Genomic DNA, 60,712 nt, shown 5'->3' with positions numbered 1-60,712 from the left:
ACGTCAGGCTCGGCGCGGGATCCTCCCCGCCCCCCCCCCCCCTTTGGTCACTGCTGGCAGCCGACGTTGGATCTCCTGCCCCTGAATCGAACAATTCTCCTTGCCAACATTCGGACCGCCCGTGATTTCCATTTCCCTTGCGAGGAAACCGAAACAAGCCCTCATCAAGAGTTTCTCGAGCTTCCAGCTCGCTCCATCCGCGACCTCGTGGTCCTCCCCACCCGCAGGCCTTGCCGAGCGAGACGACACGATGCTCGACGAAAGCTTTCCGACCTACCGCGTACGGCCCTCCTCCGACAGCCCACTCCAGACGCTCGTCCACTTCACTCACAACGGATCCGACCCCTCGGCCGAGTATCTCCTCAAGAGACCCTCTCCGGTCGAGTCGAGAAACCAGTATGCCGTCGGACTGCTCGACGCCCACTACGCCTCCGTCGTCTACGCCGAGGTCCTCATCAAGCCCGAATGGTCGCAGCCTACCCTTTCGGCGGCAGAGGTGCGCGCCAACGGCACGACGTCGCCCGTTCCCTTGACGCCAGACTCCTTCACCATGTCCCTGTACAATCCGGACCAGACCATCGTCATCAAGCACCGGCAGGGTAGCTGGGGAAAGTCGGACGTGTGGGAATTCGAGATGCCCGAGCGCAGCTTCAAGGTTCCGAGCGCGAGCCGCATCGATCAAGATGGCGGCGAGAGCGAGGCACCCGACCTGACGCCCAAGGTCGTCTTTCGCTGGAAGCGCGACGGCAGGCTGAGCAAGGACCTGACCTGCTTCATGTCCGGCCGCTGCGTCGGCGGCCAGAAGAACAAGGAACCCGACATCACCGTCGCCATGTTTCGCATCGGCAGGAACGAGAGCAAGGTGACCATCTACGAGCCCAACATGCCCCGCGTCGACGTCGAGGACCGGAAGGGGCTCGAGGTCTCCTTCATCCTGGGCGCCGAAGTCATCCGGGACCTCTATCTGGTCCCGCGGCACAACATGTTCAACACGGCCGCCGCCGCCTCCGGACCGACGCACGTCAGCGGACCGAGGAAGAGCTCGAATCCTCGCCCGATGCCGGCGGGACAGATGGCCTTTGCCTCCGGCGCCATGGTCGACACGTCAATGTCCCCGGCTGCCTCCTCGGCGTCCCGACCGCCACGGGTGGAGGCCACGTCTGCCGAGGAGAATCGAAAAGCGCGCGAGCGCGAGAGGCGGGACGAGGAGGAGCAGAAGCGCATCAGAAAGATGCTCGAGAAGGAGGAAAAGGAGCGGCGGCGAAGAGAAGCCGAGGTGGAAAGGGAAACGGAGCGGCTCCGTAGAGAATACGGCGTCCCGCCGCCGCCTCCGCCCCCGAGCGGTCCGTCGCCTGCGCTGCCACCAAGGGCTGGCGGCGGAGGTCGGCACTATTCGACCAACTACACGACGAACAACGGGCCTTGGTACGGGGCTCAGGACAGACCGCCGCCGGTCCGGCCGAACAGCGCAGGACCGCCATCGGCCCCGGGCGCTGGCGGACGGAGGAAGCAGTCCCCCCCGCAGGGTTCACACTTGGCCAGCTCGCAGGGGGGGTCGTCGGGAACGGGCGTCAGCAGCTTCTTCCACCGGTCGGAAGAGGATAAGCGGAAACGGGTGCAGAAGCGCAGCGTGTACTTTTGAAGCCATTTCCCAGTCACGCGTGAGAAGAGGTGGTGGTGGCGGGATTTCACGAGACAACGTCAGCCTCGAGCGTTTTCAATGACATGTTCTTTCCCCCCCTAACCCCCCCCCCCCCCTCGTCTCCCTCCTCTTGTTTTGTTTCGTCATGACTTTCTCAGATGCAGTGATATCCAGGACCCGAACTGCACATCATGCGGCGCGTGGTCCATGGAATCTCAAGAAATGCCCGCTGGTTGACTTCGAGACCGGCGGAAGTCGTAGAGAAGACAACGCCAACATCATCGCGTTGGGCAGTCTCGTCGATGAAGCGGGGCACAACCAGACGTTCCATCCCAGAAGCCTGTCAGCACGATGATTGCATGATCGCGCGTGCATGTGAAATCGGGCTCGCCTCGTCGTACCAGGCCTTCGTCACTGCCGGTGCTGGTGTATTCCGTGCTCGCATACATACGCGGGTAGTTGGGTCGTTGGGTCATTGGGCCGCTCTGCCTCGGACCCGCTTGTCTTGGACCGGCCGTCGTGCATGAATGGGTGTTGGCCATGCCGCATTTGCCTTGCCCTCTGCTTCCCCGTCACTCTTCGCGGTCCGGCGCCTCGACGGTTTCGAGCTTCAGATCGTTGATGATCATGTAGCGGCTAAAGGCAATGTACAAGTACCTGAACCACACCATCTGGCTCTTGTGGGCATCCGTCATGGCCTTGCAGGCCGTGGCGAGGCCGGCTCCACCGACAAGCTGGTTCATGAAGACCAGCCTGCCTTTCTTGGCCGGCTCGCGGTCCGCATGCGTCACCTGGACGGCCATGGTGGCGAAAACATCGAGGAAGGAGGAGTACTTGCGTAGAAGGTGGACCGTCGTGAGGGTGTAGAGGTCCACGGGGCCGTCTCCGCCTGCGTCGCCGCGGACGAGGGCGGCGGCAAAGGCGCGTGCGCCGTGGTAGAGCGAGATGTGGTTCGGGTGGCTTGAGACGCCGCGGCCGTCAAAGGTGACGAGAACGTCGATGTTGGCGCTTGGTCGAGCGCCGTCGGCGAGCTGGCGAGCAAGAGCCGGCGCGAAGGCGCTGCGGAGGAGGTCCGAGATCTTTGACTCGTCCCACGATTTCGTCATCGAGTCGGGGAAGTCGGCCCTAGAGAGGCGGCGGGTGTGAGCAAAGCCAAGCGCGCAAGCTCCGAATTCTCTCAACTTCCACCTCGCTCACGGGGTTCCCGCAGGGTGACGAGGAGAGGCGTACGGATTGTCGACGATGAAGACGTCGTCTTCGTTTCGGAGGCCGAGCTGCAGGCCGCTCTTGACGAGCTCCTTCTTCCTCGTTTCGCCAAGTCCGTCGGCGTTGCCTGCCACGCTGGTTTCAGCAAGAAACGGAGACGAAAAGCAAAAGGTCCGTGCCGGCTCCTTTGCAAGGTCGGGCGCCCATACCGGTGCTCAGGCAGAGAATCTTGACGTGGTTGCCGGTTTCGGGCCGCGTCAGGGCCAGCACCGTCGGGGCGAAGAACATGGCCTCGTCGTCCGGGTGGGCGATGAGCAGGCAGATCCGCTTGTTTCGCAGCATCGGGAAGCGCCCCGAGGCGAGGCCGGTGGCGTACTTGTTGAGAAAGGCGGCCAGGACGACGACGGCCAAGGCGGCGACGAGGCCGAGCATGGGACCCATCGTGGAAGCGCCAGCTGGTCTTGCGCGATGGCGCCCTGGTGTTCCCGGTTGCTCCAGCGGCACGCTCGAGAGAGGGAATGGAGGATTCCAAAAGGCCGGCCTCGCCGCGGAGGAGGAGGATAGGTTGGTGAGGGTTCGGGAACAACCGTCGTCGTTTGGAGGGAAGAAACATAAATTCATGGACCAGCACATTAGGGACGGACCCCTGATAGGACCATGGAGGATAGCGGTGCTTGTACTAGTGGGTGGAAGGAACCTGATGTCATTTCCCACCATGCACCAGCTACAAGCCCCTGTATCTGTGGTATCATGTACGGAGTACTTGCACGAATGTACAAGTAAGTACATAGTTGTATCACGTACGGCGTAGTTGTATCACGTACGGCGTAGTTGTATCACGTACGGCGTAGTTGTATCACGTACGGCGTAGTTGTATCACGTACGGCGTAGTTGTATTGCGTACGGCATATTTGTATTGCGTACGGCATACCTGTGTCTGTGCTTACTTACTACTAGGTACTAAGGTAAGTGTACTCCGTACAGTAAATAATACTCGTGCATGCTATCGTGATTCTCTACAAGTTTGTCCTTGCGCGTACCTCAAAGGTTCTCGTCTTCAATACAAAGTAGTTTAGTACTTGTACTGTACATCCGCCGTCCGTACCGTTCCTACAGGTCAAGTACAGCACAGCACTGCTAATCACCGCCTCCACTTCCACTGTGCTTGCGCTAGAACGTGCTACGGGTACTCCACTACGGCACGGTAGTGCTGCTAAGCTACATGTACTTGCTTAACACAGCATGGTGGCAACTAACTAATACCCAGGCCCGAAACTCTGTCCTCCTACTACACCTGTCCTCCACCCCTTTTCATCACCAAGTTGCTGCCCGCGTGCCCTGATCCTACAGGTACCTCTTCCGTATATACTTAGGTAATATTAATTACTGTACAGTACGTACTCCGTACTTGTCTGGTACATGCTTCTACTTGGGTGTGCCGCTTCAAACACTTCAAAATCACACCCATTGGGCTGTCAGCAGCTCACTTCCACATCCAACCTCCCGCGAGAAGGGATACCATCCTGCTGTGCAAACGAACCCAGGATGGCCAAGCATCGCAAGGAGCAGACGGCCGCAGGAAGCATCAAGCTTCGGCAGCCTGTACGTGGCGCTCCAACCGAGAAGACTCTGCTCGACTTTGCGCAGGAGCAAAACCTGTTCCAACAGGCCGACCGTCGCCAGGCCGAGCTGCGGAAGCAACGAGGTGAAGAATTTCGACAAGGCACGGAGAATGACGACGATGGCGACGACGACGACGACAAAGGCAAGCCCAAAGATGCCGATGCCGCCACACTGTCCCCTGGAGCGGAGAGATTCATGGAGGCGGCCCTCTGGACCGTCTCTCTCACCATGCTGCATTTTACCTTTGACGTTCTCGTCCAGCACCAGTATGGCATCGAAGTCATATGGCCATCGGTCTGGACCAGGGCAGCCAAGGCATGGCTAGGTATGTAACCCGACCGACGGCGGCCGGTACGCACGCCTCCACGCAATGTCCCAAACGCTCATCTTTTCCTCTCAGGCTTCCTCTTCATATTCTATGTCCTCCACCCGCACGAGTCCAACGCAACCCTCGTTCCTCGTCTCCCCGCGCGGTTTCAGCATCGGGCCCGCCAGTCCATCTTCTTTTTCCTGAGCGTCATTTCTGGCTGCTACCTCATCCACATCTCCAACAGCTACGGCTACCTCGCCACCATGAAGCAGGCCCCCCCGGTTGCCTGTCTCTGGCTCTGGGCTGTCATGGAGCTCGATCTGCTACCTGCCGTCCTCAGCCTCGCCTTTGCTGTCGTGTTTCTGTGGCAGCGCGGATACGGCATCAAGTAGCATTGTCAGCTGCTCATCTGTGCCCTTGTCAAGCTTGCTTGCTGGAATTCAACCCTCTGCCTTGGCCATCACGCATCATGGCCTGCGAATCCGTTGAGCAAAGACGCAGACGCACGGCCGCTGTCCACCTGGCTCCCGCCACCCGGACTTCCGCCTCCCCCTCGGCCGTCGATCCCATTCATCTTCCACCCCTCCGCCATCGATTCCGCCCACTTGCTCTTCCACTCGAGATCGTCGAGCCGCGAGGAAATTATGCTCATTTGGAGAAACAGCACCCTTGCTGTGAGAGCCTCGCGCTGCCGAACAAGCTCGAGCGCCTTGGTCCGCACCGAAAGCCAACCCATGGCCACCGACGGTCTCCCCTGCCAACTCCGATGCACCAGCGTGAAGCTGTCCTTTTCGTGCTTTCTCATGGCCGCCTTGGCTTCCACCTCGGCCACGAGGTCCAGCAGACGCTGCTCGAGGTTCAACAAGTCGTCCATGACGAACGAATACATCTGGTGCTCGGCCCTGCGGCTGCGCATCGCCACCTCGCCGTCGTCATTCCGTGCGTTGAGCGCCGCGAGGAGATCGGCGAGCCATTGCGACTCGGTCTTGTACCACGACAACGAGGTCTTGATGCGAAAGTACTCGTCGTCGCTGTTTCGCAGGTACGTCAGCCTGGCGTAGATTGCCGCGGCTATGGCGACGACGAAAGTCAGGATCCCGAGCAGGCTGGACGTGATGCTCAGCGGCGAGTCTTGCGCTGTGCCGCCCTCCATCGCATGTCTACCGAGGGTTCAGTAAGGTTCGCGGAATCGGAACCGAGCAGAATCGAGAGGTACCCTCTGCCGTGGCGATCCCTGCCGATTCGAAGCGACGGGAGCGGTTGAGCTGGACGCCGGCGATTCGACGCGCTTGTAATACTGTAGTCGACAGCCAGGTGCGAAGTGCTCTCGAGTTAAAATTTCTTGGCGCTGTAATCGGGACATTTTTTTTTCTCCTGCTGCTTGGCGGGCTGAAGACATCGAGAACAGGCTGTCAACATCAACAGGGGGCGAGGGCCGGAAAAAGAAAGCAGTCCTGTACGAGAGCATGTCAGCATCTACAATGTCTACCCCTGCCAGCAGTGCAACTCGAGCCTCCGGCGAACGAAGCCTTTTGGCAACGTTGAAGAAGCAAAGTGAGCTTCTCGTCATCGAGCAAACCTTTCACAAACACCGTTTGATTTGGAGATGTAGGACACCTCAGGAGCCCCGATAAGGTCGGGGACGGGCAGGCCGCACCGGGATGACGGGTGTCGACGAGGTGGCGCAAGGCTCCCAAGCGACGCGTTTTCTTCTGATCATACAAGTACTTGAATGCATCAATGTACTACTCGACTGGACTCTTGCTATGCACAAAAGGGGTTTGCACCCCACAATGCTCGTCTATGTTGACCCCGGCCGTGCCTCATGCCTCGTACCTCGCACCTTGTACAGCCTGCCTCGTGACTATTGCACATCGTTGCCGTTGACTGGTTTACTTCCCTCCGCGTTGCGGCTCGGCGAACCTGATGCCTCTCTTGGCCGGCGGCACGCGCTCGGTGCCCTCGTCTTCGCTGTCGCTGTCGGCGGCTCCCGTCGAGGCCATTCCCAAGGCCGCCTGCCTCCTCCGTCGCTCCGCCGGTGTCTCTCCCGTCTCCTCATCCTTGTCTTCCCGGCTGGCGAGGGCGGCGAGTCGGCGCCTGCGCTCCACTGCCGTCTCCCTCAATTCGCCCGCCGAGCGACCCTGCCTTGCCGCTGCAGCCTTGGACGAGGAAGCCGCTGGCGGTGGTTGCAGGGAGCTTCTGCGGTGGCGACCGCTGCCGCTGCTCTCGCCGTTGCTGCTGCTCTCCCCGTTACTGCCATCGCTGCCGCTGCCTTGTTCGGGCCTCGCCGGAATGGGCGTGCGACTCTGGCTGGCCAGCTTCTTCACGTCGCTCGAGGCCGTCGATTGGTCCACCACTTCCTTGCGCGTCTTGGCGTCCAGTTTTTGGACTTCCCTGATGAAGTCGGCTTTGGTCATGCGCTGGCCGACGCCGCCGATGGTGAAGCGAATCTTTCTGTCGTCCTCCTCTTGCTGCTCTGCGATCCTCATCCTCTCGGCAGAATTGTCGGCCCCGCTTCTGCCGAATGACGTCCAGCCGGCTCGGAAAGGCTGCTTGCTCGGAGGAACACCGCCCGACTGGCCCTCCTCCGCCGTCGAGGCCGGGTTGCGGTCGGCCGGCTGAGGCTTGGTGCCGAGGCCGAGGTATTTCAAGCTCGCCCCAATCAGGTCGTTGCCCTCCTGGTGTTCGCTCTTCTGCGACGGGAGCTCGTACGTCTTGACCACCTCACCATCCTCGTCCTCGACAATGATCTGGCAGCCGTCAGCAGGGTCACTCCACCATGGTCCAAGGTCGCGCCGCGGGGGGTCGACATACCATGTTGCCAAACTGGTAGGCCCGAGCCGGCTGCCTTCGCTCCACCTTACCCTTGCCCTTTCGTTTCTCACGCTCCAAGGTGTACATGTCGGTCACCTTACGGCGAAGGCCGTCAAACGACCAGGTGAAGGGCTCGCTCCCGGAATCCATCGGTTGCCCCTCCGTGATAGGTAGGTACCTTCCCGGTTCATCGCCGGCATTCGACTGCGCGTCCAGAACATCCCCATCCTCGTTCTCGAAGATGATGTGGTCGCCTTCGTCGAAGGCTTCGATCTGCACGGCTCGGTGCGGGGCCGCCGCCGTCGTCACCTCCCGCAGCCGGGGCTTGTCTTCGCCGAGAGCGGCCGGGGCCTCGGCATGCCCATCCTCGGGACTGCCGTCCCCGGGAAGCGTCGTCGAGTCCGTATTCTCATGCGACGGCGAGGAGGCCTCCTTTTCCGAATGTCCGACCGGCGGCGACGGTCGGTTGGGGAAAATGGCCGATTGGCTCACCGGACCGCCGGGTCCTAGCCCGTCATCCCACTTCTTGCTCTTCCGTTTCTTCGGTGCCAAGGACGAGGCCCGGCTGCCGGCTCGGCCGGCACCATCCTCCTCCCTCTGGCGGCGCAGGAAGTTGCTCGGGGGCGGGAGGGTGTTCATGGGGAACTCCAGCTCCTTGCGCTCGTCAAAGGACGACTCGGGCATGGTCTTGGCCTGTGACCGGGACTGGGAGGAGATGCGCGGCAGCCGGTTCATCCACGTCGGTCCGTCCTCGGGCGCGGCCGTGTAGGACATGGTCAGCGTCAGCGTGTTGATGCGCTTGCCGAGGGTGAAGACGGCGATGGAGGAGCCGTGGACGAGGATGGAGGAGATGACGAGGAAGGTGACGACGGGCCAGACGAGGTAGATGAGCTGGTAGTGCTTGACGCCGGGCGGCGGCAGCTCGGCGAGCGGCACGGGCTCCGAGTGCTCCAGCTCGGCGCGGGCGAGGAGGGAAACGAAGATGGCGCCGACGCCGATGGGACCGAAATGGCCGGCGAAGAGGGCCTCCCTCCAGTTCTTGATGTCGGGTATGAAGGGCTTGAGGGCCAGCATGATGGGTATGCGGCGGAAGAGGAGGACGAAGACGGCGATGACGACGAGACGCCAGGCCTGCATGCCGAAGACGCCGTTGTTGTACTGCTCCCAGGGGATGATGGTGCCGAAGTAGACGAAGTAGGTCAAGTTGAGGAGCAGGTCGATGACGTTGGAGACGTGCGACTCCTCCGTCTTCTCGCCGAACCAGCCGTCGTTGGAGAAGCCGACGCCGGCGGCGAAGCCGACGAGCAGGTCGTCGACGCCGAGGATGCTGCCGGAGCCGGCGCAGAAGAGGGCGACGACGAAGTAGAAGACGAGGAGGCTCTCGCGGTCGATGAGGTCGTGCTTCTCGGAGAACTTGATGCCGTGGCGGGCGATGTAGCCGATGGCGAAGCCGAAGATGGCGCCGAAGATGCACTCGTAGAGGATGACGTAGACGACGAAGTGGAAGGTGACCTCGCGGGCGTCCTGCTGGTACTGGATGAGGTAGAGGGAGAGGTAGATGAAGGGAAAGGCCATGCCGTCGTTGCAGCCCGACTCGGCCGAGAGGAGGTCCCGCAGGTGCTTGGGCACGCGCTTGGCGAACTTGCCCTTGCCGACGACGGAGGAGGCGAGGACGGGATCGGTGGCGGTGACGCAGGCGGCGATGACGAGGGCCTCGAGCCAGCCCAGGGTCGGCAGCATCCACCAGATGAAGAGGCTCGTGAGGAGCCAGCCGGCGATCATGACGGGGACGAGGAGGAGGACGACGGAGCGCCAGTGCCTCTCCATGTAGAACTTGGGCAGCTCGACGCCGACGGCGAAGCACTGGACGACGAGGACGATGCGGGAGAACTCGATGGTCACGATGTCGGTGTTGCCCCACTCGTTGGGGTTGATGAGGTTGGCCGCGTGGGGACCGAAGATGACGCCGCAGAGGGTGGCGACGGTGGCCTCGCCGATGTACATGCGCTCCTTGATGAAGGAGGAGCAGAGCATGAAGAGGGAGGTGAAGCCGCCGAGGATGATGTAGACCAAGTGCGGCTTGGTGATGTCGAGGTGGGACCAAGCCATCTCTTCCGTCCGACGCACGACGGCGTCGTCAACCGAGGTCGAGACGGAAGACGGGGGCGAGCGCGGAGGAGGCGGGCGGAAGCAGGCAGGCCTCGGCAGGTTCCTACCGGCCGGCGTCGGAGGTCGACAGCGGCCTCGAGCGGGGACGGAGGTTGCAGGAACGAGGCCCAAGGGTCCTCCGGGCGCCGCCGCGGCGGTCGATGGATGGCGAGGCGACCAGGTTGGGAGACATGCAGACAGGCCGAGGGTCGGGGGGCGACGACGATGTCGATGTCGACGGCGAGGGCGCCGGTGGTGAAGAGGGCGAGGGCGAGGGCAATGCTGATGCTGTCGACGATGCTGTCGGCGATGCTGTCGGCGATGCTGTTGGTGTTGCTGATGCTGATGCTGATGCTGACGGCGATGGCGATGGCGATGACGGAGGTTGTGACCGTGGCGATGTCGACAACAAGCGACAAACTTGGGCAGGATATGAAAATCAGATGCAGCAACGGAGCGGCACCTCGTACGGCGGGCGACGATGGGCTGGAACGCGAGTCAGGAAACAGAGTTGAAACTTGACTTTTTTTTAGCCCGACTCGGCCACGTTTACTCGTGTGGACGTGCAGCCGATGCGGCGACTTTGTCGCGAGGCGGAGCACTAGCGAAAATCATAGTCCGGGTCCGTGGTGAAAGAATCAACCACTGATACATGCAGGCTAGCCTGCCAAGGACCGGCAGCTCATCGAACGGGGCCCACGGGTGCTCAGGTCGGAAGCATCAGCGCGCTATCTCGCGCACCCACGGAGCGGAACGTCGTGCAGCACAATTGATGGGGGTACGCTGCACCCGTACTCCGTACTTTCGTCCGGACATGTCGCAGCTATAAACGGCATACTGACAGACGTGCTTACATGTAAGTAAACATGCGTGTAAGCGGATGAGTCCGGGTGCCACATGCATGGTATTAATAAACCGGTGCATGGCCATGTGCGACATGTCCATGTGCGACAGCGGCCTTTGCGTGCTGTACCTGTAGGCGCTGTACGGAGTGTACTGCAGCACATGTACGACACTATAAGTGTAAGTATTTCTGGTGGGCGGTACAAAGTATAGCGGGGTGGCAAAAGTGTCGATTCAGTTGCAGTGGTGCCACCAAGATTGAATCGTCACTGTTGTCCACTAGGTATTTACGCACTTACTTACCTAGTACTGACTGACTGCAAGTATGTACTTGGTCGTACTCGGCCATCTGCGTGTACTTGGTTGGGCCTCTCGGTCCCGTGTTTGGTGCTCCAGCTCGTGACCCAGGGTATGAGGGGCTTTCTTGCCCCTACCGCTCTCAGCATCCCCCTTGCCTTGACCGAGGAGGATGCTTGCGAAAGGTGCAACGGGCGAGCGTGACGACGAGAGCGAGCGAGGATAGGCAGGGTTGCGGGTGGGTGGTGGAGGAGACGAAGAGACTATTGACAGTTCCCCTGCTCGCACGGGGACTAGCCGTCGCTAGGGGCCGATGCCGCTCGGCTGGCACCCGCCCTCTGTCCACCGCCAGCGAGCCGGCCGCGAGGGACAGCGAGCAGGTGGTGGCTGCGAGGCGCTAGCCAAGCTGGCAGCGCGTTGTCGCGTGGCAGCAGTCCGCCCGCCGGCCAGGCTGTTGGGGGCAGGGTCTGTTGGGGCTAGGAGACTTGCCCGCTTCAGGGCCCCGGCCTGCGTGGCACACTGTCCGTCGGTCGCCGAGCAATCAGCCGTAGGCATCTTTGCAATGAAGAAACGTGCATGCAGGCGTGTTGGTGCTCCATCTTGGATGCCGTGCTAGTCGTCGTCGTCGTGTTCGTAGGGGATGCCTGGTGGCGACCGATCCATCCCTTCCAGGGAGCCCACAGGGGCCGCTCGCCCTTTTCCTGGCCGGCCGCTCCCTGTCGCCTCCGCGAGCAGCCATGGCCTGCCCTTTGTCCAGCCTGGAGTGTGGAAGCGACCATGGCCGTTCTCCCATGTTCTTGTAGTTGCACAGAGTAATGACTGTGGACGTCCGGAGTGCCACGTTCGTGTACATGTAGTTGTAGTCGTTCTGTCCATGCACCCCATGTTATCAGTGCCGATGCCCAGACGCTGTCTCATAATAATACAACGAGTACGGGGCTGCGTTCTCATCGGCGCCGCCTCGTATTGTTGCCTGCCCTTGACTGCATGCGATGCGTCAAGTGACCCGAGGACTCGGAGGCTGCGAGGCTGGCTTCGTCCTCTCGGGCTCGCTACCCGCCATGCATTCTTCTCTTCAGCTCATCCCATGAGCGCCCGCTCCGAGTATGCTGACATGTACATGTACGCATGCACGTCCGTGTCTGATGCTTGCCGTAATTACTGTGCAAGTGCATTTGTGTGCACTCGCATTTGTGTGCACTTGTACGTCTCTGCAATGTAGGTGCGATGCACACGTGAGCTTGACCAGTCGACTCCGACGACGGAAACACACGCCCGTGCCCCCCCAACAGCCCGCTGTGTGTACGCAAGTAATGGCACGAGCCGGCTGCAGACCGAAATAGACACAGCACCTTGCCACAGAGCGGGATTCGGCGTGGGGGCAGAGGCTCGCGCATCGGACAGCGCACCGGAAGTGCACGGCACCGCAAGTGCCAGCAAGGCTACCAGGGCAATCATCGACATCGTACATCGGATATGCCTGCGTCCAAAGCATGCATCCTTGATGGGATTCCATGGCCTCGCGCGGGCGTGTGAGCCATGTACATGTATGCGATTGAGACAGACTTTGGTGAGAGTCCCACGACGGATCGGTGTAGAATGTAGATGCTCTCGCCGTATCGAGAGCAGTTCTGATGGCACGGCCGCCATCCCCGTCGTCGGCCAACTGAGATGCAGTCCGCTACTCTCCCGACGTCTTCGCATCACACTCCTCTCCCCTCAGATTCAGTGGTGCCAACTGCTGGCGACAACGAATACAAAAAAACGGAGATGCCGTCCGGCTTCCGAAAGAAATCATCGGCGACGAGCCCTGGTTGGCATCCAGCCATGTCATGTTGCGCAGCAAACTGCCGTCACACCTCCGTCTCGTCGTAGCATGACCAGCACGGCCCCGAGTGGTGGTCTCGAAGGTGCAGGACATCGGGAGCAACCAGCTACCGAGCGACGATGAGGGCCATGCATCCCACGGCGACGACGACGGCCGATGAAGGGATTCGTCGCCCCAAGGCGTGCGCCGCGACAAAGTCAAATGGGCTCCCGCCCCCGCTCCCCGGCAAGAGAGTCTGCCGCGGTGGCCGTTTGGATGTGGATGCGGGGGCCTTTGACGACGGCGGCCCTGGCGTGGGAGGGCTCGTCGTCGTCGAGGCAATGCCGCCGCCCGTGACTGTCGGAGTTGGCATCGTCACCGGCGTCGACGACGTGGATGCCGTCGACGTGGATGCTGTCGACGTGGGATCCGGGTTTGCCGAGATGGATTCCCTCGTCCGAGTCGACGGCGGCGTCGTCGTCGCAGGGTCTGGCGGGATTCTCGTAAAGCTCTTTCGATTGCTCGACGGCGGTTGCGTGCGAGTCGTCGTCGTCGATTTGCCGTCGACGTTCCCTCGGCAGAGGGCGTCGACGAGGCTGCCATTCTGCCCTTGGCGGAATAGGGTGTCCAGGCCGACGCTCACCAGGGTGCATGATGCTTGTATCTTGATCTCGACACTCTTCAAGCTCTCGCGGCACTCCCGAGAGCACACCTTGGTCCTTATTTCGCCGAGGCTGCATCCCAGAATCGGCGTGTTGTAGGCCGCGATGCAGCCGAGCGGCAGGGAGAGCGAGGACAGCGCCTCGAAGCTGGACAGTGTCAAAGTCGTCGACGATGCCGTGCCGGCCAGCAGCAAAACGTCGACCATCCGTTTCTTCATCGTGCCGGTCCGGAGCATGGCGCAGCCCCTCGACGCAGCCACAGACGACGGGTTTGAAGGGAGCTTTGTTGGCCGAGGAAATGCACAGCCGCCGACGATGGTAGCCGACGATCAGGACGAGGGCGAACCCCGCGGTTTCGGAATGCGGGAAAAGGGTCGATCTGGCTTTCGTTTACCAAACACCACTGCAAACACCTTTGTGCGTGGCCATGCGAAACACCAACCGTCACACGTGCCACCGTCGACTCGGTTCGACAGCCACTGGCGACTCTCCCCTCTCCGCCGACGAGGGGGCTCCTACCTCGGTCGGTGTTTGCGAGTTCCGTACGCCTTGAGCGTCGGAATTCACCATGATGCCTCGTGGATCGTCCACCTTGCTGCCTGCCGTCTTGTTCCGCCGAACCCAACTCGTGCTGCTCCGTCGTACGTGCGGCCGACGGAAGGGGAAGCGAGAAAGACCCTTCTCCGGCTCGGCCCGGCTCGGTTGGAGAATCAAGGAACAAGGCGAGCAGAGCTTGTTCTGAACACTCGTCACGAACGACCGAGGCCCCTGCTCAAGTTTGTCGCCTTTCACTTTCCACTTTTCTGGTCATGAGAATCCGTATTCGTGGCGCCTTCCGGCTTCGATGATCACAGTGCCGTCTCTGGCGAGGTTCCGAAGGGCCAAGGAGGCTACGGATTTTGCCCCGGCGAACCCCGAATCCATGGGGCGACCTCGAGGTGCAGCCAGTATGTGTTGCGGGCGTGGTGGCGGGAGAAGGCATCGCCAGCTTCATCGCGGCCTGAGGCCAGTCGACTCGTATGGGCGGTGAGTCGGCTCCGATGCGGGCACAGAATCGCCCCTTCCATGGCGAAACTATGGCCCGGAACCGAGGGAGGGGATCCTTCCATCTCTGCTCGCAAACCATGATCCACGGCGACTGCCAATTGTCCATCGCCGCTAGCTCGGCAGCATGTGGAAGCAGGGCGGATTCTAAAGGCCTACTGTGCGTCCCCGAAGGGTTCTTGGCCGACACGACAAATCAAGGCTCGAAGCAGCACCTCGAGTCTCGTGCAGACCGGCAGGCTAGCGGCAGACCGAACCATCCCCAGCATGGACGGACTGACAAACGGTTTGCTTCTTCAAGGGGGCACCCCGGGCGACTCTGGAATGCAAGCCTCGTGCGTCTGAGACTCTGCTTCAAATAACCACGGTGGATGCCGACGAGTCTAGCATCGGCCCCGAGGCTCCAAGGGTACGCTGTCGATGTGTTCCCGCATCTGGCATCCGTTGGAAACGCGCATCAAGACACTCTCCAGACGGCCCTGCCACGAAGGCTGATGGCGGGGCTCTGCAGAATGCTCAAAGTCAGTCTTGAGCCGACAACTACGTCTGCGGCTGCGAAAAGGTAGACGACGGGTCGACTTTGATGACCATGCACGTGGTTACATTCACGGCGTGAATGCTTCGTACCTTGTCCTACGTCACGGAAGCCACGGTCAACGGTTGATGATACGGCACTCCTTTGGGAAGCAAGGGAGGGCACGGGTTAGATGCAGGGAAGGGGCGGCATGGAGGACGGCCATCTGCTTCAGCACCATGGGCGTTGCGGGAGCCTACATACGTCGAGGTCACGGCATCGCCATTCACCGGCCATGCATGACCAGCCTCCCGAAGCCCTGGGGAGAATGATGGCGCGTGCGACGGTGTTTCTGTCCAGTCGGCCACCATGGAGGCCCAAGCCGGCCAGCAGAAAGGATGTCAAGGAAATGGCGACCAATCAACCAACGGCCGATGAATCGGGCGAGAAGGCGCGCTTGCCGTGCTGCCATTGGTCTTTCGTCGGAGCCTTTACGTCGAACGAAGCTTGACGTCAAAGTGAGATGCTCGAAGCCTCGGTCGAAAGTGGAACTCGACGACGGGTCAAACGGCTGACGGAGCATGAAACGTCGACGGCGGGCGGCGGAACGATGGGGTTGGAGGGGGGCTGTGCAGCGGAAGCAGTAATACTTGGTAGTGCATGCTTGCACCGAGCACTGACGACGGGCAAGCAACAAGGTGTAGTGCAGTAGGCCAGCAGCTACCGGGCAGCCGATGGGAAACAAGTACTGGACGTACTCGTACAGTACGTGTGCAGTGTACAACAAAGTACATGCTCACAACTACTTACACGGGCAGCGTGCCTAGGTATTACCCAAGGTACTCGGGCATCTGCGCATCTGTCCGAGTACTCGTACGCTTGCCCAGCGCGCATGGTGCGGAAGCTGACCCTTTTCATGCACGAGGGCGGTTGGCACGACGGTACGGGCAAGCAAGTACTTGTACATTCATCCAAGAGGCGGTCGGCCCTTCCAGAAGACGGCCAGGGCGTTGGTGCCGATAAAGGCCCCCCCCATCCACCCACCCACCTGAGCGGTGAGCGCATCGAAGGAGGACCATGTCATGCCATCACGGGGATCCCTGCGGCTTTTACCGAGCAGGCCAGAGGGCAATCGCAAGGAGTGATGGACGAGACGATCACGGCCGCGCTCCTCGCGCCGCCGGCCTCACCCTGTCACCGCGGGTGAGCAATGCGAGCGAGCGAGGCAAAACTTGGGCGACGACACTCACCCAAGTGCTGTACTTGCTTGTAATGCTTGTGCTTGTACTGTACAGTAACAGTACATGCACATGGATGTACATGCGAGTATTACTGTGGTGTAATGCTTACTTGATACAAGTACACGTACTTGCAGGTATTAGTTACTGCACTTGCTTGCTTCCTTGTACATGTACTGTACTGTACTTGAGTGTACAGTAGTTGAACGTGCCTGCATGTATCTGTACGGAGCTCAAAGCACAAGTACGTACTGAGGTCGTTGTATAAGTACAAGTACAACTACGGACTACACTGCAAGACTGTGCAAGTACAATTACGGAGTACACTGCGAGTATACGCATGACCATGAACGAGTTGTAAGTACTGTAACTGTCGGTATGTAGGAGTACTACGGGTACTACGGAGTAATAATACTTGGGGGAATACGTACCCGACACCGACTAATAGCACCTACTAGGTACTTATCCACGTATATGTAAGTGTTTGGCCTGCTTGCGACGAGTACAACTACTTGGTCCTTCTTATAGCGGCACCTGGATAATATCAATGCAAATATCTGCTGGTGCCCTCTCCGCCGCGCTAGTGCAATTGGTGGGCGGCCTGCAGCGTGCGGCCTACAGCGAACGGCCTGCATCAGCGAACGGGGAGCCGAGGACGACGGCGCCTCGCTGCAGCATCGTTTCATGGCTCTCCGCGTCATGACCACAATCGCACCGCAACGGTCCGTACGTGCTACATTCATCCATCCACAGGCACATGTCCATGCCCGCCCACATTCCACGCGCTGAGACGGCATCGCGAGACCTGTTCTGCCGTCGGCATGTGGCGTGCAAGGAGACGTCATCTTGGCGAATCATCCGTCCCCACGCGCCGTCCAGCGCCCACGACGCCACCGCGCGCCCGTTGACGTCGACGCAGTCGCTGGCCGACCGCCATGTGCTCCTTTGTCAAGCGCCTGGCCAGCTTGCCGCCAAAGAGGGGAAGGCCGCCATGTGAGCGGAAGCACATGCTGGTTCCTTCAACGATACGAGTGCCGGTACGGAGTACATGCGCAGGTAGTGGTAGTTGTCGCACGCCGTACGGAATACCGGTGGTCAAGACGCCGATTATGTCCCGATTGCTTCGTCCATGCTTGCGTCCGCCACGCAAGCACGCCGTACGGAGCAGGCTCTTGCGCGTTTGCGTGTATCGAGCGTGTAGGCGCACACTTGCACATCCCGCCTGTGCTGTAACCCTGTGCCGTGCGTACTGGCGCCGTAAGCATCACGTTGGTACCTTGCCAGGTGCGCGCCGTACCTGTAGCCACAGGTGATGGATGTCTGTCCGCCTCTGTTTTCAGCATAGCACCGAGCAACGAGGTGCTAGGAAATTAATGCCTCTCCCCCGGGGAACCCTGCCGCGAGCAAAGGTACAGCTACACCGACCGGCAAGCACGCCGTGCATTGTGCTCGTGGCTCGTATTCATTTGAGCAGAAAACGCCGACGAGCACGCCGCGATACTTGCACACGGTACGGTGCAAGTACAACCAAGTACAGGTGCACCACCGGCACAGGCAGAGGAGTGCCAGGCACCATGTGGAGATGGGCACCTGCTGGCCGGCGTTTGTGAACAATTTCGAGGCGCCTCCGGCGGTGAGAGTCCGAAAGACGTGCGCACCAGCACCAGACGGGGCGGCATTTCGCAAAGGGTAGGTCCAACAGCTTGCCGTTGCACGCCTGTCCGAGATGGGGGGCGTCGAGGCCCCGGGCCGGCGGCGCAACAGCAGACACCGCAAGCTCGTCGAAGCCGGCGTTGGTCGACATTACTTGCCAGGACGCGGAGCAACGACGGAGTACATTGACATGAGGCGTGTATCCTCGAGTGCAAAGTACCTGACACCTACGGTACTATACTTGCTTCCTTGGGCTCCGCACTCTGAATGCACCTATCAGGTTTTGCAAGATGTAATCAAGTAAATCCGTACTTGCACAAGCACACGTAGTTGTGCATGCCCTCCGTATGGAGCGTCGATGCTCCAACACGTCGTACACTGTACACCGTCGTTGTGCTGTGCTCCTGTCGCTCTCCTGCTTGTAGAGTAGATCCCGTGCCTTTGTTGCCGATCCGTACCTACATGCAAGTGCCCTGCGCATGCTCGAATGAATCCCTTAGTACCTAGGTATCCTCCATGTGCTCTCTGTAAGTACTCCGTACACCGCGAGTGCTTGCATGGCCAAGAAAACCTACCGTACAGTACGGAGCACATTCAGGCTTGCGCACGCGTGCCAATGCAATGGATAGAAATTACGCGGTCCCCGTGCTCGTGAGGGACGTACTTGGGGGATCCGAATGAAAAGCTGCCACACGCTCTGCGTTTCAAGGTCGTCGACGGACGAGCAAGTACTGGCAGTCCAAGAGTCTCATGGCATGGCACACTTTCCGCCCAGATACTGTATACTAGGTAATAATTAAGTACTTGCTTTAGTACTCACCGCACCATGGCACGCAGGGGTTCCATCAAATCAGCGGGGACGTGGAGGCTTGGGCTTGGCGCAAGGGTCCATGCCATTGCAGACACTGCCCTGGTCAGCTGCCGATCTGCTGCTGCTACCCACGGTACGTGTGCGTGCCATGCAGCACTGGTTCGTGGACTTGGAGCTACGAGTTCAGTACGGAGTACAGAGTACGGAGTACTTACTTGCCGTGCAGCAAGTACATGTAGGTACCTAGAATCCTTGCACATGTGTACGTGCTTGTAAGTAGGCACTAGGTATGCATGTACTCGCGTGCATGTACTCGTACGCACTGCGGTGTGCAGATACCCCCAAGACATGTATAGTAGGCACATGTGCACTGGGCACCAACTGATGGGCACAGACGCACATGGAGTTGCCTGAAAGCATGCTGAGGTGTTGGCACGCGTACAAGCGTACTTGCCAACCTATAACTCGCCGGGATATTTCGAGTCTTGCTCTCCCGATGCGTATGGCATGTCTGGTATACGGAGTACGGCGCATGTACTTGCTTGTCCACTTCAGGTGCATGCACTTGTCCGCTTCAGGTGCATGTACAAGTACTCGTCGTACATGAACCCGTACCACAGCTGCGCTGCCCGCCCGGCGTCGAGCGAGCAATTGCACAACGTGTACTCCGTACGGAGTACCGAGTATTATGTACATGCAGCACTCGCAGTGCTTGCCAGTTCCCCTTGAACCTTCCTCCTGTGCCAATGGCCAATGATAACCTGGGAATGTCGGTGTGCCGTACAAGCCTTGAGCGACCACCGAGGTTGCACCGCGAGGAGAAGCAGGGTATGCGCATTGGCAGAGCAGCGCGGAATCGTCGTGGCTACTGCGCAGGTACTTGTACTTGCTCAAGAAAAACCAAGCCCCTTCCACGGCTCCTGGGTAGCATGGCAGGGCCTTTCTTTCAAGTGCACGGCAAGGTCGTAGGCGCTTATGGCAGGCAGGACCTCGCACGGAGAAAGTGATGCAAGTTCTCCGTACAGTACACGCACAAATAGACGTCGATGCACAAGTGCTGCAAGTACAGTAATACAGCAAAGTGTACGGAGTAACACGGAGTAATAATAGAGCACGTGTGTGAGCATGGGGTGCCTGTACTCCGTAGGCGTCTTGTACTTGCATGGATCAGTTCCTGGTACCCACTGCACGCACTCCGTAGAAAGTGCAACCCAACACGCCACGGCTCGGCAAGAGGCGGCCCGCCGTCATTGACCATGACTCATCCGGCCCAGCCACGAATGTTGAGCCCTAGCTCTGCACTCGTCCATGCACTTCTATTATCATTACTATCCTGTCGAGGCTGGGATGCTGCACAGCTACGTGCAAGTACTTACTTGCAGTAATATTACAGAGTGCATCTGCTCGGCTCGAAAGCGGTTTGCTGCGCTCCGTACTTGACGCGGTACGCGTGCGAAATGGCAACCACCAACACGACGCAGCATCAATACTTGACCTGGTACTCCATGCTCCGTACTCCGTGCGCTTCGCACCCATGCCGCCTCGCCAGACGGCTCGCTCCCCAGCCCCCCGGACGACGACCGCTTGATGCACAACCGCCACGGGGATCCATTTCGGACAAAATGTGCATCCCGTCCCGTCCAATGACGGCAGAGACGCACCATCCGCTCATGGTTGAAGGAGAGCACCGATGCAACCCCGACGTGGGAGCGGCCAGCATCAACGAGCGATTACCCCGTGCCATCCTCTGCCTTTGTTTCCTCGTCAAACGGTTGCCACAGAGTTGAATGAAACTCTGGCCACGGGCCGCGTCAAAGGATTGATGGGCCAAGCAAGCCTCATGACGAACTTTTTGAGTTTGCGCCCAAGAGCTTGTGTGTGCGTAACTGTACCTGTACAGTACATGTACGTCTATTGCAAGTGTACAGAGTACAGTTACATGTCCTTGCATTGCAAGTGTGCAAGCAAGTACAACTACAACTACAGTACTCCGTACATGTCGGTGTGCAACACAAAATACCGTCAAGTACGGAGTACGTACTTGCTTGAGTAAGTACAAGTTACAACTACGCGGATGGTCTGTGCCCTTGCACTGTGCGCTCGTCGCCGGCGACCGCCAAGAGAAGAGGGTCGTGGACTCCTCCGGCGCAGTGGTCCAGAGGTCGGCCGGCTGGGCTCGACGAGCTCCTGTGCATGTGCGAGTATTCCGCCCATGGCGAGCATCCCGCCCGTGGCAAGCACATCCTAGGCGCAGCGCCTGGGCCTAAAGTCGCCCGACCTTTTCTTCTTTCCCTCTCCTTCCTTGCCAATCGAACGGCGGGGAGGCGGGAGATTCGATGCACCTTTCCCGCCTTTCGTCTCGAGTGGCTCGAGGCGCGGGACGGATCAGTGCCGCCCTGGTCCGACTTCTGGCCAAGCTGAACCGCACAAGGACCAATGATGCTCCTGGCCGACTCCGTACGCCGTGGAGAGTGGTGGATGCGCCGAATGTGGGTGTGCGGTTGCTGTCAGTCCCTTGCTTCGAGCCCGGAAACGGCTTGCGCCGCAGGTCACCTGCGACTGGAGCGCCGTTCCTGTCCGCCCCCTTCGGTACCTCGGGGGTCACGCAGCTGCTAAAATTACCTACGCCGAGGTACTGGATACCTCGCTCCGGTCGAGAGGGCCCCGTCGACTCGCGGCACGCCTGCCTGCGCCGTAGGTACCGTGCACCTGGGGCCATGGTCGCACCGAGAGACACGGTACCTGCGAGGACCCAGGCCGGCCTCCCATCCCATCCATGGACCGGGACGCCTCTGGGGGTTCCTCCGGCGCAGCTTGCGACGACGCCAACCCGTCTAGGCAATGCAATGGCGAGATTCGAAACGGCAGCCGGCGGCGCTGGCAGGCTAGTGCTACCGAGTAAGTAAGCTGCGAGTGCGAGCACCAGCTGGCTGTTCGCCTGGCCGCCTGCCTGGCCGCCCGCCCGCCGCCTCGCTGGATGCCTGCCTGTGCCTGGAACGATTCCCAGCCCCGTTCCGATCGAGCGTGCGCGCGTCGGTGAATCGCGGTCAGCTGATGCTGCTCGTTCTGGATTCTCGCCTCTCAGCATTCGAGCTCGACGCCATGGCCTGCCTGCCTTGATCGAGCTCGACCATCCGTCCATCAAGGCCACGGCGCAGCGCTCGACCATTACCTCGCCATTGCCTCGCCGCGCGCCTACCAGCCCCCGTCGCTGCGTCCTTCCTATTTCTATCCCACACATGCGACTCCGTGGTAGGTACGAGGGCGGAAACTCCCTACATGTACCCCGTACACGTCCAGCGTCTGCATGCATGTACCGTGGCCGGACAATTCTCCGCATCGCAGGGCCCGAGGTACTCCGCGCCACGCACTGTAGGTGTACATGGTACGCGGGCGCTCCGTGTCACCTCACCTAGCTACAGGTGCCCCGGACGGAGCGCAGGACGCGAGGTTACACCGCGCTGCTGGTCCGTACGGCGCCGAGCATTCAGTGCCGTGTCTACCTGCCTGCCAGCCAGCCAGCCTGCCTGACTGCCACGCAACGCACCTGGCGGTGGCTGTTGCGTCAGGTACCCCGAGTCCTACCTTTGCGTGCCAATCACCGGCCGAGCCACCAAGCGCATGGTCTGCAAGTATTGTACGCATCGCCGCCGCGTAACCGGTACGAACTCACGGAGCACTTGGTGCGGTGCCGTGTACAGCTACTTGTCGCCGCTGCCGTGTACAGCTACTTGTCGCCGCTGCCGTGTACAGCCACTTGTCGCCGCTGCCGTGTACAGCTACTTGTCGCCGCTGCCGGTACCTCTGCTGCTTGGTGACGGCGGCCAGTTCAGCGGTAGGCCAGCCTCGGCGTGCTGCGACCTCGTTCGTCGGCCTGCCTTGCCTGCCTTGTGCCGGTTCCTTGCGCCCTCGGTCGTGCGGCGCTGCTCGATGCGCCGACACGGGCGACTAGAGGCGAGGCCGAGCTCGAGGGCCACCCGCACGGCCGACGAGGCTCCCACCGTTGATGCCAAAGTCAGGTCCCGCTGCCTCTGCTGGAAGCCGGACTGACGGAGCCAAGCGCATGACAGGCAAGTACCTGTACCTGCACGAGCACTCGGCTGGCTGGTGGTGCGGGACGCCAACACCCACGGCCAGGCCAATGGCTGGCGGGCGCGCCACTGCGTTTGGGCCAGTGACGCACTGTGCTGTCGCACCGTCTTAAGCTCCCATGCCTTCCTGCGTGCTCGTCCTGGCTTCGCCCGACGCCGCCAAACCTCCCTCTCTCTTCCCCCGTCGTCCTGCCTCTCGCCGCCCGTTTTTGCCTCCCAACCAGCAGCCCGCAATTGCCTCGACTGGCCGGTCCGACGTTGCTGTCGACGGATGGCACGGTGATGCTTCCATCTGTCGCCTCCCACGCCCCAGATTGACGTGCGCTCTCCGCCTGCCGAGCACGCCAGGTATCCTCGTACCCGGCCGTCGACCCCTCCTCGTCCCTCTCGTCTCTCACCCGCCGGGCCCAACAAGTTGCTGCTGCTTCCCCGCCATCCTGCCGCAGCCATAATCGCTCGCACGCACGCAACTCGGTGAGCGAAGCGGTGCCTGTGCCCGCGGCCAAACCACCACCACCACTATCATCACCATCATCACCACCACCACCACCACCACCGCTGCTGCTGCCGCTGCCGCCCCGTCCTGGTTGCTGGTTGCCATCGCCGGCCCGACGACCTTGAGCACCCTCGATCGATCGATCGATCGAAGCGGAAGGCGCTCCCTGCCATGGTCTTGAATGACGCCGGCCCTAGGCACTCGCGCGCCTCCACCATGTCAAACCCTGCCCCCGTGAGCCCGACGGCTGGCGCGAACGTCGTTGGCCCGGAGGAACCTGGTGAGTCTGTCTGTGCCCGTTGCCGCACCGCCGAGTCGTTTGCATGCTCGCCCCCCCCCCCCCCCCCCCCCCGTTCCCCAAACTCCCCCGTGTGCTCCCCCCCATGAGCTCCCATGAGCTCCCCCCCTTGAGCTCCCCCCCCTTGAGCTCCCGTCCACCTCGCTGACCGTGCTCTTTCTCCCAAGCGTCGACCATCACGGTAAACACAAAGGTGCCCGCGCAGTTTCCTCCTCCCAAGACGGACAAGCCACGACCCCACGTCTGCGGCACCTGCCAGCGATCGTTTGCCCGCCTCGAGCACCTGAAGCGACACGAGCGCTCCCACACCAAGGAGAAGCCGTTTGACTGCCCCGAGTGCGGGAGGTGCTTCGCCCGCCGCGACCTGCTGCTGCGGCACCAGCAGAAGCTGCACCAGACGTCGACGCCGTCGTCGCGCCCCCGCAACCGCCGCGAGTCGGCCAGCGGCGCGACGCCGGGCCAGAGCAGGGCTCGCAAGAACAGCGTCGCCGGCACCACGGCCCCCGGCGCCAACGCGGCGGCGTCGATGCGGCCGAGGGCCAACACCATCAGCCACGTCGACGGCGCCGCCATGCAGATGATGGCCTCGGCCAACGCCTCGGTCGCCCGCGGCATGGCCTCCCACGGCCGTCACCCGAGCCTCGCCGGCCTGCCCGTCCACAACCTGGACCACGTCTTCGGCGGCATGTCGGCCGCCCTGAGCCAGCGCGGCATGCAGCACGGCCTGCCCAAGCTCGAGACGGCGCAGATGGCGGCCGACGACTTCGACGGCGGCCTCCGCACGGCGCCGAACATGGCCGTCTTCGTCCCCGACCTGGACTTCGAGGGCCTCCTCTTCGGCGGCTCCACCATCAACCCCAACGCCCTGCACTACAGCGACTCCCCCCAGTCCATGGCCCTCGACCAGACGTCGCCGTTCGGCCAGGGCATGAGCGACGTGGCCGCCGGCCACCCCTTCGACGACGGCCTCGACTGGCTCACGGGCTTCGAGCACCAAATGTCCTTTCACGCGAGCAACGAGAACGTCGTGGACGGCTCCAGCCCCTCGGCCATCAGCACGACGAGCCAGAGCGGCATAAGCGACGTCATGCTCGACGGGTCCAACCAACCCGCGCCCGCCGGCACCGGCACCATGTGGCAATCCTCGGCCATGGGACCGCCCCAGATGCCGAACCCCTTCGCGATGGATCTCAATGGCTCCGTCTTCCCTGACCTGCTCAATGGAGCTCCCCTGTCACCCCAGCCAGCTTCTCAAAAGACCAATGATCCGTACTTCTCCACGCCTCCCCCCTCGCTGAGCTCGCTGAGCCCGTTGGTCGTATCCCGGCTGAACACGCAGAACCCGAAGCAGACGCTCGGCCCCAACGCCGGCCCCGAGACTCCGTCGTCCCTCAGCGGGGGCACCCACGGCGCCTCGCCCGTGACGACCATCTCCGATGCCACGCGGACCTCCATCGTAAACGCCCTCTCCCGGTGCCTCCCCCCTGCCGGTCGTCGTAAAAGCTCCCTCGGCTCGCCGACGTCGTCGATGGCGTCCCGGTCACCGTCCGACGCCAAGGCCGACGCCGACGTGCCCAGCGCCCAGGACCTGCAGCGTCACGTCGGAGCCTACTTGACCTATTTCCATCCCCATCTTCCGTTCCTGCACCTTCCCACGCTGTCCTTTCATGCCGCGAGCGGGCCCGCCGACGCCGCCGCCGCCGACGCCGTAGACGGCAGCGAGTGTCTCGTCCTCTCCATGGCCGCCATCGGCGCGCTCTACGAGCGTGAGCACGCCCGATCCCGGGAGCTGTTCGACATGGCGCGGAGCGTGATCCACCTCCACCTCGACGCGCGCCCGTCGTCGGCCGAATCGTCGGCCGGCGCCCCCCTCCGGCTCGTTCAGGCCATGCTCCTGAACGTCGTGTACGGCCACAACTGCGCCGACAGGGCCGCCGGCGACGCCGCGTCGACGCACTGCGCCGCCCTCGTCGGTCTCGCGGGCGCCGCCGGGCTGCTGCGACCGGCGGCCGTCGACGCGTCGGCGAAGCAGGATGTGCCCATGACGGACGACGCCGCCTGGGCGGCCGAGGCGGACCAGGAGGACCGGCACCGGGAATGGCTTCGTTGGAAGGAGGCCGAGGAGCGGAAGCGAACCCTCTTCGCCGTCTTCGTCCTGTCCAGCCTCCTGGTGGCCGCGTACAACCACGCGCCGGCCTTGACCAATTCGGAGATATTCCTCCATCTGCCGTGCGACGAGGAGTTCTTCGCGGCCGAGTCGAGCGTCGCCTTCTTCGCCGGAGGCGGGCCCCAAGCCGCCGCCCACAACCAGATGACCTTTTACGACGCCCTGGGAGAGCTGCTGCGGACCAACGAGCGGCAGCAGAAGCGGCTCGCTCAGAAGCACAACCGGCCGGCCGTCGTGGGATCCGCCGGCGGCGGCGGCGACGCGGACCCGGCACCGCTGACGGATCTCAAGCCGAGCACGTTGGGCTGTCTCATCCTCATCTACGCGCTGCACAACTACATCTGGGAAACGCGGCAGCGGCACCACGACAAGATATGGACCGACGACGAGACGGAGAAGATGCAGAGGCACATCGAGCCGGCGCTGAAGGCGTGGCAGGTGGCCTGGGCGAGCGACGCTCGGCACAGTGTCGAGCGTCCCAACCCCTACGGGCTCGGCCCCATCTCGGCCGACGCCGTTCCGCTGCTCGACCTCGCCTACGTTCGCCTCTTCGTCAACCTGTCGCGGTCCAAGGAGAGGTTCTGGCAGCAAGATTGGGACGGCGTCGTCGAGGAGCTGTCGCGCGGCGGCGAGCTCGTCCGGCAGGCCAGCCCGGAGATGAGCGGCCTTGATTTCTCGGACATGTCGGCCGAGGATTTCGTCTTCATCGACGCGCCCGAGATGCAGAGCTCGGCGTCCCTCGACGGGTCCTCGGGCGGGCCGTCGGACAAGGCGCCGTCGCGGCGGGAGCAGCACCTCCGCAAGGCCGCCTTCTACGCGGCCGACTCCCTCGCCATGTCGGACAAGCTCGGCGTGACGTTTGCCGACTTCACCAGCAGGGAGCTGCCTCTGCAGTCGGCGCTGTGCGCCTTTGACTGCGCCCAGGTGCTCGCCGAGTGGATGGCGACGCTCCAGGACCGGCTCGGGCGGCAGCTGGGAATTCTGGGGCAAGACACGACGGATCTCGCGCAGGTGCCGGGCGCGACGCCGCTCGAGGACGAGGACGTGAAGCTGCTGGACAAGATTGGCGAAATTGTAGCGTCGGCCGAGATGAAGCTACGCATGGACACGGCGTCGGACGGCACCCGGCAGGGGGACCCGATGCGGTCGGCCGACGACCACGGCGGCTACGCGACGCAGATCCTGAGCATCACGGCCTCGATGATGGACAGGGCTGCCGTTTGGCCCGTCACCCACATCATGGCCCGATGCCTCGAGGCGCACGCCGGCCACGCGAGAGCACGAGCGGAAAAGTCACTCGTTCCATCAAAGTGAAGGGGCGCGAGAGAAAGGGGATGGACGGCGCGCGTCCGTCGGCAAGGGTCCTGTCGGGTCGGTGTTTTGATGTACCAAAAAAAATGGACGCAGTGCTCCCATGTCAAACGGTATGCATTTTGCAGCCGACGAAAATCACGGTGACGAAATCAAGAAAGTGGAACAAACTATCATTTGCTCTCGGCCTCGTCGCACCCTTTCCCGTGACAACAAAACCGAGGGCTCGACGGGATCCTTGGTCGGTCGATGCAAGGTACCCGAAAAATGAAACGGCACACACGCATGATGCTCGGGCCGGGCATGATGGAGAGCAGACCAGGGCGGTGGGTTGCGTTTCAAAAGCGTGCCCGTCGTCAAAAGACGCCTGGCGTGTAGTCGACGACCTGAACCTTCTTCCCGACCAGCGTCCCGTTGTTGATCAGGGTGCCAACATAATTCTTGAAGACCTCGTGGACCGGGTCTTTGTCGACATAATAGTCCCGATCCTCGACGGATCGAAACTTGGCGACGAAGACGTCGGTGATGTTGTCGGTATTCCCAACGCCACCCTGCGTGTTGCGCCAAGGTTAGATGTATGTGCGGGCAAGCATGGGCATACACGTGCGAGCAGAGCTGCGTGGCTCCGGCCGATGACCGAGGGACAGGCATCTCACCTGAATATTCTCATTGGAGTTGTCCTTGCCGCCGGTCAAGGCCTCGATATACGGCTCTCCGGTGGGCAGGATACAGGTGTCCTTGAGGGCGAAGAACTTGGAAGCCAACTGCTCGCCTCGTCTCGTCAGCACGACCGGGCCGTGATATCCGATGGCCACGAGGCGCCAAGGTCCAAGGCAGCGGCAGGGGACGCACCGTATTGGCAACATCTCGCGTGCCATTCTTGAACTGAAACATGACGATGTGCGTGACGGGCTGGTGGTGGGCGGGGGCCGGACACTTTGGTGTTGCCGCTCCACCAGGCAGGCCGGAAACGGGGTTGACCAAGGCCATGGCGACGGCAGCAAGAAGGGATATGATCCTCATGGGTGGCCGAATGAAGAGATGTTGCGTTTTCGGTTTGCTCGAGTAGGGTACGATATGTTTTGAGAAGCAAAGAGAGGTCCAGGTCGATTATTTATGCAGCAAGCTGCGGAGAGATGGTCACGTCACTCCAGAAGGCGCCTGTAAGTATGGTGGGGAGTTGGCTGCGAAGTGCCTGGGATTCGGGTGGCGGAGTTGCCCCATTCGTATGATCCCGTCCCGTAGAGGCAGGATCTCGGGATAATATACAAGGTTACGGGGTAATATTACAGGCGATGAAAACAGTGGACCTAGAACACGAGTCTTTGTAGGCACATGTACCGCACCGTCGCGACGTCAAGTACGAGCACAGTACGGAGTACAGAGCACTACCACTGTTAGTATATACCTGCTTGTACTCCATACAGGTACCTAGTAGGTACTCTACCAGTTCCCTGTAAAAGCGTCTAGGTAGGTACATGTTCTGCAAGTACTTGTGCAAGTATGCAAGTGCCTGGGGCAGAGGCACGGCACATGTACGGCACGCGCTCCAAGGTTTACGGAGTAGTACACGACCTACCTACTCGTACAGTCTATACATGTTATGCTATTTTATAGGTACCCACGAAGCAGTGAGGCAGTGGTTAGCACTATCAGTACCTACCTACGACCTACCTACTCGTATATACATGTTCTTGGGTGCTATTTTGTAGGTACCCACGATGCAGTGCGGCGGTGGTTAGCACTACGGAATATCAATATCTACTATTAATAATACCTTCTCGTATATACATGTTCTTTGGTGCTATTTTATAGGTACCCACGAAGCAGTGTGGCAGTGGTTAGCACCATCAACCCGGAGTACCTACGACTTTCTACTCGTATAAGTATACATTTTTCTTAGGTGCTATTTCATAGGTAGCCAAGAAGCAGTGCGGCAGTGGTTAGCACTATCGGTACCAACCTACGACCTACTGTACCTACTCGTATATACATGTTCTTAGGTGCTATTTTATAGGCACCCACGAAGCAGTGCGGCAGTGGTAAGCACTGCGGAGTATCAATCTATTAATACCTACTCGTATATACATGTTCTTAGGTGCTATTTTATAGGTACCCACGAAGCAGTGCGGCGGTGGTTAGCACCATCAGTACCTACAGTGCTACCTACTAGGTACTAGAGGTAGTAGGCACCTACAAATAGTGTCCTGGTGTGGTAGCGCTGCAGGCTGCTATTCACGCTACGCCCTGAACCTTCGGCAGGGCGAGCGCACGAAGCAGGGCGAACGCACACTAGGATTTCACGCGGAGCGCCCTTGGCTCGCACGCAGTTCACCACGGCCATGGACGCGGAGGGCAAAGGCAGCGCGAGAGAGGGAGCGGAGCAGCGGGGACAGAAGGTGGTGTGCAGCGGATGGGGGAGAGCGCGGGGAGCCCGCTTTTGACGTGAGTGCGTGGCTGGGTGGCATGACGGGAACGGGCAGCCCGTGACGGATGGAAGGGACAGAGTTTCGCAGGGCGCAGCGCGGGCAAGGATGCCCCGACCTAGGTGGTGCTGGGCGCTGGATGCGTGACATGCCAATGATGCCACACAGCACACTCATGTTCTCGAAGCCGCCACCCTGGTGGAGGTGGGTTGGCCGGCGGCACTCCATAAGTACATGTACACGTACTAACTTGTACTTGCGTCGTAGGTAATAAGTGCTCCGTGCATGCAAGTACAATGACACGCAGCGAGTACTTGTACCATCGGTGCACAGCACACGGTGGCAGCGGCACAGTATCGTCCCCAGGAATTTCCCGACCACTCCTCACAGCAGAGCGCACCACGCACGCAGTATTGATACCGGCACCATGACGTTGGGAGTACGCGGCCGGCAGTCACACCACCGAGCATGGCATACAGCGGCACATGTCTGATTGGACACCAGGGGCAACGCTCGCGCGTTCCTCGTGGCGTGGTCTCGCGGCGCCGTGGCAGTGAGGTCGTTCGTCTCGTGCAGCACTCTGGCCGACAGCCGACCGGCCGTGTCCTCCCAGCGCACTGTGGCCGACGGCATCGGCGCAGGGCGGCGGCGGACGCAGGATGCAAGGCAGGGGGCACGAAGCAGGAAGAGGGCGGTGGGTGGCGGGCGATATTTGCATTCATCGTCGCTGCATTTGGTCGTCGCCGCCTTGCTTGCTTGGTTGATTCGGTTCGAGGGGGGATGGGTTCGATGCCGCGGGCTGGCGCCGCCGGTGCCAGGAGACGGTACATTTACAGCAGCCAAATGCGCTGTGGCGGGACGGTTGCTGCGGCTTCGCGAGTGCAACGGCACATGGACGGCTGCAAGCACGGCCTAACGCGCTGCGGGAGTCGGACGGCGCACTGCACCAACTCCATGCTCGGATGTGCTGTACTCTAGTTGGGCCCCGAGGAGCCGCTGTACCTGCCTGCAACGGTGGGCGTCCAACATACCTCCCCTCCCCTCCCCTCCCCTCCCTCCCCTACCTGCACGGATACCTACGCGGAGTGGTGCGGGTAATGAACGAGAGGCACGAGGCTCGGAAGTTGCCGAACGCAGCGGCCCCGCGCAAAGGAAGGCGCCTGTCGGCCTCGTCGATTCAGCCTCCGTCTAGGCCGATGCGTCTGGCCAAGGCAGTATGCGCAGGTTGGGTCCGGACGAAAGCGTGAGAGCGAAGCGGCATCATGACAATCATGACGATGATGGACCGAGTCCCCGTCGACCGTGGCCATCATTCCCCAGCGCTGGCCCGGCTTCGCATCCGGGTCCCTCCTCGCTGCTCTGGCGGTGGAGTGGGGTGGGAAACGCCGGGCTCGGTACGTACCTGCGCAAGTGCAGTACAGTGCTCCTGCCGCCCGCCGTGCTGCATGTGGACGGTGCGGAGACCCGGGGCAGGGCCGGGTCGTCGGTGGCGCGACGCCAACCAGCGCCACAATCGTCATGATGCATTCATGCATGGATGGATGCTTGCAGGGGAAGGAAGGGTGAAGGAAGGGGGCCGCTCAGGCCAGGGCGGCGAGCGACGGATCCGTTGTCGACGGTTTGCCGCCGCCGTGCACGTCACATGTCAGGCACGCCGCCGCACCGCACCCGGACCGTGCACGCCGCTTTCCTGCCGCGAGGCCCAAGGCGACCGGGCGGGCCCCGTTCCGGTTCCGAGCTCGCCCCCTCCCCCTCCCCCTCCCCCTCCCCCCGGCGCGCCAACGCCTTCCGGCCGGCTCGACCGCTGCTCCCCGACAGCCTCGCGCACCTCTCCTCGTTCAGGCAACCCGTCCCTCGGCAGATGATAGGTCGCCGTCGTGGCGGACGCGCGGGCCATGGCCGTCGTCGGCTGGCTGGATGCTTCGCGAGTGCCGACGGCGGAGAGCAATGCTCGATTGGCCGTGGTGCTCGCGGGAACCGATGAAGCGGCCAGCGAGTCGACGCCGGCTCGCAGCTGGGGGTTCGGCCGTCGGCATGACTGGTGCGGCGCGCGAGAGCGTGCGGACGTGTCATGGCCCGCCCAGCGACGGACTTGGTCATGACGGGCGAGCCGGTGCACCGTTGCCGTGGCAGGGTACCGACCGAAATGACCCGAGGTCAGCGGCCAGCAGCCGGCCGGCGTTGGATGCGGCTGCCGATGCGGATGAACGCATCCACGTCGCGCGCGTTCAGGCACACGTACGCTCTGCGCGTTGGGCGCCGCGACCCGGGCGCGTTTGGTTGGTCGCCTGGCGGATGCCGCTTGAGCTGTCGAGTTGCCTGTACGCAAGCATGAAGAGAGCGCTGTGTGCGGGCGAGCGAGCGCTGCGGAAAATGCACCCACGGTGCGAGCATGCGAGACAGAGGCGCTGGACTAGCCCGCACCCGTCGCCATCGGCACCCTTCATTTTTTTTTTTTTGGAAAGACGCTAGAACCCCAGCACCAGAATCCTCCCGGTTCGGCAGATCCAATCGGGGGCCATCGACGATGAGATGCGCCGTGGACCCTCGGGCATCCTCCATCGGTCGGGAGCAGCTGCATCCGATCAAGTCGGCGCCTGCCTGCCGTGCGCTCGCTTGTGTACGGCATGTCCGTGTTTTACGTTCCGTACCCGTCGCCGCCGCTTGAGCATCGTGACCGCGAACCACGGCCAGGCCGACGGCAGTGATGAAGGTACCTCCTAGGGTGAGCGGGGCGGGTACTCCTTGGTGGTTGACACGCGTGTCGGGTACAAGACGCCATGTACCGATGAAGCCTGCCAAACTGTTGCCTAGTACGGACAAGCGCGCGTAGTCCGTGTCTCGTCCATGCCGCTGGCCAGCGGCGGCGTCGGCGAGCGAGCGAACGGGGGTAAGGGGGGGTCGCTGTGGCTGTACGAGTACGGCGCGAGTAGGCAAAAAGCATCCCAAGGGGGATGGCGAGGCGTCCTTTCGGTAACCGCTTCGTCTTCACGTACGCTTACGGCCTCGACGCTTGCCCATATCTCGTTTGGCTTTTCACCCATCACCCCCCCCCCCCCCTGGCTTTGCCCCCCCCCCACCACCTTGACGCCCCTTGATGGGTGGTGGAGGGGCGGCATACATAACGACTCTGCTCCGTGGAGCGTGCTCCATCGGACGCTTCTGTGCTTGATACGTGGTAAAGTTCAAACGAAAAGGACCATCTCACCGCCGCCTTGGAGCGTAGGGCACCGTCTAGACCTGCGAGTAAGTGTCATGTTTCCTTTCGACGCCTAGCCTCCCTCTGCTTGGCTCCGGCTCGCCTCACCTTGAAAGGGCCCGCCGTTCCAGTCGTTCATTCGTTCGCTCCTTCCTTGGTTGGTGCCTTCTGCCGTACCTTCCTTCATGCCTTCCTTCGTGCCTTCCCTCTTCATCGCACACCCTCCCCGCACCATTTGACGGCTCGAAGACGATCGAGGTCGACCAAGATTGCTCAACGATTCGACACACCACACGAGATTGAACAGAACCGACGACGCAGACGCAGCCACGGACACAGACACGGCCGGCGTTGCAACAGGCAGACCGTTCGTCACGGCCCCCCTCGGTCCTCAGCGCCTTGCCGCCTCGCGCGTCCCCTCCCCTCCCGGCACCCCGGTCGACCCAGCACCGGCTCCATCCTCGCATCTCGTCATCTCCTTCCAGGCCACGCACCTTTATGCGATCTCGACGCTTGGAGACGGGGACCCCTGCCATCAACAGCCGGCCGCTACGCACGTCCATTTCCCTGCACGGAGAGGATTATCCGTCTCGCCGACCTCTGCTGCCTCTGCCGCTTCCGCGTCGATCGCGCCACCACGCTTCTCGTCTGGCTGCCCTGTGAGAAGGAATAGGACGAGGCACGAGAACAAGCAGACGAAAAAAGTCAGGTGCTCGTTCGGGAATACAGCAAGCGCACGGCCCATCAAGCACGACGAGTGCCACGACGAGTGCCCCGACGAGTGCACCGACGAGTGACGAGTGCACCGACGAGTCTGTCACCAGGCACAGGCACCGGCCCGACGACGAGCCATCCCATCCCATCGCACCACGCTACAACCCACTGCACGGCATTGCCATGTCCGTTTGACGGCAGCCCGGGACGCGCAGCAGGTTTCAGCTCATTGCATCGATACACGATGCCAGCATCGACTCATCCCGGCCGCTCACGCAACGGCAACTGGATCATCGCCAACAGCGGCAACGTCTACTACCGCACCGACGGCAACACCCACCACGGCCCCTCTCACGGCCAGCCTCAGTCCCAAGCTCAGGCCCAAAGTCAGGCCCACGCCCAGGGTCAGCCTCACGGCCGCCCGCCGACCTTCGCCGACGGCGGCTGCTTCCCGGCCCCTCTGATCGGCCCGAGGCGCTCGCGCCCGCACTCGATTCACATCACCACCTACCCGCCGGGCTACGTGCCGCGCGAGTTGCGTCCGAGGTCGGGCAGGTCGAGGTCCCAGACCCTCAAGGTGAGGACGAACTCGAGGGCCGCCGCCGAGCAGCACCGCCGCAGCATCGCCGCCATGCCTTCCGCCGCCGCCGTGCCTTCCGCCGCCACCATGCCTTCCGCCGCCGCCGGTGCGTCGTCGGCCGCCGCTCGCCACCACGCCGCCGCCGCCGACCTCGCGACCCCCACGTCCCCGACGACGGCGGGCACCCACGACTCCTACGGCTACGCGAACACGACGACCACCACTTCGTCCGCCCTGTCCCCCTACGCCACGGCCCCCGCCAACTCCTACTTCCCCTCCGCCGCCGTCAGCACCAACGCCGACAACACGACGGCCGCCAGCGCCGCCGCCGCCGCCGCAGCCCGCGCGACCGACCCCCCTCCCCCCGTCGTCGCCGCGAAGCACTCGCTCGCCCGACCGACCGTCCTGAGCAAGCTGCTGCAATCATTCTCCTCCAAGCGGTCCTCGGCCGCCTCCCCGCAGGTGGCCGCCGCCGCCGCCGCCGCCGATGCCAGTCGGCAGCTGGTACCCCCTCCCCCAGCGTACGACGACGTCATCCCCAATCCGGAATACCACCCCCTACGCATCGACTCCACCGGCGCGGCACCCGTCACGACGGCGACGCCAAGCACGGCGACCACGACCGCCAACTCCTCCTCCTCCTCCTCCTCCTTCTACGCCGGCAACGCCTACTCGCCCACCTCTCCCTCCCCGTCCCCCTCGTCCCCCTCCAACGTCGTCAACCTCGCCGACGCCGGCGGCCTCGCCATGGCCGCCGCGCCCGCGCCCGCCGTCCCCCGAGGAGCGCCCGACACGTCCTCGTCGGTCGCCCCCATCCCCCGTAGCCGGAACCGCAACAGCATCATGTCGGTCCGCTCCACCAAGTCGGCCGTCGCCTCCCTCGGCGCCGCCGCCGACGTCTCGAAGCCCGTCGCCTCTGGCAGCGGCGTCGCCTGCTCCATCCTCCTCGCCGAGCCCAACGTCTTCCTCTCCGGCTTCAGCCACGACAGCAACGTCCAGCGCGGCGAGCAGAGCGGCACCGCCCTCCTCCGGGGCAGGCTGCAGCTCAAGGTGAGCAAGAACGTCAAGCTCAAGGCCATCCAGCTCAAGCTCGTCGGCCGCGCCCGCACCGACTGGCCCGAGGGCATCCCGCCGCTCAAGCAGGACGTCTTCGAGGAGGAGAGCCTGCGGACCCAGGTCCTGACCTTCTTCAACGCCATGAACGACGGCTGGGAGACCGAGTACGGCGACCAGTGCTCCTACCGCCTCCGCGCCGTGCCCGCCGACGCCGCCGCGCCCCCCCTGCCCGCCGGCCCCCTGCTGTCCTCGTCGGCGTCGGCGGTGCAGCAGAGGAGCGGCCTCAGCGCGAGGGAGCTCAAGCGCCTCTCCCTCCAGAGCGTCCACACCCGCAGCTTCGGCAAGGGTGACCACGGCACCACGGCGACGCAGGCCAAGGGCTACAAGGTCTTCTACCCCGGCGTCTACGACTACACCTTCGAGCTCCCCATCGACCACCACCAGCTCGAGACGACCAAGCTGCGCTACGGCTCCGTCCGCTGGGAGCTGCACGCCACCGTCGACCGCGCCGGCGCCTTCAAGCCGAACCTCCACGGCATGAAGGAGGTGTCCATCGTCCGCCTGCCCGACCAGATGTCGCTCGAGACGACGGAGCCCATCTCCATCAGCCGCCAGTGGGAGGACCAGCTGCACTACGACATCGTCATCTCGGGCAAGAGCTTCCCCATCGGCTCCAAGATCCCCATCGCCTTCAAGCTCACCCCGCTCGCCAAGGTGCAGGTCCACAAGATCAAGGTCTACGTGACCGAGTCGGTCGAGTACTGGACCAACGACAGGCGCGTCGCCCGCAAGGACCCCGGCCGCAAGATCCTCCTCGTCGAGAAGTCGGCCGGCAAGCCGCTCGACCCCACCTGGGCCTCGTCCGAGATCAACACGGTCCGCGGCGGCGAGCCCAGCGCCGAGAGCCGGCGCGAAGCCCGCGAGGTGGCCCAGCGGAGGCGCATCACCGACGCCGCCCGGAGGCGCACGAGCCCCGAGCCGCTGCCGGAGCCGGCGGCGAACCTGCTGGGCGACCTCGACCTCGGCCTCGAGAGCATGTGGGGTTCCACCGAGATCGAGGCCAACGTCCAGATCCCCACTTGCGAGATGATGGCCAAGAACAAGGACCTGGCCCTGCACCCGGACTGCAGCTGGAAGAACGTCAACGTCTACCACTGGATCAAGGTACGTGGAAGTTCCCATCCGAGCCCCCGAGCCACCCATTCTGCTCGTGACCGCTCCGAAAACGACCGACCGGCTGGCTGACTCGACCCCCGTCCAGATCGTCATGCGCATCAGCCGCCCGGATCACGAGGATCCGACCGGCACGCGGCGGCGACACTTTGAGATTAGCATCGACTCTCCATTCACCGTCCTCAATTGCCGGGCCACGCACGCCAACACGAACCTCCCGGCCTACGCGGGCCCGACCTGCCAGCCGTCGCCTTTCCAGGCCGCCTGCGGCTGCCCGGATTCCGCTTCGGTCATGACCGACATCTCGCCGAGCTCGTCGACGGGAACGCTGGCCGGCGGCGCCTCGGTCGATCATCTTCCCGTCTTCCCGCAGAGTGCCCACCTACCCCATGGCGGTGCCCTCGGCGACGCCGGCCCGGCCCAGCACGCGTCCCACGGGCTCGGCATTCAAGGAGAGCCGCGACCGATTCACCTGATGAGGGCGCCAAGCTTCGACCCCCCGGCCTTTGACGACGACGTTGCGCCGCCTCCCGCCATCGTCGTCGAGCGCCCCGACGCCGCCACGCCCCCCCCTCACTACGATGCCGTCGTGGGGACGCCGAGCGTCGACGGCCTTGCGGACTACTTTTCGCGACTCGCCAACCACGGCCTTCGCGACGAAGACTCTGCTTCCGACTCGGACGAGCAACCGCCGAGGATCTTGAACCGAAGTGGTCGAGTCAACGTCCTCCACCCGCGAACCCCCGGTGGACGCATGCCGAGCAGGAGCATGGAGATATCGCGTCCCCAGTTTTTGACCACCCTGCCGATGCGGAGCGATGAGGTGTAACCGCCTCCTCACAGCCCTGTCAGATCTCGCTTCACGACGACAAGAGCACCGCATCGGCCAACCCCCCACTCCACCCCTAAGGCCATCTATCGGAAAACCTTGCATCGAGACGGATTGGAAAAGAAAAGGATTTTATTTTATTTTGTTGTTTTTGATCTAGACTCAACCCGAACGAGTCGAGAATCATGGAGAGGAAAGGAAGCATTGGTTCGCGAGGCGTTTTTGATTTGCGGTTTTTTGGGGGGGGTCGAGACTGGTATGGCGTTTGGAAAGTCATCATGTTGTTTAAGGAGCACTCGGGGCAGTTTGTGATTTCTTGCATGTACGGTTGCATAGAAGCTTTTCTCGGCTTGCCTCCACATGAGGTGTAGCATACGCCGTGATTGGAACAGCGATGCGAATTACCGACGTATGTGTCTCCTCATGCTGACAGGATATATTGGTGACTTGTATTGTGCCGGGGCAAAGGGCTCGCTCGGCTGAACCGATACTCTCGTATGGCCCCTGTTCGTCTATGCCGGAATGTATAGATGCGTCGTAGGTGCACTCGGCGGATATCTTGCAGTCGTGATAAGTCTCATTCACGTACGGCCCCACAGGCCCGGCAAACCCGGACCAACGTCAGTACGTTCGTCGGGAGTCATGCCCACAACGTTCCGCCGCCCGGACCGAACCCCGTTGTCTCTCCGCAGCTCCCACCCCACCACCTTTCACCACGGCCCTGGTCTCACCAAGGCCGCCACGAATTCATGCCTCCGGGCGCTGTTGGACTTTGGCATCCCGGTAGGTGGGTGTTTGATGCGCTGCCTGCAAGGCCCGGTATGGCCATGTGTCATGGTCGGAGCTTGAATGGATGAGATATGCTGAAGCGATGGCTGGATGATATGCAAGGTGGACGAGATACGAATGGCTCCGAGAACATATTGTACGCATCTGCGAGTATGCTAGGCCCTTGCCTGTTCAGCGGTCCCATACTGAGAATGCAGACCAGTGTGCTTACACTCGTGTCATTTGTTCGAGGTCAATCAGCATTGACCCTTTCAGCTCCGATCGCTTCGCACGTTTATACATGCAAGGTGAGGAAAGTCGTCGTTGCTGCAGACAGCGGGCTTCGCGAAAACGCTACCTTCAATTATTCCTGGCAATAGGATCAAAAATATCCAAGACATCAAATGCTTCTCGACATGCAACAGCCATTCAAGCATGACCTGGACGTGGCTAATGGCCATCATCGATCTGGGTACTATTCACAACGCTCAACCCTCCCGGTCTGATATCCTCATGGCTCGTTAACTTGCTGTTGTGCTGGGCATCAGTGGATGTTGAGGGTCGTATCCAACTGCCTTGACGATCCCGAGGCCTTTGGTGCGGCCCTCTCGGAAGAGCAGACGGTCCCCGGGGACGAGGAACTCGGGGCGCTGGACGAATCGAAAGGCGACAGTGGCTCGGTCGCCGGTGCGGATGTGCTCTCGGTCAATGTCTATGATGGCGCACGTCTGCGACACTGGGCCGACGTGCAGCATCGCTTGGTACTTTTTCTTGATGGTTGTTGCGTGCGAGAGGATGAGGACTTCCATCTGTCAGCTACCCAAGCGCCTACCATGATCGTACATCTGTCAAGAGAAACACTCACCCTCGGCTATAAACTCGCGCTGAACTTGGGGATTCGGCTGGCCCTCGATCTTGGGGAGAACCACCATGCCCTTTCTCACGTCTTTCCGTTTCAATTTCTTCAGCGCAAACGAAGCCGACTGCCCCGCCGACGCCGCCATCACGCGTGTCCTCTTGCGCTCGATGGATCGAATCGTCGTTTGGGTGAAGTGGCCCAAAGAGTCAGGCCCAACCAGGACAGAATCTCCTTCGTGCGCGACGCCGGTTTTGACAATTCCCGAGACGACTGTTCCCACAAAGGGCACCGAGAATGTGTCGTTGATATGGAACTCGAGCGGGGAGACGGAGCAGTAGCGGCCGTGATGAGGGAGAATATTGAGAAACGTCCTCACAAGGTCGAGATTCTCACCCGTGACATTGGAAACCTGGAATATGGGGCATATCCTGTGGCTGACGAACTGGATCGCGGTTGTTATGCACTCTTCGCGGTTCCTGATGAACGTCGGCACCTTGCGCGCTCCTGGGCTCTTCAGAATTTTGGTGATTTGCGTAATCGTCTCGGCCAGGATATTGGGCGGGCAAATGTCAATCTTGGTGATGACAACCATGACGGGAACGTTGAGAGCGAGGGCGATCCCCAAATGCTCCTTACTCATGCCTACGAGCCCATTGTTCGCGGCAACCATGAGAAGACAGTAATTGGGGCTGCTGGAGAGGAGACCGAAGACGGTTGTTCGAAGGTATTTTTCGTGGCCGGCCAAATCGCTGAAAGCAATGACCTTTGCGCTGCGCTTTCCAATCTCTTCCCACGAAAGCTTTCCTTGGGGCTTGTTAGCGCTTTGATTCTCAAGTAAACTGTTTGGGTGTGTGTATGTGTGCGTGTGCGTGTGTGCGTGTGCGTGTGCTCAACGTACGTCCAGGAGTGTCTGATGCGACGACATGCCCCTTGCTGTCAAACCCCAAAATCTCCATCCCGACCGAGCTGGTCCGGCCAGTCTCGACCTCGTGCTTGTGGCGGAACAGGTTGACGCGTGCCTTTCCTCGGCCGTCATCCAGGTCTCCCTTGACCAGCACACCCAACATGGAACTTTTCCCTGCATCCACTGCGGGCACGTCAGCGATGCGCAACGAGAGGCGTTTCATCGGCATTACCGTTTCCAACGACTGCTATCCTCGTCTCGATTGCATAATCCGCAGCGGATGGAGCTCTTCGGATAAGAACGCTGCCGCTGCACGCGGCATCTCTGCTAGCTTTTTTGGCCGTCGTCGCCGCCTCGACCGAACCACCGACGTTCCTGGTGAGCAGGAGCTCGCAGTCGGCGTGGATGCTTTTTGCCGCCTCTTCAAGTCGCCTGTACGCTGTTCTCCACTGGTCTATGGAAAGGTTCATGGATTCGCCGTTGCTCTCGAATCCAAGTTCAAAGATGGCCTCGCCCATCCCATCCTCGACTCTCGCCGCGAGGACGTCGACGAGTTGTCGGAGGGAGTCATCATCCGACGCCAAGACGATATTCTTGAGTGGTATCCTCGGGGCCGTATCGGCGAGGTCCAGATTTTCGAACAAGTCATCCAGCTCCTCGTGATGTTCGTTGTCGGCCTTGGCGCCCCTGACGATGTCGACGATGCCTCTTTGGCTTGAGCCTGGGAATCGGAGGTTCTGTTGTTGCTCGACATACTGCGCAAAGTCGCTCAGAGCCTGGGGGATGCGTCAGGTTCCATGTCTGACCAACTCGCTTTCTTGTGACACTTCTTCTTACCGATTCGCCATTCCGTTTCTCGTGCGGCTTGGCTTTTATTTGTATCGCTGTGTTCGACATGGCGGTGAAGGGATTCAAGAGTGATCAGTCTTCGTTGCCAGATCCAGCACGTTCGAGAAACCATCCGTGTAGGGTCCCGAGAAGAGAGGGAGTGTCCGAGTCGAAGTCTTGGGGTATTTATGTCGTAAATCGGACCAACGTTGCCTCGTCACTCTGGCCGACTGACTCCCTTCCAACGAGAAGAGTCACTTGGCTGGCCGATGGAGGATAGGTACAGGCACAGGACGAGGGTGGCGGCATACAGTGGGTGGTGAGTGGGGGGCGGCTGTCACTGACTCCGACCGGCGACGGCGACGTCAACTGTGGGTCGGCTCTGCCCTTCAAAGCGGGGTGGGCCAGTTAGCTTCACCTGTACTGTAGATGTGCATGGTAGGTACGCATCTGTAAATGTACAGTGCTGTAAGTAATTACTTGTACGGAGTACATGCAAGTACTCCATACTTGCAATATTTCAAGTACATTTACTTACTGTACTTAGTTGCACACTTACAGCACTGTAAGTAAGTGCAAGTAATCATTAGCGTGCACCTGTACTCCGTACTCTGTACTCTGTATCGCAAGTACTCACATTACTCCGCAACTGCACTGGGTACTTGTAATATCGAATTACGCAGTACTCCGTACGTTTGCACATGTTCGCGCAAGTGCATATACGGCATACTTACCTGAACATTTGCAAGTACAGTAGTACTACTCTGTATTCGCATTCGTCGTTTTGCCTTGCCGTGCTTTTCCATGAACCACAAATATCGACTGGTAGAGCGGCTTCAGCGAGCGCCAACCTAAAGATATCATGACTAGCAGCTGCTGCCACGATGGATCATAGTCCGTCACGGGATCGAGTCCGCTCAACGCAGACAGATGGCAATACTCCTTCCAGGAAGCGCGCGTCACGCCCGAAACATAATGCTCAAGAGACGGCAGCACACTCCAGCTAGACGATGTCCAAATGGAAGCAGTAGCAGCGTTACCGTCCGATGGCGAGCCTTCAGCTATGCTTGCAAGGGGTACGTGAACGGGCCATGCGAAAGCCACGTCACAAATACGTATCGAGACCGTTCCTCTTGCCACAGCGATGGATCCTCATTTCATGCTCGTGCGGCGTGTAGTCAGGCCGTCTGGAGGCTATCGCAGCATTTTCTTCTGCATTTCCAATCGTCATGGCCTCCAATTGGACAATTTTTATGATGTGGTACCAGATGCTCCTCGCTCGGCCGGGCTGCCATGAGTGCGTGAATGGATCTATCTGTTCCGGGAGGTTGTCTGTCCCCCCATGACACATCGGTGCATCCCAAGGCGCGGTAGCCAAGTCCCCGCACCCCTGTTGCATGTTGGCCCAAGTTTTCGTAGCATTGTGTCTCTTCCGTCATTCATGAAGCATCGTCGGGAATCGTAGTGGACCTTGCGAGGCAACTAATCGCAGCATTCCACGGCTGTCATCCCAGCATCACCCGCTGCGTGTGACCGTCGTTCCCGCTGTCGCTGGCCGGCCCAGACGCTCTTCGAGTGCCGTGCGTTCTATCGCGTCATCGTGTTTCTCAGAACGGTACCTGAGGTGAAATCATCACCACGCTATCGCCTGCTTGTTGTGTTGGCATCAGACCCGCACGAGGAAGGTGGTATCTCGGGGCACTCACCCCTCACGAAAAGCATCTCGGATTTGCGGCTTATCGTCTGCAAAGAAGAATCAGACACGAGGAACAAATGGTGAATGGCAGCTGTTCGTGTGGGGACGCACCTTGGCCTCTTCCTCGTTGTCATCGTCATCTACCGCGTAGATTGTTTCCTCCACCTCGCCGAGCACCAGATTGCAGTGGCTGTCGTATGCCTGTCGCACCATCGGTCAGTATCAGCTCCTGCCCGGTCGAGTAGAATATTCCCCGTGGAGTCATACGTGAAGCTTCCCTTTGAGCTCCCTGTCTCCCCTCAACTTGACAAAGACTACCTCGTTGAGCAGCAACCGAACCAGATCGAGCGGTTCGGCAACGTGGCCAGCTTCTTCGCCAACGTCCGCCATTATTCCGTTCTTCTCACTCGCCGTCTTTCTTGGCCTGGGGGGAAGGTGGGACGTAGACTGTTCGCTTGAGGTTGGCAAAAGCGTAACGGCACGCTGATTGTTGGCGAGGCGGTGGAAAATCTTCGGCCGACCCTCATGCACTCATCGGGGTACGCTTTGGCAGCCATTATGCAGCTATCCGACAAGCGCCCTAGCAATCAAGTGCCTACGAACTTAGGTATTGTAGGTACCTGTAAGCAAGTACTCCGGTACCCCGTAGGATGAGTTCCTGGGTACTCGAACCAGTACGGAGTGCTAATTACAGTGGACTAGTATCTAGCCTCCACCCCAACTTTTAGTGCTGTGGTCCGCCGGCGCGCTCTGGGCCGCTCCGCCGACTCCGCTGTGGCTCCAGAAAGTTGGACGATGGCTCGCCTCGGCTCCTCGATGGTGACCCTCATGTTGCACATCGTGAAGCCATGGCATTGAGGTGCCCCTTGTGGCAGAGATCACGACTCGGTCGACTCTCTCTCCTCTGCGTCCCGAACTATGCATCGCCAGCCGGACTTGATGCCTCGGCCACCTTCCCCCGTCGCCGTCAAATGGCCTCCCTGACGCAGCCAGGTGCCGAGGCAGAGTCGATGCCACCCCACGAGCTCGACCACGTTTTGAGCGCGATGCAGAGGAAAAGCGCACCGCAAGTCTATGACGCCTTTGTCGCCTGGACGAAGATACTCGACGACCCATCATCCCCCCTCCACGAATCCTTTGTACGCCAAGTCCAGGAGCTCCCGGGTCCAACCTTCTCCGAGATGCTGCGCAGTCTCGATCCGACAAACTCGTCCCTCCACGACGTGGCCCACGGTCTCAACATCATGCAAGGACAGACTCGGTTCGTTGACTTTGGAGATCTGGTGGATCAATACGGGGTTCGAACTCATCATCGCAACGTCCTCGACGGTATGCAGGCATTGATGGCCCTTCGAAGCCAATCTCGCCATGGTCTGACGGCCAGCGACTACGAAATTTTCATGCGCTGCGCCGGCGCTGCCGTCGATTACCAGGCAATCAAGGAAGCCTGGAACGGCATGGCCAAGGATGGCCTTCAAGAGACGCGGACGGCAAAGACTTGGACCGAATTCATCAAGGCACGGTACATGACAGAGCCGACCTACTATCAGTTCGATCGATCACGAGTTGCCGTCCAAGCGCGAGACATGTACAGGAATCGCTTGCCGTTACCAATGGCCGCTTTGAAACGCATGGACCGCGTGCGCATGAGCATCAATGCGTTGAAGCGAGAGCCTTGGAACCGGAGACCCGACGAGCCGGAAGAGGACCTCCGACGGCTTCTCCGCCGCCGAGCTGACTTTAGAGGCTACAGAGGCCACTGGATACGTGCGCTGTACTACGGTCATGAGATGGACGAGGAGCTGCTGTGCGCATCCATGATGGCCTTTGCCCGCTCCAGCTCCCTACACGCCATCGAGACGATGATTCTCAAGGCGTACTACGGCATCAACATCCGAGAAGCGGCAGCCCATGCGGCTGACCCCATCGTTTCAGGCGGCATCGACTTCCCGTCCGATTCTCCCACACGACCGACCGAGCGCCTCCTCCACTGCATCGTCGAGGCCTTTGGGTCCATGTCCCGCATCCGGCTGGGGACGAAGCTCGTCGACTTCATCTCGCGCCGCTACGGCATACCCATATCCCACGAAACGTGGTCGAACCTCCTCAGCTGGACCTACCTCTGTGCCTCCAAGCCTTTCCAGCCAACTCGGAAGCTACTAGGCGACTTCGAGGAAGGTGTCGCGACGGCGGCAGACGTACGCGAAGTCTGGAGGACGATGACTTCCGCACCGCACCGGATGCAGCCGGCATTCGAGGATTACGACTCATACATCAAGGCCCTCATCCACCATCGGTCATTCCGCCCCGCGATCGAGATGATTCGGGAATACGCCGTGCCGCACTACAACCGCGTCGTCGAAGAATACCAGAGAGCAGTGCTGGACGAGGTTCTGCAGAACGACATGGAGCCATTCTCCACCGCTCAAGCCGACACCCGCAGTCGGCGCAAAAAGGCGCAAATCCGCAAAGACCACGTTCATAACTGCATCGCCGCCTGGTTCAGCAAGCTGCTGAAGACGGCATCGGCCAACAAAAGCCACCGCGGTGGCATCGTCATGCGCGTCCTCATTCCCGACCTCATCCGCGAGTTCCCCGAGTTCTTCCAGCATCAGGTCCGCTACCGCACTGCCCAGGGCATCGTCAACCTTGAACGCGCCGATGCCATCTGCCGCTTCGACTGGACAAAGGTGCGCCGCACCATCCTCCCGCAAAAGGTGGCCAGCTTCCGCGTCCGCGAACTCGAGGCCACCGATGAGCCTGACTTTGAGTGGCCCCGGGTCCCAGCCATGAAGGTCTTTGAGTGGCAGCGCAAACCGAAGAGGAGACTCGATAGGATTGGGAGAGCGCCGCAAAACGAGGACAAGCGGGCGTGGTGGAAGAGGTTGGAACAGGACCTGATTCTGTAACGCTCCGTGCATTGTCGGTTGGTTCAAATACCATCCCACGGCATGGCCAGCGACAGCCCAGTGCAGAAGAAATCGATAGACGATTGCGTACGGACGCTCTGAATCAAGTTCATGCTCATGCCTCGTGCCAGGGCCCATTCCATTGCTCGGCAAGATTTATGGATGCAATGATTATCAGATATGAACTTCCCCACCATATCTACACTAGGATACAAGACTCTCTCTCCTTTGTTTGTTCTTTTGTTCGTGAAATCGTGTCAACATGAATAGCATCTGTCTCATACAGCAGTGCCGCAGTCGAATATGTAATCGGCTTCTCCAGAAACAAACGGGTCGACTTCAGAGCCGCTCCGAAGACTGGGACGCCCAACAGGTATAGGGTATACTTTGAAAATAGCAATGGCAAAGGGGAAAAAAAGCAGACGAAGAAGAGAAGTGATTGAAGTGCCGATACCCCCCGAGAATAAGTCATATTCCGACGGCAGCTTCCGTCAGTACCCCGATAAGACTGGCAGCGGCCCCGCCGATGCCAACGGCACCGATAGTGCCGCCCCAAGCACGTTTCCTCGCGGCCCGGTCCTCTCTCCGATCCCCTCGCCGGTCGCGGTCTGCACGGTGAGAGGATCGATGGTAATCACTGCCATGGCGGTCCCGCTCGCCACCTTCACGCCGATAGCCGTCGCGGTTGCGGCTTGAGGGTTCCCGGTCCCGCTGGTCGCGGGGTTTCCTGGGAGCATAATCACTTCGACGGTCCCGTTCTTCCTTGAAAGACCTGGAGCTCCGCGCCTCAAATTCTTGAGGTTCGGGATCGAAACGCACACGATTTTCGTTCTTATTCTTCAGGATGGGCTTCGGCATGGCGGTGCTAGCTGGCGACGTCTTGTTCTTGCTCGGGGGGCTGACGATGTACGGGTACCTCCTTGTGCCCTTGTCTGCTGCTCTGTCGTCCTCGTCACTGGTGTCACTCTCATCCCACAGCTCGCTCTCGTCCTCGTCGTCGTCGTCGCGGCTGCTCTTGGATCCTGAACGATTCATGCCACCCACCCTCGGCTGCGTAGGGTTTCCGGATCTTGCGGCGCGGCATTCCGCGCTCTGTCGGGCATACTCGGCAATCTGCTCGCGAGATAGGCGCCCAAGGACGGCAACATACTCCGGGCGAGCCTCGTATCGAACGCCGGCACGTTCTAGAACCTCCGGGCTAACAAGCGTACGCTTTATCTTGGTCCACGGCGCATCGAGCGGGATCTCCTGGCCGTAGCGATCGGGTGCGATGCGAGGAGGCACTGGCCTCTGGCTGGTGCCGGAGCTCAGGTTGGAATACGGTGGCAACGCGAGGACGTAGTTGGGCGAGGAGCCAAGAACGAGCGAGTCGGGGGAGCCAGCGAGATCGGGTACAGAGGCGAGTAGGCGCGCGCCAGTGGCATCTGAGGTACCGCGACTCTGGCGGCTCCGCGGCTCCGCGCCATGACCGCGGGGGACGAGTGGATTGAGTCGCATCCTCGCCATGTCAGCATGAAGATGATCCATGACCATCAAGTCCTTGGTGGACATCAAGGCCATGGAGTTGCTTTTGCTTGTCGCTCCATCGTCCGACGAAAATGAATACGATTCCTTCTGGGGTGTCCTAGTCGTTGACGCCTCTCCCGCCATACGTTGGGCGTTCCTCGTGCTCGGGAAAGACTTTTCGCTTTCCAAGGACGGATGCTTCGTCTCAAGCGGGAGAACTTTGGGAGGCACAGGCGGTAGGACGGAGTCCTTCGTATCCTGCTCAAGTTCGAGAAGTTGACGTACTGGCGGCGGATCTCCGCCTGTGAGGCGAGAGACGGATGCAAGTTCAAGAATATAGGCACGAAGCACCTCCTGCACAAGCCAAGAGTCAGTGTCCGGCCGACGACGAAGACGCATGCATGGAGGTGGCAAACCTTGTGTCGAGACAAGACCTGAGAGGAAAAACCTTCGTTTTCGAGCTCCGACTTGAAGTCCTGCCAAAGTCGGTCGTCATCGTCGGCAGTTCCGGCGATGTCTCGGCGACCAAAGAGGCCAGCCGCAATCTTATCCACCTTGTCCTTTATGTCATCAAGACCGGCGCCGTCGCCGAGAGCGGATCCGGCAGAGCGCATGTTGGCCGGGAGGTGAAGCTGAACGGTGTCCAAGAACATTTCGACATTTGTCTTCTCGTTTGCAAGCCTTGCGCGGATGGCCATGACGCGATCGGCCAGAACGGCTACATCTCGACCGTCGTTGGTGTCATACCTGTCGAGCACGGCGAGAAGCTGCCTAAGAACAAAGTCGCAGTCCTCGACGAGAGACGGCACCTGGCGAGAATATAGCGAGGAGTCGGTCCCTTTGTTGAGAAGGGAGTCTGGGTCGGCAGCTTCGATCCGGAGGTGGCGGAGGGCAAGGTGGAGCTGACGAACGGCGGTCGCGACGTCGGAGAGTGAGGCGGATGAATACTGCTTGGCTCGAAGGAAAAGGGTCCTGGCAACGGCATCGACGGCGTCGATATGCTCGAGAATGCTGCCAGCGCTCATTGCTGGTGGACGTGGAAGGGGCAAACGCGTTGTAGTGTGCAAGGTTGCGGTTGTGCCGTATCCGGTACTTGTACGGTGACAGATGACGCCTTGTCCCGCCCCGTTTGCCTTTCTCTGGTGAAGACAGGCAAAGATCACAGGGCAGGATGGAACGGATTTGTAAAAAATGTGCTGCGGGTCTCGTGATGTGGGAGCAGGCCTCTGCGAAGGCACAGCACGCCAAACTGGTCGTGTAAGTGTGTAAGTCAGTCGGCAGGGTTCACTTGCACGAGTAAGTTGACTTTCTATCTCCGCAGGCCTAGCTAGGGCCGTTGCTTTCGCGCCAGTTGGTCGCGAATGGCCTAGGAAGTCGAAATGATGCCGATGCAGCGAACAGTTGAATGTGAGTATGACGCTTGATTTTGCGCAAGAGGACGAGAGGGAAAGAATGACGTGAAGCAGGAGGATGGGTGGTGAAGTTGGACGGAAGGCAGGGACTTGGTGGGAGTCTCAGCCACAGCCCGAACGATGGACAGTGCGTGGGAGCGTGACTTCCCCGAGTGTGACTACATGAATGTACACCAAGGCGGCAGGCACACACTCAAGGTCCTCATTGCTAGGCACGTCCAAGAATCCAACATGTACTTATTATCAAGTAAGTACTCTTACTTACATGTACTTGCATGCCAAGTTTCGAATAGCACTCAAAGGAGCGAGGAGTGGTGCCTGACAGGTATCCTCGTATTAGGTGCCGAGTATTGCGTGGTACTCCTCGTACTTGGCTATAAGTAATTACGCGCTCGTCCGTTCAAGCCAAGTGCGTCCTGCAGGTGTACTTTAAGTACAGTACTAGCAAGTTCAGCAGGTGCTGTCCGTAGGTACGTACACCTGATGTACGGTGGGGAGGTGTACAAGCAAGTTTGGAGGACGTATGTACAAGTACTCGACACTATACTAGTAGGAGTAGTGGGAGATCTGTACATGTACTCCGTCCACAGTACATACTTGGCGCAGTACATCTGGTATTTGTGCGAGTTCGGAGAACCCTGCTGTACTTTTAGTACATGTACATGTATGTACACCTGCACAGGTACATGGACTTACGCCGAGCCAACCCCGATGCCGGCCCCGCCATGGAAGCGCCGCCCCCCGTGAGAAGAAGCGCCAAGTACGTCCCTGGGCCTCCTGCCCTTTTCACTTGGTCCTACGTTCCGAGGTACCACCTGCACCCCCTCCGTACAGGGCGCCTACAAGTAATACTTGACTTCTACAAGCACATGTACGGATGGATTAATTACACCTATGCCCAGTATCTGTATCCGTACTTGTAATGATACTCCCTCCGTACGTGAGCAGCGAATACGCATGCGCTCACCACCTGGCCCGAGACATGCTAGGTTGGCACATGAACCCTTCACTGCTTTCCAACGAATGAGCCGTCGCTGCCGCTCGACATAACCAGTCAACAGCCAACAACGAGCCTTGTGACGTTGGCCACAACATCAAAGTCGACCAACCATGGCCCGAGCTACACGAACCTGGCACTGAACCTCTCGCCATGTCTGCCGCCTCACGTCTCCTCCTCCGCATGCACGCACGTACCGTGTGTGAGTGGCTTGGTCTTTTGGTTGACCCTACATGCATATCGGTCGCCACGGTGCCCTCCGTGACGTCGCCGTCGCTCACGAACGAACCATCCAGATCCATCGTACCCTGTGCTTCCCGCTCTCGTGTCCGGCGTCAAGTCAGCAGCGTCAAATAACACCGTCGAGTCGTCGCATCTTGTGCTGTTCAGGACCCCGTTCGTGGCCCGTTTCTCGCCTGCATACCAAGCCGGGACGGGACAAGAGATCTATCGATTTTGGGGCTGTGCCGGTGCATCACTCCGTATCATCCGACGCGGCCGCTCCGAGACTGGGGCGAAGAGCCCACGGTTAGCCTTGTCAACTGGATGAAGCTGGCCTAGCCGCTGCACCACGGTGCGGCTTCGTACCGACAGCACCCACCATGCCATGCATGTTCTTCGCCCCGTCTATAGACAGGCATTCTTGCGGAGTGTTTCGCGCATGGATCACCACTCTCACCCAGCTCCCAGGCTTCGATCCCTGGTCGTTGTGTCTGCGTCGTACACTCGACTTCTCTTCTCCCCTCTCAATGTGTCGTCTTCGGGCCAATTCGGACCAATCCAGACGACACCCGGGGCCTCAGGGACTTGGCATGCTCCGTCCCACCCTCTCGCCGGCACGAGGAGTAGCTCGGTGTCCTGAGCCCTGACGAGTCGTATCTGCAGAGCCTCATCGTGTTTGCCCGAGGAGTTGGGCAGCCACTCTGGGCCGAACGACGTGCATCCGCACCCGGGCTCGCTGCAGGGCTTTCCGCGAGTCAGATTTTAGTTGCCCTCCACGCGCGCACCATTGATCCCTTTGCTCGTACGCATGCATTCTCTCTTCATGTCGTGTCGAGAATTCATTCGACGCGATGACGGTCAATAGGCGGCCGGTTGTTGACAACTCGGCTGGCTGCCTTGGTCGCTAGGCGACATCTCTGCCGGCAACCTTGGCCTGCCCGTCCGACACTGACATCCACACTGCATTTATGCTTATAAATCGCTCCAAAGGTATGGCATTCTTGGCAGCAAGCACTCAAAAAATCGTATACTAGCCGCGCATCAAACACCCCAAACGCCTCGGCGGCTGTCGCTCTGCCCTGCTTCGTACATGTAGGCAAACAGCACAATCGGCTCGGCGCCGTGATCCTTTGCCGTCACAGCATCCAACCTTCATCTGCCTTCCTTGCGTCACACCACATGCCGCTGCCAAGAGTCGTAGGCTAGGAGGTAGGAGTCCGGCCTTGATCCAGAGGCGCTGGCAACTTTGCTGCTTCGTCAGGTCAGCCGCATGCACACCCCCTTCACATGCTTCCGACCAGCTGAAAACGCAACGCTTCTGTCCAAGTACGATCTATGACCGAGACACACGTACACACACGCAGGGAGAGAGAGAGAGAGGGCGAGAAGGAAAAGGGCTGATACATGGACGCTATGCGGCTCAAATCGCAAGCTTCTCGAGCGAGTAGGCCTCCACCTTCTGGCTGATCAGGTGGCCCATCTCTCGCATGCTCCGCTGAACAATCTCGCCTCCCGAAACGACCTTTTGCTTTGCGGGTTGCTGCTTTGCCTTCAAGCCAAGGGGCAGCATCCGAGATTCCCGCCCCTCCAGCTGCAGCGGAATGGGCCTGTTGGTGTTCCACGCCGGCCGTGCCGAACTCTCCTCCGATGCAAGACCGAACCGGACAGCTTCACCGACGATGCCGTTGAGCGTCACGGCTTCTTCGATGCCCTCCAACGTCGCCGTCACCTCCAGCTTGAGCGCCGTCAGGAAGTCACCGGCCTCCGCCTTGTCCGCCCAGGACATGGCGTCGTTGAACAACCAGCCGCCGGCACCGACGGCGTCCAAGCAGCGTCCAAGCAAGTCGGCGATCAGCGCGATGACTCCATCCGGGGGCGCATCGCTCCCCTCCACCTCGAAGCTGCTGGGGTCGATGTAGAGGGATGTCCATGCGCCGCGCACCAGCTCGAGTCGGAGCAAGTAGATGAAGGCTAGGATGTCTTCCGTCCGAATTGTCGCCCGCAGCGCCTGGACCGTCGATACCGCAGGTAGACGCCAGAGTTTGGAAAAGGCCAAAGTGAGCCCCCGTGATCGGCTGCTCGACTCATCTCCGAGATAGTGCTCCGTGACGGCGATTTCGCGCTCCAAGTCGTCGAGGTCCACATCGTACTTGTCGTTTCCGTCGTTTGCTTCCGTCGTCGAGGCCTTGATGCTGTTGAACTTCTTGGTGTCCGGGATTAGATCCATGCTGAGCATGATTCGACGAATGGCAAGCAGCAACTCGGCCTCACCCAGCTTCGTGGCTTGCAGGTAATTGAGGAGCAAGGTCATGGACGGGTCAGCCTCAATGAGGCACTGGACGACGTCGCCAGCCAGTGCCTTGTCGCCCACCAACTCCGAGCTCAGCTCCTCTCTAAAGGCGAGCCTCAGGTTGGACAAGGTCACGTGTCCCGCGACGACGAGGTATGTCGTTACGTTGCTGTCGGGAAGCACGAGACGCAACGCAGGCCGAGGTTCGTTGTCGGAAGCCGACAGTTCAACCGAGAACACTTGCCCCATGGCGTACGTGACCCAGCGACGGTCGACGCAAGGATATGGCGCATCCGTCAGCCACTCCCATTCGGCGCCTTCGTGTGCATCCTCGACGGCCTGCACGCTTTCTGCGGTTCCATTCGTCAACACGGCCACTTTGCGGACGCACATGCCAAACTTTTTGCAGAGGAGTGCCTCCCATTTGGGCACTTCGTTTTTGCCGAGCATGTCGTTGGCCGTCTCAACATCGGCATGGTACTCGGCCAGGTATGACTCCGTCATGGTGCCGGGAACGTATTGGGCGAACTCTGTCGACCCTTCCGTCTTCCGCTTCTTCGACCGAAACTCTGCCGACGAGCCACGTCCGACGGAATCGATCAACAGTCCTGCCTTCCGCCTCTTGCCGTGCGATTTCGGCGGCTCAACGTGAACGGATACGAGGGCATTGTCCACCAACGCAACGACAAGATCTTGGGTGCGAAGGTAGGTAATGAGTTGGCAGGATCGCGGCGCTTGAATCTCTGGGGGCAGCTCGGAAAAGTCCAAGGCCGATTTGGCGTGGACGGATTGGTACTGATAGTTGTACAAGCCCAACGAGCGCGATGAGGTCGACAAGAGGAAAGGCTTGGAGAGACGGATGAAGGAGTCGGCATCGTCGACCTGCACCGTACATCTTTGCTTGGGAACCGCTCCGGTGAGGTCGTAGACGTTGATGAATCCGGCGGCAAGTTCGAGCAGCTGCCCCGACTGAATGTCTACCTGGTAGCTAGGTGCCTCGGCACTGGCCGTCGAAACGGCCCGGATAGGACAGACTTCGAGCGGAATCAACTTCTGCAAGCCTGTCGCCGGAGTAGAAGTTCCGGACATGGCTGCCAGAACAACGAAATGACGACTCATCTGGCCCTGACTGTGGCTCGTCGTTATCAGGGCAAGAAGAGATGGGTCGGAGTCGAGCGCTCTGGGAAGGGCACTGAAGACTTCCAGCCGACTTTTGAACATTCCCTCCCTAAAATCGGAGAGAGTTCCGGACGACACATGCTCCACTTGAAAGTCGTTGACGCTCCCTGCAACAACGTCTTCGACAGCTGATCGCGACAAGGCCGACCATTGAACTGCCAGTGTTTCACCAGACAGGCACACGAACTCTCCATTCTGCGCCACGGCCACAATTTCTCCTGCAACAGAGGTAGGGGACGTTGTTGGGAAGCCGGTGATGTACCGGATCGACGACGTTTTCAGCGTCTGCGAAGCACTTGTCGAAGTAGTCTTGCCGTCGGGATGGGTGACGTCTTTGAAGAGTGTCATCTTCTGGGAAGCACCATCTTTGGTTGCTATGAAGGTGTATCGCAGAATGTCGGCACTGTTGGAATTTCGAACCCGGATCGAGTATGGAGGGCATGTGAAGGACTCTTGGGGCGGGATCGGGTAGGAGGTGATGAGTCGCGACGCCGGCACCTACGCTGCATTAGAACGCTCATCGTCGGAAGCCTTGGCAACGAGCTTACATCATAAATACTGGTGGTCTCCCCGTCGATACCGACAACCAACTCTGTTCGTTTCTTTCTTTTCTGGCCGTCTCGTTGGCCGTAGACTTCTCGAGCAACGATCCTGCCGTCGGTGTGATCTAATGGGCGCGGAAGGGTTGCCAGCACATACGGCCGGTGCACCTTGTACTCGGACCCCATTAGACGTCGTCGCGGCACAAAAGCCGAAATGATGAAGCTTTGTTCCTGTGTAGAGTTCTGCGACGAACGAAGCAGGTGATGGGCAAGGCGCAGGCACAGAGGCTCACTCGGCCAAAAAAAAATGTTGGAAGCGGGCCGACACAAAATTCCGGCAGTGGGGATTTCTTAACGGGAGGTGGGGTGTGTGCGGACCTGACTTGCCACTGTGCTTGAGTTCAGTGTACTCTGTAGCAGCAAGGACATTACATACTACTACAGTAGGTAGGCACTAGGTAGTTGTACTTGTGTGAGAGTGCTCCGTCTTTGCACTACGAAGTACTACAGTAGCACTAAAAAGTCCACTGGATACTTACTGTCCTTAGTATACATGTAAGTATGTACACTTGCTTTCTGGTACTATACTGGAGGCACAGTAGGCACCTTAGTACTTACGTGAGTAGGTACATGTATTGCTGATTGTAAGTACTCCGTACTTACAGTAAGTACTTGCAACTACTTGTACACCTACGAAGTACTGTTAGTTGCACTGTACTCCGTACAGTAAGTACTAGTATGTACATGTAATTACTGTACAGTCCTGAATTCGTACCGATGAATGGACATATTTAGTATCGGCGCGTCTTTACGCGTGACAAGACAGGCTCCCTGTAACGCGGTGCCTTCTACCTCAGTGCTGGCCCCTTCCGACCCAACCCTTTCCTCTACGGCAACGATAGCATCATCATTCCAGGTTCATTCTGTCATGAACTGCTATGCGAAATAATTGAACCCTCTCCGGAGCACCCGCGTTGGTCTGTCCGCCCCGACTGCGCCAGGTCTAGCCAACAACCGTCGCTGCGAGGGCACCGGCACTCCCATGGGGCCGATCCTGGTCACCACTATGGTCCAAGGTGCTGTCAAGGGGTCCTCGTCCGAAAAGCTGCACCCTTTCTTCCTAAAGGGGGCCGGCCGCGACTCATCAGCAGCTTCCTCGGCGGACAGCACCCTCGCCAGTACCCAGCCGGTAACACTTGACGGCTCCAGGCAGGATTCCCTCGAGGACGGTGGCCGCAGGAAGCGGCGAAAGAAAACATCCGCAAAAGATCAGGATGAAGATGATCACGAGGCGAGTCATCAGGCCCAGAGGAGAGGGAGCGAAAAGAGCGGAGAGCCTTTGATGGATGATGGCATGACAGGTCATCAGGTAGCCCTCGATCCGCCGTCCTCCATCACAGACCTTCCTACCGCGACACAGACTGCGGCCAGATTGCCGACGCCTCCCTCGACCGATTCCTCGACAGCAATGCCCCGTATCCCTCTCGGGATGAGCAATCCGAGTGACCGACAGTCGGCGAGTGACACGGAGCCGGGGAATGCCACGCCGCTGAAGCAAAGGGTTTTACGATTCAACCCCAAAACGGGGACTCTTGGAGCACCTCCAAAGCCAAAGCAAGAACGTTCTCCGTCGCTGCTTGTGATTATTCGATATGGACGAGATGAAGAAGATCGGAAAAGAATGGGCGATAAAGTCACGCAGATTCTCGACGGCAAACTCCAAATCCTAGACAATCCGACCAAGAAACGTGGAGGAACGACATGTACAAAGTCCGAGGCCCCATCCACGAAAGAACCCATCACCCAGAAAAGCACCCACCCGTTCTTCTCCAGCAAACCGAAACAACCACCTCCAGAACAAGCCGGCTCATTTCCGTCCAAGGACAAATCTTCTGCTCTTTCGACACCGTCAACCTCGGGGGAGAAACCAAAGGCTTTTGCTGCGGATACGCCTGGAAGGCCTTTGCAATTCGGGTTCAAGTCGTCCGGGGCCAAGCTGCCGCGTGCGATCAATCCAATGTGGCCGGCAGCTGGCATGAGCCACGTTCGTGGCGATGAGCCTTGCACGACCAATGCTCAACGCCCATTGCACAAGGCAGAAACGTCGAGGAAGTCCAAAGGGCTGGTGACAACCATTTCCCTAGGGGAGTCCATCCTTTCGCGTCTGCTCGACCATGTAGACCTCGATGCCGTGCGCCGTAGCCTCCCGACAGATGAAGATAGCTTTGCGCCCGCGCCTGCCGGATTGCGGCTTCCAAAACGACGGTTCGAAACCGGGCGACAGCTTCGAAGGAGAATACAACGACAACTCAGCAAATCCGTGGCAGCTCTGTCCATGGCGGATGATTCGAGCCACGACGAGCTCAGCGGCAATCCCCAACAAACGATTCATCCAGCCATACGGCATCATTATCATTCCTTGGAGACCCGCCTATCGACTCTCGACATGTCGAGCTGCGAGGGGCTTTCTTGGACGGCAAAGTACTGCCCCACGACGGCAGCACAGGTCCTGCAGACGGGGAAGGAGGCAGCAAAACTGAAGCAGTGGCTCGAGGCTATGAAAGTGCTTTCGGTTGATACAGGCGGGGAGGTGGCGTCCAAATCTAAATCGGATGGAGCACCGAAGAGGAAGCGGAGGAAGAACAAACTAGATGGGTTTGTTGTCGACAGCGACGAGGAAGATGGCGAACTGGACGAGCTCTCCAACGACGACGAAGACGACGCTAGTGACGAGAGCCTGGCTGCGATGGGTGTCAGAAAGTCCCTCATACAGAGTCTTGGTGTTTCCGCCAAAAGCTCCAAGGACCAAAGGCTGAAAAATACGGTTGTGATCAGTGGCCCACACGGCTGTGGCAAGACGGCCGCCGTGTACGCCGTGGCAAAAGAACTCGACTTTGAGGTCTTCGAGATCAACCCCGGAAGCCGCCGAAGCGGCAAGGACATTCTGGAGAGAGTGGGTGATATGACTCGCAACCATCTTGTTCGACATCATCGAACGCAGTCTACAGCTGCGGCCAGCGACGACGACATCGACGACAAGGTTGCTGAGGAGATCAAATCAGGGAAGCAGGGCACAGTGGCCACCTTTTTCAAGCAGAAACCGCCGGCGGCGGCGGGCAAGCAAGGCAAGAGGCGAGAAAAGGAGAGTCCCGGCAGGGGCCCGACGAGCTCAGGGTTAAACTCCCAGAGACAGTCACTCATATTGCTGGAGGAGGCGGATGTGCTGTACGAAGAGGACAAGCAGTTTTGGGCCACGGTCATGGCGATGATGGTCCAATCCAAGCGTCCATTCGTCGTGACGTGCAACGACGAAAACCTGGTGCCGTTGCAAAGCTTGAGCCTGCATGGGATATTCCGATTCCAAGCTCCCCCGGCGAACTTGGCGGTGGATCTGTGTCTTCTCATCGCCGCGAACGAGGGGCACGCCTTGGGGAGGGCGGCGGTCGAGTCACTGTATCGCTCTCGCGGGAACGACCTCCGAGCCGCAATATCCGAGCTCAACTATTGGTGCCAAATTGGTGTCGGCGATCGCCGAGGTGGCTCGGACTGGTTCTACTCACGATGGCCCAAAGGATCTGACATTGACGAGCACGGCGATGTAGTGCGCGTCGTGAGCGAGGGTACATACCTTGCGGGCATGGGCTGGATCGGGCGTGACCTGGTCGCAACGGCATCCGGCAGGCTCGCGATGGAGGAGGAATTCATGCACCAGTCTTGGGACTCGTGGAAGGTGGACATGGGCGATTGGCTGGCGTTGCTCGATCTACGAGCTCCCGCGCTGGCGGCTTCGAGGGCGCCCTCGCCGTCCCAGGGGCGGCTCGTGGCCTTGACTGCCTATGACAACTTCTACGACAGCATGAGCGCAGCAGATGTCTGCTGCTCCGGTCGGGCCTTTGGCACCATGCTGCAGGAGCAGCTGGATCCGACGCTGCCGGCCCTCCCCTCGAAGACCAAGGACGACTTCACCATCGGGCAGACGCTTCTGGAGGTCGACATGATGTCGTCATCCACTTTGTCGAACGCAGCCATCTCGATGTCGTTGAAGTCCCTCGGCCGAGAGATTCTGGGCCGCTCGATGGCAGGCTTGGATTCGACCGCAGACTCGTCGTCACTCCGTGCCGTGGATGAGCCAAAGGCCATCTCCCTGCTGGACTCGTTTTTCCGGACCAACCGCCATCAGCTCACACGGCTCGACGTTGCCGGAGCGTTCGACCCCATCGCCGTCTCGTCCAAAGCTCAACCGAGCAGCCATCTCGAACCGTCGGTGTTTGACCGCACGATGAAGCTCATCCTGCTCGACATAGCGCCGTGGGTACGCGGGATCGTGGCATTTGATGACCAACGGATGCAGGAGCGGAAGAAACTCAGCAACCTTCTCAGCCAAGGGGGCAAGACAAAACGCATGCGGACTACGAGGAGCGCATACTCGGCACTCGAAGGCGGCGAGAGGAGACTGACGCGCAAGGAGAGGTACTTTGGACACGGCGTCTCGACGTACATGGTGATGCGCACGGGCGCGAAGTCGTACCCTCACGACTATGTTCCCGAGAGGCCGAAGGAGATTGTCGCGGAAGAGACGATGACCAGCAGCCCCGACTCTGCCGACTCGCCGTTTTGACGGAAGGAAGAGGTGCCCGTGGGTTTCCGAAGGCAGAGACGACAGTGGCTGAGACCCAGCGGCGGAACGGAGCGCGGGGGATGAAGGAGGCGCCATGGCCAGAGGTCAATGGCCAGAGGTCAATGGCCAGAGGTCAATGGCCAGAGGTCAATGGCCAGAGGTCAATGGCCAGAGGTCAATGGCCAGAGGTCAAACGGCGTACAGGCTGCCACTTGGTCGCGCGGGCGGAACAATGGGTACGAGATGGACGAAATGAATGTTTGCATCGCTTCGACCAGCACAGGAATCCAACGTCAATCACCCCGACGTTTCTCGTGCAACTCACCCGGAAAGGCCACGACGGCTTTCCAACGTGGTGTGCGCACCCGTCTACGCAGCATGGACGCCTGTTCCATACCACCACGTACGAGCACTGCCTTGCGTGGAAGCTCGGTTGAGTGGTCCCGGCCGTCGTGCTGTCCCTCGAGGCACGCCGACCGAGAGGCGGCGCTCCCGGCGTTTCTCGTTGCGCCTCCATGCACCTGGGTTCGTGCATGTATGTGCAAGCACACGGGCCCTCCCCCAGGCTCGCTGGCTCGCTGGCTGTGAATGTCAAGGCTCTGTTTGTGACGGCGCGCGTCGTGCCGCACAAGTCACACGCCGGAGTGACGAGACGCTGCTCTGCCACGGACTCGGGGGTGGGATCCGAGACAATATTTCAGGAGATGCACGCCCGCTACCTTGAGGAATGCCAGCTTCTAGCATCATGCAGCCAGCGCTCGCCGAACGGGGTCACTCTCTGGCCCCTCGGATGACAACCGGAGTCGCCTGTCGGTCCTCTCGAACGGACAGGCCAATTGCGAGGAGAGCCCTTTCGGGTGGTCAGCGGAGGATGATTCACCAACCGGAAGGACTCGGTAAGGGGTAAAGGGTAGGGGTTCGCACGGAGGACGGCGAGCCCAATGGCTGCCCGGTGAGGTCGGGAAGCACGATGGCAGCGTCGATAGGCGGAGCAAGACCATGGGGTGAGGCAGCCAAGGCCGGTCGGTAATAGAGGGTGACGGAAGGCGAGATGGGCAGGACTCGTCGAATGGACGGAGAGGGCTCGTACATGGAGGAGAGTGTCGGCTTCATTCGCAGGAAATCATTGGCTTCATACGTATCGCAGAGGAGCGGTACGAGAACGAAGGCACATCCCGGATGCTCCTCGTAAAGGGGCAGCCGATAGTTCACGCGTGCCGTTCTCGTATCAGGAAGATTGGGGCAATTACACCTTTACGTTGCACTCGTACTTGGAAGCTCAAGATGAGGATATTCGAGGTCACGGTGCCCTGCGACGCACGTTTCTCCGGCCGGCGTCATCTCGTCCACACCCAAGCCTGGCGGCGCGAGCTGCAACAGGGCTCGAGGGCACCGGGCACGGCGACCGAGGACGGATCAAAGGTCCGCACAGCCAGCAAAGAGGAGAGGCACACCTGCTTGTGGAGGAGGACTCGTTGCGAAACCGCCATGGCGCGGCGGCAGTTGGCTGGCGGCAAAGCACAGTACGGATACCCGTGTCGGTGCGCAGGGGTCTCGCGGCGAGCAGGATGAAATGAAACGGAAGAGTCGGAATCGTGTGCGTCAGGAGACGGTTGGCCAGGCCCCCCTTTGCCGTGAAACGATGCTGTGCTTTCGTCTTCATCTCTGACGGCTTCTTCGTCTCATTCACAGCACTCGGCTTCTCACCGGCGGACACGGGGCGTGCTTCGAAGACACAGGGCGAGTTTCTCGGCGATGCATGTTTGGAACAAACGAGACAAAGGATCTACGTGATACCGAAGCTGCGTCACATCAGCGCAGGGAGACGAGCAGCGAGCAACCCCGGTCCTCGGTGGATCAAGGAGCAGCAAGCGGCAGAAGCATCGAGGCGAGTGCGTGCACGTACGTACTTGCGTGAGGAATCCCGATACGCATTCTTCCATGCGCATGCACACCTACGGCGAGTAGGAGCACGCTCGACATGGATCGAGGGTCCAAGGTGGCAGATCAAGACCGACTCCACTCGGCGTGGGCATGGAGACGAAGGTGGTGCGGTGATTGATGTCCATGCAGGCTCAATGGTAGCATGATGCTTGCGGCGCCTTTGGAGGCAGCGCTGAGGCGGGACGTATTGAGGCGAGATGGAGTTGGAATGCGGTACTTGACATGTCCAAGCACGAGATGACGAGGTGACGGAGGATCGTGCATGCAGATGCAAGTACAGTGCGTGTACGGTGCACCGGACCGTACCTGCGCGTGTGCATGCAAGTACACGGTACGTGACGCTCTTCGCTGTCTGGTATGGGCCGGAACGAGGTGCCATCAACTAAGAATAATTAATTACCGACCACATGTACTTATTACAAGTAACGCACTTTGTCACCTACTGGTATACATTTCTGTGCGAAGCATTTCTTGGTGCACTGGTAATTACCACAGGGATTCACCTTTGCGCGGTGCTTGCGGCAAGCGTCCCGACCGTATTTTAGCACGGTTCGTTGAGACTGTATAAAATATACAAGAGGTACTTGTATTGCTCACTGTATTCCTGGCATCAGGTATTCCTGGCTTGCCCTCCCTTGGTACTGTACAAGGACGGATTACAGAGTACATGCGGCACTGAGTATTGCATGCAAGTACGGAGTACTTGAGGGGTACTTTCACACTAGGCGTGCTTGTAAGTACTCCGTATTAATACTGCACAAGAACTTGCACCAAAAAGTACGTACAAGTACTCCAGACTATGCATATACAAGTATTACTGTACGGAGCAAGCACGCACAGTAAGAAAGCAAGTGTACAGTATGTAAGTACGGGGTTCGGCGTCTGCACGTACCTGAGAACTTCCATGCATGTACTCCGTACATACCTAAAAGTACCGAGTAATACATGCGCAGGTACAGGACGGAGTGCAGGGGCTGTAAGTGTACTGCACAAGTAATACAGCCACATGTATACCTACTTAGCACAGTACGCACAGGTGAGTGTACAAGTTACATGAATGCCTAGGACGCAGAGGCACAAACACAT

At 60.1% G+C, this 60,712-nt stretch overlaps 14 protein-coding genes and 1 pseudogene across 14 annotated transcripts; 8 read left to right on the top strand and 7 right to left on the bottom strand.

Moving 5' to 3' along the window:
• Positions 1-250: 250 nt before the first annotated feature.
• On the top strand, positions 251-1,642 carry DCS_03634 (uncharacterized protein; the record flags this gene model as incomplete). Its single annotated transcript, XM_040800951.1, has 1 exon — positions 251-1,642. One exon carries the CDS (start codon positions 251-253, stop codon positions 1,640-1,642), a length of 1,392 nt encoding a protein of 463 aa, XP_040655984.1.
• A 572-nt stretch (positions 1,643-2,214) lies between these two features.
• On the bottom strand, positions 2,215-3,289 carry DCS_03633 (N-acetylglucosaminyl-phosphatidylinositol de-N-acetylase; the record flags this gene model as incomplete). The annotated part of the gene is made up of 3 exons (XM_040800950.1): positions 2,215-2,767; positions 2,840-2,975; positions 3,058-3,289. The coding sequence occupies 3 exons, from the start codon at positions 3,287-3,289 to the stop codon at positions 2,215-2,217; spliced, it is 921 nt and encodes a 306-aa protein (XP_040655983.1).
• Positions 3,290-4,393: 1,104 nt separating this feature from the next.
• Positions 4,394-5,173, top strand: DCS_03632 (deacetylase-like protein; the record flags this gene model as incomplete). The annotated part of the gene is made up of 2 exons (XM_040800949.1): positions 4,394-4,796; positions 4,872-5,173. The coding sequence occupies 2 exons, from the start codon at positions 4,394-4,396 to the stop codon at positions 5,171-5,173; spliced, it is 705 nt and encodes a 234-aa protein (XP_040655982.1).
• Positions 5,174-5,241: 68 nt separating this feature from the next.
• Positions 5,242-10,358, bottom strand: DCS_03631 (putative Na+/H+ antiporter CNH1; the record flags this gene model as incomplete). Its single annotated transcript, XM_040800948.1, has 5 exons — positions 5,242-5,941; positions 6,705-7,531; positions 7,596-9,807; positions 9,867-10,229; positions 10,297-10,358. The coding sequence occupies 5 exons, from the start codon at positions 10,356-10,358 to the stop codon at positions 5,242-5,244; spliced, it is 4,164 nt and encodes a 1,387-aa protein (XP_040655981.1).
• A 2,472-nt stretch (positions 10,359-12,830) lies between these two features.
• DCS_03630 (uncharacterized protein) lies at positions 12,831-14,165 on the top strand (the record flags this gene model as incomplete). Its single annotated transcript, XM_040800947.1, has 2 exons — positions 12,831-13,406; positions 13,452-14,165. The coding sequence occupies 2 exons, from the start codon at positions 12,831-12,833 to the stop codon at positions 14,163-14,165; spliced, it is 1,290 nt and encodes a 429-aa protein (XP_040655980.1).
• Positions 14,166-21,388: 7,223 nt separating this feature from the next.
• On the top strand, positions 21,389-22,270 carry DCS_03629 (uncharacterized protein; the record flags this gene model as incomplete). Its single annotated transcript, XM_040800946.1, has 4 exons — positions 21,389-21,510; positions 21,620-21,864; positions 21,913-21,984; positions 22,035-22,270. The coding sequence occupies 4 exons, from the start codon at positions 21,389-21,391 to the stop codon at positions 22,268-22,270; spliced, it is 675 nt and encodes a 224-aa protein (XP_040655979.1).
• Positions 22,271-23,415: 1,145 nt separating this feature from the next.
• DCS_03628 (uncharacterized protein) lies at positions 23,416-26,978 on the top strand (the record flags this gene model as incomplete). Its single annotated transcript, XM_040800945.1, has 2 exons — positions 23,416-23,479; positions 23,665-26,978. 2 exons carry the CDS (start codon positions 23,416-23,418, stop codon positions 26,976-26,978), a joined length of 3,378 nt encoding a protein of 1,125 aa, XP_040655978.1.
• A 353-nt stretch (positions 26,979-27,331) lies between these two features.
• Positions 27,332-27,998, bottom strand: DCS_03627 (uncharacterized protein; the record flags this gene model as incomplete). Its single annotated transcript, XM_040800944.1, has 3 exons — positions 27,332-27,526; positions 27,632-27,739; positions 27,828-27,998. The coding sequence occupies 3 exons, from the start codon at positions 27,996-27,998 to the stop codon at positions 27,332-27,334; spliced, it is 474 nt and encodes a 157-aa protein (XP_040655977.1).
• A 5,560-nt stretch (positions 27,999-33,558) lies between these two features.
• Positions 33,559-36,952, top strand: DCS_03626 (uncharacterized protein; the record flags this gene model as incomplete). The annotated part of the gene is made up of 2 exons (XM_040800943.1): positions 33,559-36,114; positions 36,212-36,952. The coding sequence occupies 2 exons, from the start codon at positions 33,559-33,561 to the stop codon at positions 36,950-36,952; spliced, it is 3,297 nt and encodes a 1,098-aa protein (XP_040655976.1).
• Positions 36,953-38,241: 1,289 nt separating this feature from the next.
• Positions 38,242-40,380, bottom strand: DCS_03625 (GTP-binding protein 1; the record flags this gene model as incomplete). Its single annotated transcript, XM_040800942.1, has 5 exons — positions 38,242-38,522; positions 38,586-39,383; positions 39,478-39,666; positions 39,716-40,259; positions 40,321-40,380. The coding sequence occupies 5 exons, from the start codon at positions 40,378-40,380 to the stop codon at positions 38,242-38,244; spliced, it is 1,872 nt and encodes a 623-aa protein (XP_040655975.1).
• A 1,447-nt stretch (positions 40,381-41,827) lies between these two features.
• Positions 41,828-42,397, bottom strand: DCS_03624 (annotated as a pseudogene).
• A 458-nt stretch (positions 42,398-42,855) lies between these two features.
• On the top strand, positions 42,856-44,916 carry DCS_03623 (uncharacterized protein; the record flags this gene model as incomplete). Its single annotated transcript, XM_040800941.1, has 1 exon — positions 42,856-44,916. One exon carries the CDS (start codon positions 42,856-42,858, stop codon positions 44,914-44,916), a length of 2,061 nt encoding a protein of 686 aa, XP_040655974.1.
• Positions 44,917-45,384: 468 nt separating this feature from the next.
• Positions 45,385-47,447, bottom strand: DCS_03622 (uncharacterized protein; the record flags this gene model as incomplete). The annotated part of the gene is made up of 2 exons (XM_040800940.1): positions 45,385-46,776; positions 46,839-47,447. The coding sequence occupies 2 exons, from the start codon at positions 47,445-47,447 to the stop codon at positions 45,385-45,387; spliced, it is 2,001 nt and encodes a 666-aa protein (XP_040655973.1).
• A 3,026-nt stretch (positions 47,448-50,473) lies between these two features.
• Positions 50,474-53,250, bottom strand: DCS_03621 (uncharacterized protein; the record flags this gene model as incomplete). Its single annotated transcript, XM_040800939.1, has 2 exons — positions 50,474-53,020; positions 53,071-53,250. The coding sequence occupies 2 exons, from the start codon at positions 53,248-53,250 to the stop codon at positions 50,474-50,476; spliced, it is 2,727 nt and encodes a 908-aa protein (XP_040655972.1).
• An 856-nt stretch (positions 53,251-54,106) lies between these two features.
• On the top strand, positions 54,107-57,682 carry DCS_03620 (ATPase, AAA family protein; the record flags this gene model as incomplete). Its single annotated transcript, XM_040800938.1, has 1 exon — positions 54,107-57,682. One exon carries the CDS (start codon positions 54,107-54,109, stop codon positions 57,680-57,682), a length of 3,576 nt encoding a protein of 1,191 aa, XP_040655971.1.
• Between the last annotated feature and the right edge of the window lie 3,030 nt (positions 57,683-60,712).

The sequence above is a fragment of the Drechmeria coniospora genome, chromosome 02 (assembly GCF_001625195.1).
Source record: "Drechmeria coniospora strain ARSEF 6962 chromosome 02, whole genome shotgun sequence".
NCBI classification, from domain to species: Eukaryota; Fungi; Ascomycota; class Sordariomycetes; order Hypocreales; family Ophiocordycipitaceae; genus Drechmeria; species Drechmeria coniospora.
This window is presented reverse-complemented; position numbering and strand designations above follow the sequence as displayed.